Genomic DNA, 72,089 nt, shown 5'->3' on the forward strand with positions numbered 1-72,089 from the left:
GACATATAAGTCTCCAAATAAAACATTAAGTTGCTACATTATCAGCTGTGGGTGACTACGTACTTACATCACTTTTCTAGATCTTGATATTTCTATTTTCCATGAAGCTGTATTTATCACATTTCCTTTGAGATTAAGAATGGAGATGTCATTCATTTCTTTTGACAATTACTGATCTCCTTGATGTTGTACCTTTGAGTATTGCTTTTTGAATTATCTCCAAAATACTTCCTGTTGAGGGCCACAGCCGAGTCGGGATGACGCATGGCATTTTTGCCAGAAGTAGTGGTTGAGAGGTGATGCCAGCGAGTTCTCACGGAGTTCCCGTTGAGTTCCAATTGAGCTCTCGCGGGGATTCCCAGAGAGTTCCCATTGGTTGGGGAAGTGCCGGAGGCGGGATATTTCCGGTTGCTGGTTCCTGGACGGGCCTTGTGGTATTCGGTAGGATTCCTGGGGAGCATGTGTGGAGTGTGCTGGTGGAGTTCAGAAATAAAGTTTGTTCCTGCTTCAGTGGCTCGTGATTTGTGCCCAGCCAGACTGCAACAATTTCCAATTCATATGAAGAATTTTCTAGAAACTAAATGGGATTTTAATCAAAATTATACAGGTGAGAGCACCTGTATCTACTTTTATCTGCACTATTCCTTTTGAGCTATTTCTCTCATGCTAATAAGTTGCATGTAATTGGGGGAAGCTTTTAGGCAACAGTTAATTTTATCATTAATACATTTAAGGCTTCCTACCTCCCACCTGGGGCCTGTGTTGTGTTTTATTCTCTCTGAAGGCACCTGTTTCTAAACTGTTAAACTTAAAATATATAGAAATTATATTATTTTCCCACCATCTGTGTATTCTTTTTTTAAATTGTACACATTTATAGGCTAAAGTATTATAATTTGATACATGTATGCAGTGTATAATGATTATATCTGTATAGTTAACATTTCTCTCTTCTTAAACATTTTTATTAATTTTTATGAATACATAATGGTATCATTTATGTGTTACAGTGTGATATTTCAAATCATTTATATAATATGTCCTGATTGAATCAGGCTACTTAACATTTATATCTCCTTACCATTCTTCTGTGTTTGGATTCTTCAACATCTTTATTTTATTCATCTTTTGTTTTCACATTTGATGATAAATTCAAAAAATTCAATGTATCATAACCAGTGTATTTATTATTGTGTTTTTCCCCAAGAAGAGTCCATTTTGTATTATTTTTTGCTCATCTGTCATTCTTTTTTAAAAATTTATTCTTCTTAGGCATACATGCCCATAGAGTAGGTTTTGACATATTATACATACATGGAGTATAACTTGTTCTAATTAGGATCTCATTCTTGCATTTGTACATGATGTGGAGTTTCACTGGTCACATAGTTGTATGTGAACATAGGAAAGTTATGTCTAATTCTTTCTACTATCTTTCCTATTCCCATTTGACCTCCCTTACCTTCTCTCTCTGTGTAATCCAAGGATCTTCTGTTCTTCTCTCCTCCCCCCGTTTTGTGTTAGTGTACACCTATCTAAGAAAACATTCTAAGTAATATTCCATTGTGTGTGTATACCACATTTTCTTCATTTATTCATCTGTTGAAGGACATCTAGGTTGGTTTCATAGCTTTGCTATTATGAATTGAGCTGCTGTAAATATTGATGTGGCTGCCTCACTGTAGCATGCAGATTTTAAGTCTTTTGGGTATATACTGAGGAGTGGGATAACTGGGTCAAATGATGGTTCTATTCCAAGTTTTCTGAGGATTCTCCATACTTCTTTCCATAGTGGTTGTACCAATTTGCAAGGCCACCAGCAATGTATGAGTGCACTTTTCTCCCCACATCCTCAACATCATTTATTGTTACTTATATTCTTGATAATTGCCATTCTTACTGGAGTGAAATGGAATCTCACTGTAGTTTTTATTTGTATTTCTCTAATTGCTAGAGATGTTGAATATTTTTTCATATATTGGTTGACCATGCATATTTTTTTTTCTGTGAAGTGACTGTTCATTTCCTTTGCCCATTTATTGATTGGGTTATTATTATTTTTTTAGTATTAATCGTTTGGGGTCTTTGTGTATAATATCATGGAGATTAATGCTCTATCTGAGGTACAGGTGGCAAAGATTTTCTCCCATTCTGTAGGCTCTCTGTTCATGTTCTTGAATGTTTCCTTTGCTATGAAGAAGCTTTTTAGTTTGATACCATCCTGTTTATTGATTTTTGATTTTACTTCTTGCACTTTAGGAGTCTTGTTGAGGAAGTTACTTCCTAAGCTGACATGATGGAGAGTTGAGCCTACTTTTTCTTCTAGTAAGCACAGGGTCTGTTTTTCCTCCTGCCTCATCTGTACCACAGCGTAGAGCTATCCATTATGTGTTTTGATGTTCATCATGGTTTTATATTTATAAAATTACATCAATGGCATTGTAATTGTGTTTTAATTTTTCTCTCAATTATTTTATCTTCATTGAGCTCTATATTTATATATGCGGATATGTTAGTCAGCTATTCCATTTTTCATGTATATTACCTTATCTTATTAATCAATTTGTATATTACTGAACACTTACATTGTTTTCTATTCTGCTATCACAAAATACACAGATTGGGAATACTATCACAAAATACACAGATTGGGAATGAATATCCTCATATATATCTTTTTTCTGGTTTGGCTTAAATTTTGGTGGAATATGTAAATACTGAGAAATGTATTTCCTGACTTTTAGAATATTTATACTTTAACTTTCACTAACTACTTCCAATTTTTTTGAAATGACTGTAACTATTTTTTTTATAAACTTTCCTATGCCAGACTCAGAAAACATTTCTCATAATCTGAAAAATATGTTCAAGTTTTTATATCTAGATTTTATAATAGTTTACTTTTTATTTTACATTTTTCTTTAAAATTTCTCAGTAGCTGTTTTCATTGGTATGCCCTGAAAAAAAGTTAGATTTCATGTGTACAACATTTTTTTAGTAATATTTCTTTGAGCTCTTTCATTTTATGTATGTATTCATGAATATAAGTGTTTATATCAATTTATTTTAATTTTAAGATCCATTATTCTTTTATCTAAGCATTTTGTATTCTGGTCAGGTACAATTTATGCCTTGTAGTGAGGAGACCTGGTAATTATGATCTTATGTTCTGGAAATGGATTGGGAAAAAAAAGAAAAAAGCAGAAGTTTTCTAAAATGAAAGGAAAAGGATTAGTGGATTCTTTACTTTAGCTATTTCATTGATTTTAGTCTTAGGCTTTTAGAAGAAGAAAAAGTAAAAAACATCCTATAGAGTTCTTGCTTTTAGAGTACCTTCTGTTTGCTGAGAAATTATTCTCATTCTAAGGAATACTCTAAGATTGTTTCCATCTTTAAAAGTTTTGCATATCTACAGTTGAACAATAACAAAATAGCCATAGGAGGGAATTTAAAAGTTGAATTGGTTTATACCAGTTTCAGTAGATTCTGAGAAATATTTGTTATATGAAAGTGTATCCTTTAATTTTTTCTTAGGGGGAAACTATTTTTGAGATATGTGTCAAAATCTAAACCCCATAAAAATGCATAAATAACATAAAATTCAGATACAAAAATGAAAGTTTGGGTAAAATTGTCCTTGCTAGCTCTCATTGTATGACTGATAAACTATTCATGTTAGGATAAAGAATTCCAGAACTTTGCTGAAAGGGAGAATGTAATACTTTTAAGATATGCTAAAGTTTCACAGGATTTATTAGGAAACTTGTGGGCAGAAGCTCATCAAAATTTGCTGATTTGTGGTGAGCTATGGAAGCAAGGACAGAACTCCTTGAGTCTTTTATTTGGATTTAATTTTTCCCCAATACAATGTAATTTCAGAAAGCAGAGATAATGAGTTTATATCATAGTTTGATCAGTGACTAACATAAATAGAAAGGCAGCATAGGGTGGAGCTAGTAACAGATGTGGTGAAGTCCACAATGACAAGGATGTACAGCAAAACTACGAGGGTTAACTGGCATGGGGTGAGCCAACACAGAAGGGTGAACATGATAAATTACCTTTGCTGCAGCTTTACTGTCCCTGAAGAGGGAAAGAAAGGGACATGGGGTCCTTCTGTTAATGTATTCTAGATCTCTCCACACTAACTTCACATAGCCTCCTCTTTGAATTGAGAATACAATTTTATTTTTTATTTTTTATTAATTTTTTTATTTTTATGAGACAGCAGAATGCATTACAATTCTTATTACACATATAGAGCACAATTTTTCATATCTCTGGACGTATACAAAGTATGTTCACACTCATTTATGTCTTCATACATGTACTTTGGACAATAATGTCCATCACACTTCATCATCATTTCTAACCCCATGCCCCATCCCTTCCCCTCCCATCCCTCTGCCCTATCTAGAGAGAGGACAATTTTATATCAATCACATCTCCAGCTTAACACTTCTGCTTTGGGTGGACTTAGGAGATATTTATCTAATAATATGAGTGGTCTTAAATTCTGGCAGATGATTTAATAACAAAACAAGAGCTAGAGATAATATTTAGCAAAGTAGCAAATGTTTTACAATATTAAGATATTTCTGGTTTTATTTTTCCTGTACTTTGTCTTATATTGTTCTACTAATAGAAATAAAATTTTAAACCTTAAATTCCAAGTGATAAATTTAAGATTCCTTGATTTTTTGTAGCTGTATTAATTTGAGAATCATCCAAAACACGATTCAAGGAAAATAGGTTGGCATATTTGCCATACTGATAGGAAAAACTTTCACTCCAATCTCCAAAATTGTTTGGAATTAATCAGACTCAAGCATTGCCTTTGAGAATTTTTAAAAAGACAATCAACTGTTTTGGGATTGGAATACTGGAAGTTCACGGTGAGAAGATACATGTGGAAAATTTTTTTCGGTTCCAGGAAAAAAAAAAAAAAAACATATCCATGTCTGTGAGTATCTGTGAATATCACCCCAATGAGCTGAATGTGTGTCATATCTTCTTGCTTGTAGAGGCTGGCTTTCATTCTAGAAGCTAAAAAATGCTGGATACACACTTTGTCTTTCTTTTTGTTACTTGTGCAATGGGACTGAACTCTCACCAATGGAGCTTTATCGTAGAACTTTTAGATTTTTTTAAATACAAAAGTAAAGAGTTATAAATCAAAGTGCCCTTTTCTTCATTATATAACATAATGGTTCTTGCACGTGATACCTAGAACCACTGTAGCCATCATATTTTCAAGAGGGAGATATCACTAGCAGGAGTGTATGCTTGGTATGTGATTATGTCTCTATGCCTCTGGGACTTCTCTGCTTATGATATTTTTATTAAGTGATATAACACAAAACTTTTTATATGCCAGTTTTCTGGCCTTTATTGACCCCTGCCCTGATGTTCATCCTAGAGAAGATAAAGAATTGCTCCAGCTTTCAGTGTCTTTTGAACATATCTTTGCTGCATTCCCAGGTGCTCTGTTTATCAGCTACTGAATAGCTTTCTTTCCCTTATACCATCATCAGAAAAATGGAACTAAAACATATAATTAAGATTGTAATATTAGAACAAAAAGTATTGAAATTATTTTTGAGAGGATGGAAGATTATTAAAGTATAAACATTTATATCATAGCTCATATTTTGTTTAACTAAATTTTTAGTCAGATTCTTATTTCTTAGCACTGAAAATCTGGACACTTTCCTTATGTGCAAGTGAAAATCAGGGTAGCTATTTCACCAAGTATTCAGAATGGCAAATGTCACACATTTATGAACCTGTGTGTCAAGTATTCAAAACAGGACTCTATTACTATGTCTGTAATGTGTATTCTACAACAGTCTAGAAGAAGACAAAGAAACTGAAGAGCTTTTCCACTTGTTGAAAATTATATACATAATGACATTTTTGTTTTTCTTTTTTTTTTTAATTTCACAGGTAGTCATTTTAAGGCTAAAGTTAACAATGGTAAAGTTTGAGACTCTAGTCTAGAAAATCGCACCCAATCTCAACAGATTCAAATGTATTTTTAATCTATTAATCACATTAAATTGAACTCTATAGTTTTGGGCAGAAAACCCAGTTACTATTTTATTTTCTTTTTAAAAAAATTTGTTTATTTATTCAAGTAAATATATATATGACAGAATGCATTTTGATTCATTGTTACCAATTGCAGCACAACTTTTCATTTCTCTGGTTGTACATGATATAGAGTCACATCATATGTGCAGTCATACATGTTCCTAGGGTAATGATGTCCATCTCATTTTACCATCTTTCCTGCCTCCATGTCCCCACCCCTCTCCAAACTCCCCTTTGCCCAATCACACTTTCTTCATTTTTCCCATGCCCCCCCCCCCGACCCATTATATATCAGCATCAACTTATCAGAGAGAGCATTTGGCTTTTGGTTTTTTAGAATTGGCTTACTTTGCTTTGCATGACGCTCTCCAACTCCATCCATTTACCTGCAAATGCCATAATTTTATTGTCTTTTAATGCTGAGTAATATTCCATTGTGTGCATATATATATATATATATATATATATATATATATATATATATATATATATAATCACAGTTTCTTAATCCACTCATCTATTGAAGGGCATCTAGGTTGGTTCCACACTTTAGCTATTGTGAAATGAGCTGCTATGAACATTGATGTGGCTGTGTTACTATATAGACCGAGGAGTGCAATAGCTGGGTCAAATTGTGGTTGCATTCCAAGTTTTCTAAGGAATCTCCATACTGCTTTCCAGATTGGTTGCACCAATTTGCAATCCCACCATCAAAATATGAGTGTGCCTTTTCCTCCACATCCTTGCTAACACTTATTGTTGTTTGAATTCTTGATAACTGCCATTCTGACTAGAGTTAGATGAAATCTTAGAGTAGTTTTGATCTGCATTTCTCTAATTACTGGAGATATTAAACATTTTTCATATATTTGTTGATCAATTATATATCTTCTCTGAGAAGTGTCTGTTCAGCTCCTTAGCCCATTTATTGATTGGGTTGTTTGTTGTATTGGTGTTAAGTTTTTTTCAGTTCTTTATGTATCATAGAGATTAGTGCTGTATCTGACCTGCTTGTGGCCAAAATTTGTTCCCAAAATGTCGGCTCTCTCTTCGCCTCATTAATGGTTTCTTTTGCTGAGAAGAAACTTTTTAGTTTGAATCCATCTCATTTATTGATTCTTGATTTTGTTTCTTGCACTTTAGGAGTCTTGTTAAAGAAGTCAGGTCCTAATTTTATGTGATGAAGATTTGGGCCTACTTTTTCCTCTGTTAAATGCAGGATCTCTGTTCTAATTTCTAGGTCCTTGTGAGTTTTGTGCACGTTGAGAGAGAGGGTCTATTTTCATTTTGCTGCATATGGATTTCCAGTTCTCCCAGCAACATTTGTTGAAGAGGCTCCAATGTATGTTTTTGACGCCTTTGTTTAGTATGAGATAACTGTATTTATGTGGGTTTGTCTCTGTGTCTTCTCTTCTGTACCATTGGTCTACATGTCTGCTTTAGTGCCAATACCATGCTTTTGTTGTTGTTGTAGCTTTGTAGTATAGTTTAGTGATGCTTCCTGCTTCTCTCTTCTTGCTAAGGATTGTTTTGGCTATTTTGGGTCTCTTATCTTTCCAAATTAATTACATTATTGCTTTTTCTATTTCTATAAGTAATGATATTGGGATTTTAATTGGAATCACATTAAATCTGTATAGCACATTGGCTAGTATGGCCATTTTGACAATATTAATTCTGCCTGTCCAGGAGCATGGGAGATCTTTCCATCTTCTGAGAACTTCTTCAATTTCTTTTTTTTTTAATTTTTTTTATTTGTTGCTCAAAACATTAAACTTCTTCAATTTCTATCTTTAATGTTCTGTAGTTTTCATTGTAGATGGCTTTCACTTCTTTTATTAAATTGATTTTCAAGTTTTTTTTTTTTTGTGAGGCTATTGTGAAAGGGTAGTTTTCCTAATTTTTCTTTTAGTGGATTCATCACTGATGTTTAGAAATGCATTTGATTCTGGGCATTGTTTTTATTAATTGCTACTTTGCTGAATTCATTTATTAATTCTAGAAGGTTTTTTTTGTGGAGTTTTTTTTTTTGATTCCCTAAGTATAAAATTATATCATCAGCAAATAATGGTAGTTCAAGTTTTTCATGACCTCTTCATATCTCTTTAATTTTTTTTTCATCTGTCTGATTGCTCTGGTTAGTATTTCTAGGACTATGTTGAATAGAAGTGGTGAAAGATTGCATCTTTGTCTTGTTCCAGTTTTTAGAGGAAATGCTTCTAATTTTTTTTTCCATTTTTAAGTTATGTTGGCCTTGGGTTTAGCATAGATAGCTTTTACAATATTGAGGTATGTTCCTACTATCCATAGATTTTCTACTGTTTTGAATATGAAAGGGTGCTGTATTTTGTCAAATGCTTTTTCTGCATTAATTGATATAATCATATGATTCTTATCTTTAAGTCTATTGATGTGATGAATTATATTTATTGATTTCCATATGTTGAACCAACCTTGCATCCCTGAATGAACCCCGTTTGGTCATGGTGCACTATATTTTTAAATATGTTTTCATATGTGATTTGCCAGAATTTTATTGAGAATTTTTGCATCAATGTTCATCAGGGATAGTGGTGCAAAATTTTCTTTCCTTGTTGTGTATCTGCCTGTGCTGAGGGCCATTGCCAAGTAGGAATGACGCATCGAAATTTCCTTGCCAGCGTACCCCATGTTAAATGGACTTGCCTTGGAATTTCGCTGTTGACATTGCATGTGTGTTTGAGAAAGGTGACCCTGCTCAAAGACGAGGGTGGATCCAGGATTAGGGTGTATCCTGCAGTTTGAGGAAGTATCCCGCTCCTTGGGTTTAGGGTGTTCCCGGTTTAAGACAAGTTTAAGGTGTTCCCAGTTTAAGACAATATGGGTTTTAGGGAAGTTCGAGGTTGAAGATTATTGCTGCTGGGAATAGGGCGTTCCTGCTGCCTGAGTTCCCGTTGAGTTATCGTGAGATTCAGAAGGTATAGGAAGAATTGGAAAAAAGCCTCATGGAGTAGGTGAATTGGGTGGCAGCAGAACGGGATTGCCTCAGAGCGTGTGTAGAGGCCGGTGTGAGTTCGGGAATAAAGAATTGCTGTTTGAATCTACAAAGCTGTGTGGTGGCTCGTGATTCTGTGCCAAGCCAAGACATTGGCATGCCTGGTTTTGGTATCAGGATGATACTAGCCTCATTGAATGAGTATGGAAGGGTTCTCTCCTCTTTTATTTCACCAGATAATTTGAAGAGTATTAGTATTAATTCTTTGTAGGTCGTGTGCAACTCAACGGTGAATCCATCTAGTCCCAGGCTTTTCTTGGTTAGTAGGCTTTTTATGCCATCTTCTATTTTCTTGCTTGAAATTGATCTGTTTAAATTGTGTTTGTCCTCTTGACTCAGTTTGGGTTGATCATATGCCTCTAGAAATTTGTTGGTGTCTTCAAGGTTGTCTATTTTACTGGAGTAAAATTTTTCAAAATAGTTTCTAATTCTCTTATGTATTTCAATAGTGTCTGTCATGATATTTCCTTTTTCATCACAAATTTTAATGATCTGAATTTTCTCTCTCCTTTTTGCTAGGGTAGCTAAGAGTTTGTCAATTTTATTTATTTATTTTTTCCAAAGAACCATCTTTTTGTTTTGGCAATTTTTTGAATTGTTTCTCTTGTTTCACTTGTATTGATTTCTGTCCCAATTTTAATTATTTCCTATCTTCTACTACTTTTGGTGTCAGTTTGTTCTTCTTTTTCTAGGGCTTTGAGATCATGTCATTTATTTGTTGACTTTTTATTCTTTTAAGGAATAAGCCCCATGCAATGAACTTTCCTCTGAGAACTGCCATCATAGTATCCCATAGATTTAGATAAGTCGTATTGGAGTTCTCATATACCTCTAAGAATTTTTTTTTATCGCCTCACTGATGTCTTTGGTTATCCATGCATCATTCAATGGCATATCGTATAGTCTCCAGGTGTTGGAGTATCTTCTATTTTTTATTATATCATTTATTTTAATTTGATTCCCTTATAGTCAGATAGAATGCAGGACAGCATCTCTATTTTTTTTGTATTTGCTAAGACTTGCTTTGTGGCATAATATATGATCTATTTTGGATAAGGATCCATGTGCTGCTGAGAAGAAATTGTATTCACTCGTTGATGGTTGGAATACTCTATATATGTCTCTTAAGTCTAAATTATCGTTTTATTGAGTTCTCTAGTTTCTTTGTTTAGGTTTTGTTTGGAAGATCTATCCAGTGGTGAGAGAGGTGTGTTAAAGTCAACCAGTATTATTGTGTTGTGGTCTATTTGATTCTAGTAGTTGAGAAAGGTTTGTTTGATATACATAGATGTCCCATTGTTTAAGCATAGATGTTTGTGATTGTTATGTCTTGTTGATGTATGAATTCCTTAAGAAGTATGAAATGTTCTTTATCTCTTTTCACTAGCTTTGGTTTGATGTCCATTTTATCTGATATGAGGATGGAAACCCCTTGTTATTTACATGGTCCATGTGAGTGGGACATTTTTCCCCCTTTCACCTTCAGTCTGTGAATGTCTCTTCCCATGAGATGAGTCTATTGAAGAGAACATATAGTTGGATTTTTTTTAAATCCATTCTGTCAGTCTATGTCTTTTAATTGATTAGTTTACACCATTCACATTCAGGGTTATTATTGATATATAATTTTCATACCCAAACATTTTGGCTTATTCCTAGTTTTTAACCTGACTTGGTTTCTCCTTTGGCTTTTCTTTTAGTGTAGTCCCTCCCTTTGCTGATTTTCATTGTTGTTTTTCATTTCCTCCTCATGGAATATTTTGCTGAGAATGCTCTCTAGTGCAGGCTTTCTTGCTGTAAATTATTTTAACTTTTGTATAAACATGAAAGGTTTTTATTTTGTCATCAAATTCAAAGTTTAATTTTGCTGTATATAAGGTTCTTGGTTGGCATCCATTTTCTTTCAGAGCACTTGGTATGTGTTGTTCCAGGATCTCCTGGCTTTGGGGGTCTGGATTGAAAAATCTGATGAGATATGAATTGGTTTCCCCCTATATGTAATCTGATTCCTTTCTCTGATGGCCTGTAAGATTCTCTCCTTATTCTGTATGCTAGGCATTTTTATTATGATGTGCCTTGGTGTAGTTCTGTTGTAATTTTGTGTAGTTGGTGTTCTGTAAGCCTCTTATAACTGATTTTCCAATTCATTCTTCATGTTTGGGAAATTTTTGATATTATTTCATTGACAAGAATGTGCATTCCTTTGGTTTGAATCCCTGTGCCTTCTTTTAGACCAATAAATCTTAGATTTTGTCTTTTGATGCTCTCCCATAATTCTTGGATATTCTAGTCATGGTTTCTTACCATCTTCACTGTGTGGTCAACTTTATTTTCAAGATTGATTATTATCTGATGTTCTGTCTTCCAAGTGATCTAGTCTGTTGGTTATGCTTTCTATACAGTTTTTTTTATTTGCTTTATTATTTCCTTCATTTCAAGGATTTCTGATTTTTTTTCAGTAATCTTTTGCTACCTTTATTTCCCCCCTTATCTCTTTGTTGAAGTGATCAGTGGTTGCCTCTATTTGCTCTCTTATGTCATTCTTTAATTCACAGATTATTTTAATTATGCACATTCTCAACTCCTTCTCTGACATTCCATTAACTATGTTGTCAATGGATTCTAGTATTGTAGTATCTTAGTTTGGGGCACTTTCTTCCCTTGTTTTTTCATGTTGTCTGTGTGTCTTGTTTTTCTTGCAGTGTGGATCTGAGGTATTACAGTTTCTACCCTATAATCTTGTAGTGTCCCTGCAGATTACCTACACTTCACCTTGATGTTGGGCTTCCAGTCCCCGGCCAGAGTTTCAAGATGGATGCTTCTGTAACTACAGTGATGGTGGAAATAGCGAAGGTAACTCATGGTAGCAGTGGGGGTGTACCAAAATGGATGAACCACTTTCAGAGGTGGAGATGAAAGGGTGGGCCTTACAATAACTTTGGGCTGCCTTTTCAGGGATGTAGCTACCTCCAGGCCCTGTCTGTGGTCCCAAGGTAGAGGCTGCTACATAGGGAGGGCTATGGTGATGGCTGCAGTGTCCCAAGATGGAGGTGGGATAGGTCTAGACTCCTGGATTTGTTGGTGGGGGTGATACTAGGCCTGACATAGGTCTGGTATATGGCCTGGGTCGATGGGGGTGGTCCTAGGCCTTACCTGGGTCTTGGTTACTTGATATCTTTCTATTATTACTGTTATACTGGGAAGAAAAGAAACCACTTCCCCATTTTTATTTGAGGAAAAGATTCCACAATGCCAAAAACAAATTGTTGTATCATTCAAGTATAAGAAAACAGGAGACTTTGAAAAAAATCTTGCTGTAAGAAAAAAGAATAAATGTTAGCATATGTCCATGTGTGTTTTCAACATAATTCAATATAACTCAGATCCACTGTAAAAAAGAGATGAAATGATCAGACAAAAGATGTATGACAAGAATCCCGGCTGGAAGTCAAATTGAAATAAAACAGAGATGGATGAGACTGGGAAATATTGAAATCAAATGCAGCATTGGGGGATGAAATAACAGAATTGATACTATAGAAATTGATGTGAAATAAAAAGAAGTACAGTAACAGGGCAATGGGGCAAAGGGACAAAAATAACTAACATAGTGGAAATATGTGAAACTTCAAGAACTGAAGTAAAGCTAGAGACAATTGATACTCCCTGGAGAGATGTCAATTCATGATAGGATGGAATCTATAGTAAAAAATGCAATATAAGAAAAGTCAAATAATGTGACATATTTGTAGATTGAAAGGGTTCACCAGGGCTCCAAGAAATTACTGAAGCCTTCTTTAAGTCTTAGAAATAGGGAAATAATTCTATAAAAATCTAAGCATAAAGTTTTCAAAAAAAAAAGAAAACAGAAATAGCAAAAGAATAACAGAATAAATTAAAAAATAAGGCATTCTCACTAGTAATATTGAATAAAGTAAGATGGGACAAGAATCCAACTACATTTTTTAACCTATGTAGTTTTGAAGAAAGCAATTGTGACCCAAGAATTTAATTCTCTGACTGTTCTCAAGTGAATTCAAGAAATAGAAAGCATATTGAACCTTATCATCCTTTTATTCAATTAAAAATTATTTGACACAGCCTGAAAAATAATTTAAGAGCTCAAGAAAGGGAAAATATAGTATAAAATAATTGTTTGGGATAGATTTAAATCATCTAGAAACATTAGTTAAACAAAGCAGTATAAATGATTTTGTAAGCATTATTTCAAAACATAGGGCAAATACCCCTATACCCTGCAAGGCTCTGCTCCCCGCCAACACCCAGTATTATGCCACAACTGAGCCTGATTTTCCCTGAAACACTGCATCTCTAGCTGATAGGTATTCTAGTGAGAACCGCTTATTTTCCAATAGAGAAAATATCCCATCATCCTCAAAGATTAGTATATTTTTCTTATTTCACTTGTCCCCTCTAGTCCATTATTTTGAACTTGCAAATAGTGCTCCAAAATTGTAAAGCAATACTAGAAATTAGATTTCCTCTTTTAAGACTTTGACACTTGATTCATCATTTCTTCATCAAAGTTTAGCTTTCATCTGGGTGGCCTTATAGGCTATATGAAAGACTAAGAAAATTTTCTGGTGTCTGAAATCCTTATATTCCTCATTGTCCAGCAGTTTTACCAACATTTTCAATGGAATCCTCATTGCTTAAATTTTGAAAAAAAAATTGTCTACTCTTAGAAAACATTGAGGTAATTTTATACCCTTCAGATTTGCAAAATTGATGCAAAGATATATAGCTACAAAGAGCTTTTATGAAGTTAGAGGAAAGGTAAAATGCTTCAAATATTTCATATTATTTTGTGAATTTTAACCTGGAGCATTCCTATACTAGGTTCATACACTGGAGAAAATGTCACATGTTATACAACAGACATAGCTGATTTGTTTACTTTTCATTAAAATATATTCTGGGAACAATTCAAAAATTATATGTAAGAAAATGGTTGAGAATTAGCAAGCAGGGAGGAAAGTGGCTGCCATTCGGTGGAACCCCGCCGGCCAAGCCCGCACTGACCCCCGGGCTGAGTACGGGATTTCAGACGGGGAAGGAAGTGATACAGTCCCATCCCCCACAACGGAAACTCCACCAAGGCAATCAGCTGCCACCATCTTGGAGAGCTGAAGTATCCACCGCCACTCTCCGACAGACTGCAACAATAAAACAGGTCTGTGTCACTCAGCCCATCCCCCATGCATCGGGGAATCCACATAAAACCTCTCCTAGGCTTTCCGGGGGAGGGAGTATCAGAGAGAGCCCGCATAAAGACTAGGGGAAAACTAGAGACACCTGACCTTCAACTCCCCCTCCCATCAGGAGCCAAAATGAAACCTGTCTAGCCAGCACTGGGGGAGGGGCAAGCAGAAAAAAACAAAACGATAGAGTGCCGGGGATCTCAATAGGCAATTGTGTGACCCCGGAGATCCGGGCTGACTGATTCGCCCGGCCTTCCCCGCGGCTACAGAAGGCGGGACACCACAGAGAAGCGATTAATTAGGAAGCAGGGAGAAAAGTGGCTGCAATTCTGTGGAATCCTGCCGGATGAGCCCGCACTGACCCCCGGGCTGAGTACGGGATTTCAGAGGGGGAAGGAAGCGGTACAGTTCTATCCCCCACAACGGAAACAAAACAATAGAGTGCCGGGGTTCCCAATAGACACCCTCCACACCAACAAACGGCAGGCCCAGAGTACAGTTTGAACTGCCGAGAACCATCACTCAGGGGAAATCTGGTCTAGCAGGAGAAACCAAGACTAGCAGGAGAAACCAGGGGACTAGAAGCCAAGCCCTCGCGACTACGCGGCTGGAAAACGCAGGCCCACCGGCGACAGTTCACCCACTGCCCGCCTAACTGGGCAGTAGGATAACGCCCGCCCACCAGCTACCGACTGCAGGACTGGGTGCCTAGAGATCGCCCGCCCACTGGCGACAGCCGGCCCGCTGCCCGCGCGACTGGGCGACTTGAGTCCACCCCCCCGCCGGCGACCGATCACCTGCCTGCTGCCTGAGATACTGGGTGGCTGGAGACTGCCCGCCTGCCTCGACCAGGAGCTGAAACCAAACAGAGAAGTCCAGTCACACAGCCCCATTAGGACACCCCAGCAAGGAGCCTGGGGCCCGTCATAGCAGAGTAGTGACGTCACTGGAGCTCGGCCGTCGGAATTCCTTCCCAGCAGAATCCACGTTAGCAGGCACAGTTTAACAACACAAAGAAGAAACAACAGAGTAATACAGAACCAAAACAAATCTATAGAAGAGAGCAGAAACATGGCAATCAACTAGAGCTGGAAAGTAACGTGGACAACATGAGAAAACAAGGGAAAAAAGGAGTACAAACAATGCAGGACAACTTAATTCTACAGGAGGACATAGAAACATCAGAAGCAGGGATAGGGAAAGAACTCAAGGCATACCTAACTCGAATGGAAAGGAATATTAGGGAAGACATGAGACAGCAAGTCCAAGCAATAAAAGTATATTTTGAAAATGAATTAAACAAACAAATTCAAATGGCAAAGAACGAGCTCTACCAGGAGATAGAGATCTTAAAAAAAAAATCAAACAATAATCCTAGAACTGCAGGAAAATATAAACCAAATTAAAAACTCAAACGAGAATATTACAAACAGACTTGATCAAGTAGAAGTCAGAACATCAGATAATGAAGACAAGGTGTATCAACTTGAAAAGAATATAGTCAACACAGAAAAGATGCTTAAATCCCATGAGCAATCTATTCAAGAGATATGGGATGTCATAAAAAAACCAAATCTGAGAGTCATAGGGATAGAAGAAGGCACAGAGATTCAAACCAAAGGAATGGACAGCATATTAAATGAAATAATTCTAGAAAACTTCCGAGAGATGAAAGATGAAATGGATTGCCAAATCCTGGAAGCCTACAGGACCCCAAACATTCAAAACCATAATAGACCAACTCCAAGACATATAATTACGAAGATAGCCAACGTATAGAACAAGGAGAAAATATTAAAAGCTATGAGAGAAAGGAGGCAGATTACATTCAGGGGTAAACCAATTAGGTTAATGACTGATTTCTCATCACAGACTTTGAAAGCGAGATGATCCTGGAACAATGTATTTCAAACGCTGAAAAATAATGGATTCCAACCAAGAATACTGTATCCAGCAAAATTAAGCTTCAGATTTGACAATGAAATTAAAATCTTTCATGATAAACAAAAGCTAAAAGAATTCGCAGCAAGAAAACCAGCACTGCAAAGCATTTTGAGCAAAATACTACAAGAAGAGGAATTGAAAAATAGTGCCCGAAACTAACAGCAGGAGGTATCTCAGTAAAGGGGGAGGAAAATAACCAAAAAGTAAAACCAGCCAAACTAAAATAAATAAATAAAGAAGCATGACTGGAAATACAAATCATATCTCAATTGTAACCTTAAATGTTACTGGCCTAAACTCACCAATCAAGAGACATAGGCTAGTAACCTGGATCAAAAAAACAAATCCAACAATATGCTGCCTTCAAGAGACTCATATGATAGGAAAAGACATACACAGGCTGAAGGTAAAAGGTTGGGAAAAATCATACCACTCACATGGCCCTCGGAAGCAAGCAGGAGTGGCCATAATCATATCAAATAAAATCAACTTTAAACCTAAGTTAATCAAGAAGGATAAAGAAGGACACTATATACTGTTAAAAGGAACCATCCAACAACAAGACATAACAATTATCAATTTGTATGCACCAAACAATGGAGCTGCAACGTTCATAAAACAAACTCTCCTCAAGTTCAAGAGTCAAATAGACCACAACACAATAATTATGGGTGACTTCAACACACCGCTCTCGCATTTAGACAGATCCTCTAGTCAAAAACTGAATAAAGAAACTATAGAACTCAACAGCACAATCAATAACCTAGACTTAACCGACATATATAGAATATATCAACCATCATCAAGTGGATACACGTTCTTCTCAGCAGCACATGGATCCTACTCAAAGATAGACCATATATTATGCCACAAGGCAACTCTTAGTAAGTATAAAGGCGTGGAGATAATACCATGCACCATATCTGATCACAATGGAATGAAATTGGAAATCAATGATAAAAGAAGGAAGGAAAAATCCTACATCACATGGAAAATGAACAATATGTTACTGAATGATCAATGGGTTACAGAAGACATAAAGGAGGAGATGAAAAAATTCGTAGAGACAAATGATAATACAGACACAACATACAGGAATCTATGGGACACAATGAAAGCAGTTTTAAGAGGGAAATTCATTTCTTGGAGTTCTTACCTCAAAAAAAGAAAAAACCAACAAATAAATGAACTCACACTATACCTCAAAAACCTAGAAAAGGAAGAGCAAAACAACAGCAAATGTAGTAGAAGACAAGAAATAATTAAAATTAGAGCAGAAATCAACGAAATTGAAACGAAAAAAAACATTGAAAAATTGATAAAACTAAAAGGTGGTTCTTTGAAAAAATAAATAAGATAGACAGACCCTTAGCCATGCTAACGAAGAGAAGAGAGAGAACTCAAATTACCAACATAGGGGATGAAAAAGGAAATATCACAACAGACACTACAGAAATACAGAAGATAATTAGAAAGTATTTTGAAACCCTATATTCCAATAAAATAGAAGATAGTGAAGATATCAATAAATTTCTTAAGGCATATGATCTGCCCAGATTGAGACAGGAAGACACACACAATTTAAACAGACCAATAACAAAGGAAGAAATGGAAGAAGCCATCAAAAGACTACCAACCAACAAAAGCCCTGGACCAGATGGGTATACAGTGGAGTTCTACAAAACCTTCAAAGCAGAATTAATACCAATACTTTTCAAGCTATTTCAAGAAATACAAAAAGAAGGAGCTCTTCCAAATTCATTCTATGAGGCCAACATCACTCTGATCCCAAAACCAGACAAAGACACTTCAAAGAAAGAAAACTACAGACCAATGTCTCTAATGAACTTGGATGCAAAAATTCTCAATAAAATTCTGGCGAATCGAATACAAAAACATATCAAAAAACTTGTGCACCATGATCAAGTAGGATTCATCCCTGGGATGCAAGGCTGGTTCAATATACGGAAATCAATAAATGCTATTCACCACATTAGACTTAAAGACAAGAACCATATGATCATCTCGATAGATGCAGAAAAAGCATTTGACAAAGTACAGCATCCCTTTATGTTCAAAACACAAGAAAAACTAGGGATAACAGGAACTTACCTCAACATTGTAAAAGCTATATATGTTAAATCTCAGGCTAGCATCATCCTAAACAGAAAAAAACTGAAGGCATTCCCTCTAAAATCTGGAACAAGACAGGGATGCCCTCTATCACCACTTCTATTCAATTTAGTTCTCGAAGTACTAGCCAGAGCAATTAGACAGACAAAAGAAATTAAAGGCATAAAAATAGGAAAAGAAGAAATTAAATTATCGCTATTTGCGGATGACATGATAATATACTTAACAGACCCAAAAGGGTCTACAAAGAAGCTGCTAGAGTTAATAAATGAATTCAGCAAAGTGCGGGTTATAAAATCAACACGCATAAATCAAAGGCATTCCTGTATATCAGCAACAAAACCTCTGAAATGGAAATAAGGAAAACCACTCCATTCACAATACCCTCAAAGAAAATAAGATACTTGGGAATCAACCTAATATAAGAGGTGAAAGATTTATACAATGAAAAATAAAGAACCCTAAAGAGAGAGATAGAAGAAGATCTCAGAAGATGTAAAAATGTACCCTGTTCATGGATAGGCAGAACTAACATCATCAAAATGGCGATATTACCCAAAGTTCTCTATAGGTTTAATGCGATGCCAATCAAAATCCCAATGGCATTTCTTGTAGAAATAGATAAAGCAATCATGAAGTTCATATGGAAAAACAAAAGACTCAGAATAGCAAAAGCAATTCTAGGAAGGAAATGTCAATCTGGAGGTATAGCGATATCAGAGTTCAAACTGTACTACAAAGCAATAGTAACAAAAACAGCATGGTACTGGTACCAAAACAGGCAGGTGGACCAATGGTACAGAATAGAGGACACAGAGACTAATCCACAAAGTTACAACTATCTTATATTTGATAAAGGGGCTAAAAACATGCAATGGAGGAAGGATAGCATCTTCAACAAATGGTGCTGGGAAAATTGGAAATCCATATGCAACAAAATGAAATTGAATCCCTTTCTCTCGCCATGCACAAAAGTTAACTCAAAATGGATCAAGGAGCTTGATATCAAATCAGAGACACGGCATCTGATAGAAGAAAAAGTTGGCTCCGATCTACATATAGTGGGGTTGGGCTCCAAATTCCTTAATAGGACGTCCATAGCCCAAGAGTTAATAACAAGAATAAACAAATGGGACTTACTTAAACTAAAAAGTTTTTTCCTCAGCAAGAGAAACAATAAAAGAGTTAAATAGAGAGCCTACATCCTGGGAACAAATTTTTACCCCTCACACCTCAGATAGAGCCCTAATATCCAGAATGTACAAAGAACTCAAGAAATTAAACAATAAGATAGCAAATAACCCAATCAACAAATGGGCCAAGGATATGAACAGACACTTCTCAGAAGAGGACATACAATCAATCAACAAGTACATGAAAAAATGCTCTCCATCTCTAGCAATCAGAGAAATGCAAATCAAAACCACCCTAAGATACCATCTCACTCCAGTAAGATTGGCAGCCATTATGAAGTCAAACAACAATAAGTGTTGGTGGGGATGTGTGGAAAAGGGTACACTTGTACACTGCTGGTGGGACTGCAAAATGGTGAGGCCAATTTGGAAAGCAGTATGGAGATTCCTGGGAAAGCTGGGAATGGATCCACCATTTGACCCAGCTATCGCCCTTCTGGGACTATTCCCTGAGGACCTTAAAAGAGCGCACTGTAGGGATACGGCCACATCAATGATTATAGCGACACAATTCACAATAGCTAGACTGTGGAACCAACCTAGATGCCCTTCAGTAGATGAATGGATAAAAAAATGTGGCATCTATACACAATGGAGTATTATGCAGCACTAAGAAATGACAAAATCATAGAATTTGCAGGGAAATGGATGGCATTAGAGCAGATTATGCTAAGTGAAGCTAGCCAAACCCTAAAAAACAAATGCCAAATGTCTTCTTTGATATAAAGAGAGCAACTAATAACAGAACAGGAAGGAAGAGCATGAGGAAAAGACTAACAGTAAACAAAGACGAATGGGGGGAGAGAAAGGGAGAGAGAAGGGAAAGCATATGGAAATGGTAGGAGACCTTCAATGATACACAAAATTATAAGAGGTTATGAGGGGCAAGGGGGAAGGGGGGAAAAAGGGGAGAGAATTGAACAACAGCAGAGGAGGTAGAGAGGGAAAATGGGAGGGGAGGGGAGGGGAAGGGGGATAGTAGGGGATAGGAAAGGTAGCAGAATACAACAGTCACTAATATGCCATTATGTAATAATGTGAGTATATAACAGTTGTGATTCTGCAATCTGTATTTGGGGTAAAAATGGGAGTTCAAAACCCAATTGAGTCTAATGTATGAAAGATGATATATCATGAGCTCTGTAATGTTTTGAACAATCAATAAAAAAAGAAAATGGTTGAATGAAATATGCTACCATGCTCAGCAACAGCTTGCTTATTTCTAACATAATTGTTTATAATTTCCCACCTCTTCATTTTAACCTAGTATAAGTCATGTATCCTCTGGACCCTTGGTATATTTAGCCAATAAAAAGGATTTTGGATGACTGAAGGCTATGATAGAGTCTCGGTGCTAAAATATTTCTTCTTCTTCATCTGCTTCCTCTGCTATCTAAATAAAGACTGCCTCTGATGCTTAGGACTTTCTTTTCAGTTGCAGTTCTGCAAGGTTGTCCTCACTCAGGTACTAGAATCCATCACAATAATATTTTTCCCATTATCTTCTTAACCTTGAAGGTGATAGTAGTTTTTTTTTTTTTTTTGATAAGCTCCAACACATATTGGGTGGATTTTAAAATGAATATTTGAGTTATAAAACTTTACAAAGTCTCTTGTGTTAATAAGGAAATTACTTGAAATGGAGTAGGACCTTGAGACTCGTAATGCAGGCATTGTGTAGGAATTATGTGAATTGAGAGGAATAAGATGTAGGTGAGACATGGGAATACCAATTACCACTTAGTTTTCCTCTTCAACAGAAGTAGCCCACTGACCACTGTCTATGAATATTAGCCTGAAAGAGTCTATAAGAACATGATGAAAGGTTGATGCTTTATATGAAGGCGTCTTTTCTCTTCAATGCTATTTTACACCAGTACTTATTGGTTCTATTTTAATTCTTATAATCAGAATTAGTCACTGTCTAAGGAGAATATCACATGTATTTCATGGAACATTAGTTTACAAAATAATTGTTTAAAATTATAATTTTTATTGTCATGTATTTAAGAATGCATGCTGTTCAGTTTCAGAAGAATCCAACCAAAATTTTAAATAAGTGTATTTAAATGATAATGATTTTAATGTAGTACCCTTAAGATTCCTAGAGTGATCTTGGTTGCCTGATTGATAACTAGATTCAATAATGTCTTACATTTTATAATTTTGACATGCCAGGACATCTCTGACATAATGTGGAGAAAAAAATTAAAATATCCAGGAAATTGAATCTATTGTGGTGGATTATGGTGGACCCCTGCTCATCGTATCCTGGACTGTGTCTTTGGGAAGCCTTAGAATCCAATTTATTCACAAAGGCATTTAGAAATACAAGACAAAACCCCCTTTCTCAAAAAGTTATTTGATGGCTGTGTTGACAACTGGGTTCAAACAACTTCAAAAATTTATTCTTGTAAATGTTAGGAACTTAGCTGTAAAGGAGTAGGACTCAATTTGGGAAGGAAATATGAGAGAACATTGATGATTCTTTTACTTCAAATAACAGATGTTTTATTGGGCCTTCATAGAATATAAATACGGGGCTATGGGGTCAAAGTGATTAGACAACTTAAATTGTCCATTTAAACTCAGTGCTATGTGATCTGCCAAGCCACAAAAGGTGCACACAGTAGTGACCTTTCATTAAATGGAAGTGAATTACATTAGATAGTACATGAGTAGGTCCTGAAGATACAAATATATATCATGAATAAGAAACTCAGCCTTTTAATGCCTGCTCCAACATTTTTATGCCTCTATGGGAAATTATTTACAATCAGTTGATGAAAGAAGAAAATATTGTGGAGTCTGGTTTACATGAAGATATGTTGACCTCAGACAGCAGTAGTCTAAAATTATATTACAGCTTCCTTCAGGGGTCATCTGGAATGATAGTGGTAAATAGAATTCCTCTCAGTGAGTAAAAATTCAGCCAGGATATTGATTGTCTGGTTGCTGGAAAAAAGTAATAGTTAGAATAATGGGTTTCCATGGATTAATGGTCATTGGAAAATTTGCTGATTGATCAGGGACCTGAAAGAATCAAGATTTGGTGATTAAATAAGTTTGATGATAAAAACTGCCATATAGATGGATTTCTCTGAATGAGCATATTTTGAGAGTACTTTTTCCTGTTGATACTCACCAAAACATTTTACTACAAATGAATCTCTCAACCAGTATGTGAAAAAAATGGCCCATTTTTGGATGTCAATCATTTTATTTCATATCCCTCTGCAAAATGGTCATTATGTAAGAATGCAGGTGATGCAGGGGCTTAATTACAGTATCCTCATTACTCATAATGACCTGACTGCTCATAGCAAAGGGGCAAAGTTGCTGAAATTGACAGCCAGTGTTGAGCCCCTGATATGGCACTTCCATAAGGAAATTTATCAGGCTGGAAGATTATGGAAAGGAGAAGGGAAAGGGATTTTATTTTCCCCTCTGTAAAGTTTCTAATGGAACAGTGGAATTTGCTTACTGAAGTTACAAGAGTGGTACCTGCTGAAAAGTAATCCAGTGAATTTGAGGTACTTCCCTACCCATTATAGTATATGCTTTGAAGTTTGTCAGTTATGATGTTGTTTCTTCTGTAGCCAGAATACATAAGTCTGAGTTGCTCTTCTTACTATACCACTTAACTAGTAGGTTACAAAATTGTTTCTTCCATTTTCCACAATCTCATACCCTTTTTTTTTTACTAAGTTCTTAATGGGGGGGGGGGACTTTCAAAATGGCTATTCCATTGGGCCTGCTATTTTAAGTTGAAACTGACAACTGGCTTCTTATGACTTTGAACCAAAAAAATAGAATGGAATGAATGATTCCAATACCTAGCAGGAAGAAAAGCGCTGGTAGTCAGTGGAGGCAGGCAAAACTGAGGAATTCAAATGCTTTACTGAGTACCTCCTGGAAATTTAATGGTAAACAGTAAATGCCACTGGAAAAAATATAGCAATCAAATAATTGCAAGATAATAATGGACTCAGGTTCTTCAAAGAATGATGGGATTCAATTTATCATGTAAGAGTACTTAAAAGCTGAGACATTATCTGAGGATGATGGAAGCAAGTTTTATTTTGTCTCACAGTTCTGGAGGTACTAATCCAAGGTCAGGTGGACCATTGCTTTGGGTCTTTGATAAGGATAACATCAATATGGGAGGGCAGGCTGGAGCAAATGGCTTATATCATGAGCCAAGAAACAGAACAAGACTGAAAGATTGCTGTCCCAACAGTCCAACTTTGAGGGCACATCCTCAGTAACTTAAGGACCTCCCAAAATATCTATCAGCCTTCAAGCCACTCTTAAAGAGTGTTTCTTTCTCTGTTTAAGAGTTAGAAGATAGTATTCCTTCCTTGGGTACATGTTCATTACTTTCCATATTATTTACAATTTGTGTCTGCATTTTTCATTGGATTTACAATATCTATCTGTTGACATAAATAAAAATAAGTTGAAAGTATAAATGATGTATGATTTCCACTCTTCACCTTCTAGTTGATTGTGAATTTTCTTACCTTTCTTACAGAACAAGTAAAAAAAACTTAGTGAAAATTATACCAATATTAGACCCTGTGTGATTCTGCCTGATTTAATCCCTGATCCTTTGTACCAAGTAAATGTCAGCTAACTTCACTTTGCCAGATGTGAAGCATTTATCCATGAATGTTTGCTCATTTGACAATATTAGCTTTGGCTTAAGTCAAATGTTACTTATAGAGGAAGGGGGAAATATTGATATTTAAAACCTCCTCACCTATATATGCTATTAAGACACACACACACACACACATACACACACACACACACACACACACACACACCTTTCTCTATATTTATTTGATACCCAGCACTTTCTGACTGCTTCCACTCCAAAATGAATTCCAAGTTTTCTTTACCAATCATTCTATACCTACACCGTTACCTAGTCAGTAGTAGTAATGTGCCACCACAGTAGTAGTGTGAGCAAACACCAGATTTCTAAACTGAAGTTGAATAATCAGTACTAAGAGATTCTGGCACTAGCTTTGAATGTTTTTCTTCTCACCTCTCTAATCTACTCCAACACTGTCCATCCATCAAAGTTAAAATAAGCCTCTCATGACTAAATGTATCTTCCCTCATTCTTCAGTCATAATTATTAACAGTTGTTTTCAACTATTTCCATGTGCCTGAACCGTAATTTCTTCTTTAATACAGCCTGTTCAAATACACGTTATATGCTTAGCTGTGAAGGCACTTTACTTCAATAGCAGAGAATACAAGCCCTCAATGAGTTCCCATTCAACTTTTCCTGAAGTAATATCACTGATATATTTAGAGAAATAGCTTTATATTCATGGATATAGACACTACTTAATCTAAAGCTTTGTATTACATATGGCTCATAAAAGAAAGTTATTTCTGTTTTTTTCTTGAAAATTTTTAAAGAAAATTTAAGATCACCACTCAAGTTTCTTGTTATGACAAGAAAGAATATGTTTATTTGTGTTGTGTTTATTCTCTTTCAATCTTTAACATAAATTTCCAAAGCAGTATGTTAAGATGCATAGTGTAAGTCACATTTCATTTGGGAAAGATATGTGTCCACATAGTCCCCAAATTTCCCATCACCATAGGAAGAATAAAGATGTTCATCATGTAGCTTATGTTACCATGTATAGCTTCCAGATATTACAAAGATGGAAAATGACTTTAAAAGTAAAATAAAGGTTATTTGCAGCTAATAGAATTCTGTTCACCTCAAAGTACAATCAAATTTCAGTTTGAGCTTGGTCAGATCTGGGTTTGAATTTCTTCTCTGTCATTTAGCACTATATTAACCACTAATACACTGCTTTATTTAAATTAAAATGGGACAACAAATTTATCTCACAGGATTTGGATAAGTACTAAATGATATCTTATATGCAAAATGATTAACAGGTAAAAATGAAAAAAACTTAATATGTGGTTGTTTCTCTAAGTAGAATAGGCCATTTAGAGGAGTTTAATCTAACATTTAAGAAGATGGGCAATGGTGCCCTTTCTGGGATCAAATTCTAATTCTACCATTCTGAAATTGGTGTCATAATTAGTAATACATTACTTTCAGAGTCTGAAGAGATGGAGTGAGTAACACTTAAAGAATATTGCTGTGGATGTGGTTGTGGTGGATTTCTTACGTAGCATGTGTAAGGCCTTGGGTTTGTTTCTCACACACACACACACACACACACACACACACACATATACAAAGAATATATTCCTGGAGTGTAGTTAGTACCTACTGTTATTCTTATATGTAATAAATAAAGGTAGCCCTTTCCACTCAAATGTAACTTCTTGTGACTTCTATGCATATGAATCTGTAAGACTTGTGAATTCAAATATTCTTCCTAAGTCATAGGCCTAGTAGATTAAATAATTATTATAAATGTGATTTAACATGGTCAACTCCCTTTATTCAGCTCTGAAGCTTACTCTAACTTGGGGAGCTCTTCAGAAAATCAAACATCTAGAAAACTCACACAGTATTAATTTGCTAGAGCAAAAGACACAGCATTACCAAAACCAGCAAAAAACAGCCATTACTTGTTTAAGTCATCAAATCATTATGTTCTCCCCACTCTGAAGACTCTGTGTGTGACTAACATATTTCAATGTATTTTCCTTCATTCATTACTAACTTGGTTGTCTGTCACCCTTCTCACTCCCATTTCCCTCTATCCTTCTTATTCATTAAGGGCCAACTTCTCAAAGTTACCCTGAGCATTACTTCTTCCATGAGTTATATGTTTCAGTCTATCTACCATGTCATTAGCTTTCATCAATGAGGATATGGAATATGCACTTTTGCCAGATATCTTCTGAATTATTATTTTATAAGAAAATACCTTAATGTTATTGTTTTAAATATTGGAAACAATTTCTGTAAAATTATGTTATTTCTTTGTGTGTGTGTGTGTAAAAATTGTCATATTTTTATTCAATATTTTTAAATTTCTATATAATTTTCCATTATAAAATTGTCTGTGCTGAGTATAAAGATATTTTTAAGTTATATGATACATTATTATGTCATTTCTAGCATCGTTTTGAAAATAAAAGTTACAGAATATACTGGGAAAATGTAATGTGTGTATATTAACATACACACACATTTATAATACTTAAAAACACTTACTTTTTTTTTTCTTCCCTTTAAAGGCTACTTTATTATCCTTTTCTCAGTTCATTTTCTAAGTACCAGCACATATTATCAGGATTGGATTTGAAATGGTGGAGTTTGCAATGTCTTCAATATGATGATAAGTTGTGGACACTCATCAGTGTGTATTTGTGTACACAAACACAGATGCATTTATACTGTGCATTCTTTACTCCAACCCAATATCCATCCATGTCAGTCTCTGGATTGTGTAAGGTAAGAGGGATGAAATTGCTGATTGAAGCCTCGGTAATAGACAGAACACATTACTCTAAGGGTTTCAGAAAAGCTTTTTACTCAACTCTCCTCCCACAGGAGTTTACATTTTCTGATTTATCTCTAGAATTGAGCTTAGTGACAAGCACACATTGAAAGTCTGAGAGAAATGCCAGGGGAGCCTCTTAGCAGCATTCAGAGGCAGAGATGGCATTTGAGTCCCTAGCATCTTACCTGACTCCTTTGCATTAGAAATCTTAATCAGGTGAACCTATAGAGTAGTTGGAAAAAAGACCACCTACATATCTGTTTTCACCAGTAAAAGATGCATCTTATTTCTGAATCAAATGTTAAGGTTAGACACCTTGAATGATTTTCATTTGATTGGCATGACTAAAGTAATGAAATAATTAGTCCTTTGAAAGAAATGTGTAGGACTTATAATTTTCTTAATTGTTTTAACAAATGAACCCATTTTACAAATTATATTTTGCTTTAGTCCTTTGCTCTGTGATTCTCGTTATCTCTACTCCAAGTAGCCAGCATGTTGCGACTGATACTATTGTAATATTTGTTTGGCTTTTTATGAGAGAAAAATTAAACAGTTGACTGTGATGTGTAATCAACAGCCAAGATTTATAATTAATACTCTGTGCTACAAATGAGCACACAGTTGTTTATAAATCATGCAATTTAACTGAAATGTGGTTACAGCAATCTTTTCATCTTTAAATATGTCTAGAATTCCAATTCCAGCTTGGATTCTTAATATGAAAAGGAATGCATATATTTTTCTTTTGTTCATCTGTAACTATCATGCGATTCATTCAGTACAGTGAAATTAAGAAAGGTACAAGAAATGAATATAAAAGCAAGTGACTGAATTGGAAAAGTGATAAAAATGTAATCACTTAAGCTGTGAGATAAGGCACATTGTGATGTAGGTACTCAAGACTGTTAAAATTTGAAATAATTCCATTTTGCATACTTTTAAATTCACATAAAACAATTGATTTAAATTTGAAATATCTGCAGTGGAAAAAATTAACCTCACCCTCCAGATAAAATGTTTAAGGTTAAATATAATAGAAACATAAATCTTCTGTAAGTCTTATTAAATGAGAAATATCTGCAGTATCTGAGTTAGATTTCTTTCAACCAAAAACTCCCATTCTTAAATGCTAGCATTCTGACACAGTGACAAATTGCTGCAACAAATGCTAAATAGTTAAATGGACAGGTGATGGATGGCCTCATAAGCCTTGCAGGGCAGCCTGTGTAAGATACTAATTGGTTCTGTGGAACTGGTTTTAGTCAATAAATTCACTTGGGAGATTTTTTTGTATTAGACATCTTTAAAGAATGCAGTGCTGTAGGTGACAAACCACTTGCAACATATTAGGCCACCAACAACTTTATTACATCCACTGTACAAGCTTTCTCTTTTCTCTATTGTAACCTCCACTCAAACACTAGATATTCATTCATTTTCAGTGCCCAATAATGAGATTCCTTGTGTGTTTTCAATTTTGCCAATTAACTTTCAAAACTACCTATTTATTTTTCTTAGTCCAAAATGTTTCTTATTCTTTTATTCTTCCAGAAAGCATGCCAGCCTCAACTTTTTAAACAGAATTGAAGAGATAAGAGTGTATCATTTTCTTATTGGGTCAGAATACAAAGAATTTTTTTCTTCCGACATATGTGAAATATTAGAATATTAATGTTTTCTAGGACAAGTTGATGCTCTTTTCCTGCTGCTTTTAAAAAGTGACAAAATCTTGTGTTATATTTGTCAAATTCATTTTGAAATTTACTGAGCCTTGTTTAGGAGAAGAGAAAGATGAAAAAAGGAAAGAAAGGGTTACAAAAGAATGAATAGAAACAATGAGGAAGAAGAGGAATAAAGAAACTAAATTCCAGTTGTCTGTGTTCTTAGTGAGTCACTAAGAAAATAAGAATATGCTCTCTTAGATTAATTGAGATAAATACTAACAACTACTTTATTCATTCTGCACAACTGCCTGAGACCATTTTGTACAATAGGAAGTCAATTACCAATTTCAGTAGTCCATTGGAGAACACAAATTCTTTTGAACTTAAAATTGTTGATTTTACTTTCAAAATACCCCAGGTATTCCTTCCTTCAAGACTGAAGGAGAACTATGAATAATTTTGCAAACAAACATCCCATCCTTGCACAAAGAAGAAATGAGACACTTTGTAGAAACAAACTAACAGTTTCTGGAGATGAAATACCTAAGTTTAAATTAAACTCCAGAATTTATGACTCTGAGAGTTGGCAAGTTACTTTACCTATCTATGCTTTAGTTTCCTCATTTGTAAAATGGGTAAAATGTTAGTATTTGGTTCAGTTGTTTGTGGATATATTAATGTTCACACACATATTTGGGTTGGTAAAATGAATATTTAGTGTGTGAGTATAGGCTAGAACATAGAAAAGAGAAAGCTTGTATGGTGGGTGTAATAAAGTGTTTGGTGGCCTAATATGTTGCTTCTCATTTGTCACCTATCACAGACATCCAACATAGTTAAACATTCAACAAATTTTATCTATTATAATGACTATTATGTATATTTGTGAATATATATGTATATATATATACACACCTATTTGATTTTTTAAAATTTTGCAAACTTTTGGTGAAATAAAGTTTTTAAGGTAGAAATTCAGCTTGTAATCATTATAAGGTAAGGGTAAAATTAAATAAGTAAACAGAATATGTATTGACATATACATAATTTTAATTGTATACTTCTATAATACCTTACTGTTCTAAGAATACTTCTCTCAGCATGCCCATAATTCTCTCTCTCTCTCTCTCTCTCTCTCTCTCTCTCTCTCTCTCTCGCTCAAGTCAAATCTATACTAACTAGTTAAGTAAAATAAAAGTTCACCCAATTAGCTTAGTAATGTCTGATAGCATGCTAAATTACGCTGGTAACACTAATTTTTCACTGTCCTGAATTAACCTGTTTGCTCTTTTGATGTTTTGAATTTTATTAAAAATTACAGCCTTTACTACTTCTTATAAGCTCATGAGTCTGACCATAACTGTTATGCAAATAAAAGAAAATTTGCTCATTGAAATAGCCAACCTATAGCAAATAAATCAAATAAAAACATGTACCAGTCAGAATACATTTAGCTATCTCTAACAACATCAGTATCAATGAGAATCTATGTTGACTTACAGAGACTTAAGCAAAGAGCAGTCAATATTTTCATGTATGAAGAAATAAGAAAGTAGGCAGCTTGTGAGTTTATTTCCAAAGTTGTACAATGTTGGCCTCAGGATCTGTGTGTATTTTTCTTTTTCTTTCTTTTTCAATAAAGGCATGATGTTCAAGCAGCTTTGGGTTTCATGAAAGTGTTCAAAACAGGATAGACATGAATGATCCACCATTCTGTATTTGTTATAAGAAAAGTAAGACCTTGCCTAGAAGTTTTCAGCAACCTTTTGATTGTATCTCATAGATCAGATCTGTGTCATACAACCACACCTCCTAACAACAGATGGGGAAAAATGGGTATATAACTTTCCAGTCCAGAGAATGAAAGTGACTAGAAGGAGTAGTGCATTTGTATCAAGCTGCACCATCAAAATAGTATTATTCATTTTCACAGAAATCACAAAAATAACTATTGACAACTTTTAAAAAGCTTTTCCCCGTTTTTCAAATAGGAATTTTTATAAAATGATCACCACCTTTTCTCTTTTTCCGCTGTATTTAGTATAGTAAAAGCACTTTAAATATTAGATAAAAATGACAGTAGTGTTTTAAAACTAACAATTAAATGACGAATACAGAATATATGAAAGCTTTTAGTCTTATACCAAAGTTAATCAGTATATTCGCTAATTCATATTAGTAGATTGAATGCAGAAATTATACGTATGTCTCTCTAGAGAGAATGTTTTGCTAAATTTAATTACCATAATTTGGTGTGTAAAATGGTGAATTAATAATCTCTTTGCTCTTCACATATTTCTCCTGAATGTCTTGTGTTTCTGTTATTCTTAGAAAAATTTCACACCTATTTCAACCAGGATATACAGAACTATATAAAGTCATAAAATTGTATTCTGTAAAGTTATAGTTCAAATAAGTAAATCATAAAAATATGGCTAACAATTCAAACTAGAAATATTTCTTCAGTATATGAAATTAAAATGAATATGCAGGTGGAAACCTGAATCAACATGACTGAATCTCTAATTTATGACTCAATCATTAATAGTATAATTCATTTTTATTATTATATCAATTTTTTATATAAATGAAGAATTTTATCTATTCTTTGAGAAAATAATACTGCATATTTTGAGAAATCATTTCATTTTTTTTGCAATTGTTTATTCACCAAGGCAAAAATGAATTTCATTTGTGACTATGTAAAATCTGTTTGACTATAGTTGTAGCTCATTCAAGAGCTAAAAAAGAGAGGATATAATTTGATTTTTATAAATTAAGTATATTATACTTCTTGTTTTATCATTTGGCTACATTTTTCTTCATGCAATAATACACATAATCAAATGAAGGTATGACATCTGCTATCATTTGGAAGTTGAATTTCCACCAAATGTCCATGTGTTAAAAGACTTGATTTATTGGGTGACCTTGTTGGAAAGTGCTGTGGACCTTTAGAATCTGGGTCTGGGTTTGATGAATCCATAGGTCATTGAATGCATGACCATTGAGGGGACCGTATCCTCTTCCTCTTTTTGACAACTGGGGCATTGTAATTATATATAATAGTGGGATAATTATGCCAAATTCATGCATGCATGTAGCATAATTTTGTCAATGTCATTTCCTAGTACCTTCCCTTTTCTTCCTCTTGTCTGCTTGCTCTACTTTACTATTTCAATTAGTGCTTTATATTTTCATACATAATTATATAGAGAGATGTATATGTCTATGGGATTAATTCATTCAGTATATTCATACACAGACACAGCATAATTTGGCAGATTTAATTCTTCAATACTTCTCCACTCCTTGGCATCCTCACTCTTTCTCCATTTACTTTCTTTACTTTGGATTGGCGGCTTTCCTATTTTTGTAGAGTTCTCTTCCTCTTTTTGCTTCCTGGTTTATTATTTGGACTGTTTGTTCTACCACAAGCTTCCCACCATTGCCATCTGGCACTACCACTAGAGGTCTAAAACAATGATCCACATGGTCTTGGACTTTAACTTCCACAACTATAAGTAATTCTTTTTCCATTATTAATTAATTATATCAGATATTTTGTTATAAAGACAGAAGCTTATACATAAAATTGGTAACAAGAAGTGGAGCCATTGACCTAAAATGTCATCTGATAATGTGAAGGAGCCTTTTGATTTGGTTTATAAGAAGAAAATAGTTATCTTTTCATATTGAACTGCCTTCCAAACTTTTCAAAAATAAATTGTTCATACATATATAGATCTATTTATGTGTTCCTTATTCTTTCCCTTTGTTCTTACCTATATTTAAGACTAAATACATTCTCTTGTGTATATTGGGTCTCAAAAATCAGGTATTGCTAGCTGTCCAATTTTGTTGTTTATTCAAAGTTATTTTAATATTCAAGATCCTTACCATTATATTATGAATTTTAAAATCAAAGTATCAATTTCTTGGAAAAATTCTGATAAGATTTTGATTAGAATTGTATTGTATCTACAGATATATTTTAGGAAAAATCAATATATTATTACTCAGTAGTTTGAGCTAGGACTATGTTAAAATCTCACTATTTATTTAGGTCTTTTTTAATTCCATCAGCAATTTTTCATATGTTTTAAAACATATTTTGTTATATTTATCCAAAAGCTATTTGTATTTTTATTTATTGAAATATTTTTAAATTTAAATTCTTACTACTCATTGTTAAAATAAAGGTTTTTGTATATGTATGTCCTATTTTGTAACATTGCTAAACTCACTTATTCTAGCAGCTTTTTGAAAAGTTGTAAGTCTAAACAGAGCTTGAAGTAGACAGCTACCACAGCAGTTTCCTTATCTTTAGGACAGATGAGAGAAGCAAAAGGGAGTCCAGTATCTCTACAAATGTCACAAATGTGATGAAACAGAGCACTCCTACAATGTAGACAAAATATACTTATTACTCTGGGCATCAAGGATAAATAGAAGCCTAGGATACATGTCAACCTCATACCCCCCAAAGATCAGGAAAGCTAGCTAGAGTGGCTGAATTCTGCAGTGCTCAGGTCCCATGTTTCCCCTCAACTGGGGGATCCCAGCATCACTCCAGCTTGGGTTTATATGCACCTTGGGTGTCACTTGCTTTGCAGAGCTCAAGAGTTATAGAACATCCTGCATTAAAAGAAAGAAAGAAAGAAAGAAAGAAAGAAAGAAAGAAAGAAAGAAAGAAAGAAAGAAAGAGAAAGAAAGAGAGAGAGAGAGAGAGAGAGAGAGAGAGAGAGAGAGAGAGAGAGAGAGAGAGAGAGAGAGAGAGAGAAAGAAACAGCATGGGTTTTTCAGAAAACTTCTTCTTATTTCAGGATATTGCACTCTTGATACATTCTGCTTGAGAATTGTAAGCATAAGGAGGAAGAACTGAGTTGGCCAAGGTTATCAGGAGGAAGAACTAGGTTGGCCAAGGTTATCAGAGGACCTATCCTAAGATATTTGTGTACTTAGATAATAATGGCTTACATAAATAATATCTTACTTTTCATTTTTATGTATTTATTTATGCCTTTGTTTACTGGTGAGAAATTTCAGTACATTTGCAATCTTCAGGGGAAAGTATTCAAATTTCTAACCTTAAGTATCATGTTAGCTTTAGGTTATTGGTAGTTGTCATTATCAGGTGACAATTAATCAAGAGTTCTGTTTATTTAAAACAATAATGGATGTTAGATTCTGTAAAATGATTTTTCTGTATCTATTAACATGATTATAGAGCTCTGTGTGAGTGCTTGTGTATGTCTTACACAATGTTAAATCAACCTTCCATTTATGAAATAAGTGCTACCTGGTCATAATACTTTATACTTTTATATATGGCTTGACAGTTTTCACTAGAATTTTCTTTAGAATTTTTGCATTTATGTTGATGAAGGTTACTATAGTTTTCCTTTCCTATATTAATTTATATGATTGTTTTTGATATATGGATAATGGTGACCTCAGAATTAGCTTAATACTAGACCATAAATTTTGTGAATGTGTTTGTTTAAAATTGGTACCATTTACTTAAAATGTTTTCTAGCATTCATTAATAAAACCCCATGTTCCTTCAATTTCCTTTATGAGAAGTTTTCCAACTCGATTATTAATGGATATTGGAATATTTAGTTTATTTCTTACTAGCAGAATTTGGGAAGTTTGTGTCTTTCAAGCAGTATCTCTATATGAATTATTGAATATATTGCTATAATATATTTGATAATTGTCTTAATTATCTTTATTATCAAATTATCTTTATTATTCTTTAGACATTCATAGAACTGTTGTAGTGAAACCTTTGTTATTACTAAGATTTGCCTTATTTTCTACATTATAAATTTGGTTAAGGTTTATTCATCTTCTCTGAGAATTTGCTTATGGTTCTATTAATTTTAGTTGTAGTTTTTCTATTTTTACTTATTAGATTTTTGCTGTGTCTGACCTTTGTAATTTGCTTTTTATTGCTCACTTTGGGATGCAAGTTTTTCTTATTTTCTATTTCCTTAAGGCAGAAGCTTAAGCCATTAATTTTTGACCTCCCTTCCTTTTTAAGCACTTAGTGTCTCTGCACTCTGTGCTATAAATTTACCTCTAAATGATTGTGTTTTCATCATCATTCAGTACAAAATATTTTCCATTTTTTTCTCGATTTCTCCTTTAACCCATAGGTTATATAGAATTTGTTGTTGTTTTGTTTCTAAATATTTTAGAGAAAACGTCAATTTTTAAAAAATTGGTTTCTGATTTCAGGAAACAGTTTGTATGGATTGTATGCCCTTAAATGTATTGGAGTTCCATTTAGGGTTTCAAATTTCCCTCTGTCCTGCACTGTGTGCTTTTAAGTTGAATATGTATTCTCCTATTGTTTGGAATGTTTTGTGAACGTCAGATAGGTCAGTTGGCTAATAATATTGTCCAGGTACTCTGTATCTTTGATTTCCAGTCCTTTGTTCTGTTAATTTTTGAAAAAAGAATATTAAAAGGTCCAAGCACATTTGAGAATTTATTTCTCCATTTATTTGATCAGTTTTTCTCCCATATATTTTTGAAACTCTGTTATCAGTGTATTCATGTGAAATTATTATGTCTTTTTGATGACTCAATCTTCATCTCTGCCTCTGATAATATTCTTTGTTATTGAAATTGATATGTTTGATATTTATTTAGCTATTGCAGCTTTCTTTTGATTAACACTTTCATGTTATAATTTTGTCATTGATTTAATCTATTTGTATTTAAAATGTTTCTTGTAGATTCTCATTATTTTTAAAAGGCAATTTGACAAGCATTGACTTTTAATTGGGGTATGCAGAATAAGGCTTGGCAAATTATGCCTTGTGGGCTAAACCTTACCTATTCCATTTTTGTAAATAATGTTTTATTGGAACATAGCCCTGTCCAGCCATTGTCTATGGCTGTGTTTATGCCATAATGGTAGAATGGAGAAGTCGAAAAACAGACTGAATTGGAATTATACCAAAAAAGGCATTAAAAATAGACATAAAATAAATCTAAAATAAGACATTAAAAGTCAAAAGTGGGAGTGGAGATAAGGGACAAGCAGAAAACAAATAGAATGATTATAGACTGAAACAGAAATTTATCAATGATTACTCATGGTCTAACCAGATGTTTGCAATTTTGTTTTTTCTTGAACAAACCAATAGTAACTAATTTCATCTTTGTGAGCTATGTGGAGTCTGTTGCAACTACTCCATTTTGACAAGATAATTTCATTTAATCACAGCTACAGGTGAAATGAGGAGGTTTATTAAGCCAGATTCTACATTACTCAAGGAAAAGGGAAGTGGGAGTTTCAAATTAGTCCTCTAAGCCTACACCATTTAGCCACTGGCAATTGGGGGTGCCATTAATAAAGTGGTACTTTATACTGCATATACTCTTTCAGTTGGGAATCCCAAAATGAGTTGAAAGAGGACAATTGGCAAGAGTTAGGCATTCTAGAATCCTGAGCTACTAATAATCATAAAAGCATTCAAAATTATACCTAAATTTTAACTATGAGGTTAACTAAAATGTATTTTTTCATAATAAAATCTATGAACTTCCTTTAGTCATATTTAAATGGATGCAATTGATTTTTATATTTTAAGTAAGTGATCTATGAAAAATTTACCTTAAAAAATGTAATGTTTTCTTTCCCTCCTTCTCTCTCTCTCTCTCTCTCTCTCTCTCTCTCTCTCTCTAGTAGTAGATACAAAACTATTTTATAATCCTGACTGCTTCACATCTGGCAGCTCCTTAGTTTTTACTAGTGCAGCTTGACATTCAGACCTTTGGCTTCTGGGCATCAACTGATATGGTATTTTTTTTTTTTTTTTACTTTTAAATGGCTAAATACATGAGCATCATATTCTTCCTAAATCATCAGTTAGACACAAAGGTAAGAGTATCATCCCTTTCTTTAAAAGCATGGATAAAGTCTATATTTTTATAGAAATATGTGTTTTCACCTGAAGAATTTTATGCATACTAAAGATGTATAGAAATGAAACTTCAGATGGTAAATTACATTAATGTAACTCAGAATAGGCACTAACAACTGTCAATAGAGGAATTCACTTTCATCAAAAAGTATCATGAATTTAAAATCTACTATAATAGAATTACTATTCAGTTAAATATCCATATAATTTGATTTGAAAACAAAATAAAAGCACACTGCTGATGTATCTGTATATGTTTTATATAAACTGAAGCTTTATCCTCCAATTTAGCAGCTAAAGACATACAATAAATTGAATTGATTTGTAGTTGAGTTTTCAGATATGCTCTCTTGTTTCAGTCCTGTGATCAAATTGGGGACATATTACAGGCGTTAAGAGCTAAGCTGTTAAAGACGAGCTGAATTTGTAGCTTACTGAGAGCCCATGGTAATGCTTTGTACTTTTCTTCATTTAATCAGACTTTGTGGCTCCACAATATAGGCTTAGGTCTCTTAGGAACTGATCTGTAATAAATATTTTATTTTATTAATACTAAGAATTGTAGCCATACACTAAACTGAACAAACAACTGTTATGTGATTTCCAATACAATGCTCTATATTTATGTGCCATAAAATCCATGGAGAGGTAGCCTTATCTAGAATATTGAATTGTAAAGCTTAACTACTGAATCAGACATAGCTGAGAGACCAGAAATTGTCTAAATAAGTAAAAGAATTTTAGTTTTTGTTATTTGTATAAACTCTTGTCTTTGTTCTGCACTAAATTCCAAGTTTCACATACTGTAACAGATGTCACATTATATTCATGACCATTTGCAATTAATGGGTGTTTCTATTACAGTGATACACTAAATTTTGTAATTTTGCAACTATCCTTTACAAAATTAGAAGCCACATTCCAATAATATTTCTGTTTATTGAGAGACACATCCTAAAGCCCTTTTTCTTTCCATTAGAAATTAATATCTTTTTCTCATACTCCCTTACTTAATAGTTGAGGTTGATTTAAAACTGAATTCAAATAAGTTAAATGATTATGAAAAAGTAGGATTTTAACATAAAAATGTAACCAATCAAGTTAAACAGTATTCACTGGCTAGACTTTAGACACATGGAACAATTGTGAGTTTCTCTTGAGATTGTTTTACATTGACTAATTAACAAATCTCTCCAGTTAATATTAGACATTTCCAGAAAGGAAAATGAAAATCACCTATGATTCATAGTTATTGTCCCCAAAATTTCTGTGTCTTCTGAACTATAGTTACTATTATTTAAGAAAAATCATGGTGCTCTAAAATTAACCTTGGTGGCTGTTTTTAAGAATCCCAAATTAATGAAAATGAACTTGGCGCTTTTGAATTAACATGAAATTTTGTTTTAGAAATTGGAAAAATTTTAAAGCTAATACTGCCATTACCTTCACATAAATTTTTATTTTCTCTCTTTCTGAGACACTCATGGTCATGTTTAGAGAAAAGATAAACTTTTGTGTTTTCTAAACCATTTTGTTCATTTTTAATACTTTTGCTTTTTATTAAAAACATTTATAATGCAATTATAGTTCTTATAGGAAATAATTATCTATTAGCTAACCAATGACAAATTTAATATTTATAAAAGATATAAAAATACTAATACACTGCCTCACTACTTAAACGTGGAAAATTCATGCCAAAATCCAGCAAATTTCTCATACATTCTTCAACTTGTGGTCCACATACGATCTTTAGTGCGTAAACATGGCTGTATAACCAATGTGATCCTGCAATCTGTACATGTGGGAAAAATAAGAATTCATATCTCATTTGAATCAAATGTATGATATATGATATGTCAAGATCATTGTAATGTTTTGAGCAACCAATAAAAAAAAAGATCTTTAGGGAGTTACCCAAGGAATTACTTGAAATGGATGAATAATAAGGGAATAAATGGTGATGATATGCTTTGGAAGAAAAAGGCAATATAGAGATAATTTCTTTACACTGATCATATGCTTTGGAAGCAAAAGGCAATATAGAGATAATTTCTTTACACTGATCATATGCTTTGGAAGCAAAAGGCAATATAGAGATAATTTCTTTACACTGATCATATCTAAGTTCTGTTCTTAATTCTCCATCAAATTTACTAGTATCTGCCTATATCATGCACATAAGAAATCTGAAAGAAATCAAATTACTTGGTGTTAAGGTCATTTTTTTTATTTCACTCTAAAACTGAAGTGTCTCCTGAGAATGAAAACTTAAGTTTACTTGGGAGAAATTTCTTAGGAGATGTTAGTTACTGGGTCAATACAGAGATTGCAACAATGTACCACAGGAATAAATATCCAACGTTAGGAGTGAGGAGACAAATACACATCCTTTCCTTGACTATGAGATCTTTGAGCAGCGAAACCACATACCAATCCCCTGCAGTCTACATCAAGAACAGGAAAATTTAAGAGAGAAACTTAGAGGCAGAGACAACTTTGGGAACACTTACAGAGACATGAGTATCAATTCTAACATTACTTTAGGGTCGAAAAATCTGAGAATATTTTTAATAACTCTGTTATTTGTATTTTCAAATAAAAAAAAGTTTCCAGAGTTAAGTGTATAACTATATGGTACTTGCCAGTATATAAAATCATTTAAGTACCAACACTATTTTTAGTTGTTTTTTGGGGGTACTAGGGATTGAGCTCAGAAGCATTCAACAATTGAGCCACATCCCCAGCCCTATTTTGTATTTTATTTAGAGACAGGATCTCATTGAGTTGCTTAACACCTTGCCTTGGTTGAGATTGCTTTGATCATCCTTCCTTAGCCCCTCAAACCACTGGGATTATGGCGCTCCACCACACCTGGCATAACTACCACCACTATTAAGATAGAATATATCCACTAATACAACACAAATCTTTCCCTCTTGACCTTTTGCAATAAATATGGTTAATTTGAATCATCCACTTGATTGGATTAAGAGATGCTGATGATTAAAAGGCTTAAGGGTGTGTCAATGAGGGTGTGTCTAGAAATGATGGGCATGTTAGATAGCCAACTGAAATGGAGACCCTCCGTAAGCATGGGCAGCACTGTCCAATAGGATGATGGGTTGGATGGAATAAAATTCCAAAAACGTCTATGACCCCTTTTTTTTTTTTTAAAGAGAGAGTGAGAGAGGAGAGAGAGAGAGAGAGAGAGAGAGAGAGAGAGAGAGAGAGAGAGAATTTTTAATATTTATTCTTAGTTCTCGGCGGACACAACATCTTGGTATGTGGTGCTGAGGATCGAACCCGGGCCACACACATGCCAGGCGAGCGCGCTACCGCTTGAGCCACATCCCCAGCCCCGTCTATGACCCCTTAACTCCAAATTCCAATAGCATTTGTCTTTGGCTTTGTCTTTCATTAGTAACCTTTTGTTGTAAATATTTTCAGCATCCAAATGTACATAGAAATAATGTAAAATCTTACTTATCTAATTATCTTCCTCATAAATTTTAGTAGTATATTTTTTACCTTTTTAAAAATTAAATATTGTATATAGAGTTAAACTCCATGATCACTTATGGCAAATTACTTTTTCTCCATAGAATACCTTTGTCCTTATTTAATATTTATCATGATTGTACATATTTTTATTTCTTTGCTACATACCTGTGCTTATGTTATATATTATCATTTTTCATTTTTATGTGATAAAATACAACATATTATTCTGTGTTTTTTGCTCAATATCATTTTTTTGGGGGGATAGATTAGTGGCTAACTTCCTATGGTCATTCACATTATTCACTTTATCACATTCTACTTCCATTTATTCTATATATTACTAATTTAAATTGCTTCTAACATTCTGCAATTATAATCTGTGAAACAATATACATTCTTTTGTATATTCTTGTGCCCAAATACCACAGTTTCTCTAAGATATGCATATGTTCAATAGGTCAGCGATGAACCACTGACCAAAGGAACACATGCCTCTTAAGTTAGACATGATAGGTGCAAACTGCTATTCAGAGCTATTGAAGATATCTATACCACCTTAAGAGTAAATGGAAGTCCCTGGAATTCTGTATACTTACCAATCTTGAATTAAAGATTCTCTAGTGCTGTGACATTCTAATAGGTATAAAAATTATCCACCACACTACGTATAAACCTGTAATGTTTCCTCCTCTTTGAGTGACCCTAGCATACTTTCTTACTGGATGTATTGTTTTTATTTATTATTTTGCATCAGTTTTTAATGTTGTAGATATTATCTTCTATTCATATGAGGTGCATCTATTTTCTTTAACTCTTTAACTTGACTTTTTGCTTTCATATTTTTTTGTAAAGGCATTTAGTTTTAATATATTCACATGTAATATCATTTAGTTTAAGTAATATGTACTTTCAGTGTATAGCTTGTAAAAGTATTTATTCATAGTGATCATAAATAAATTGCCTTATACTGTCTTGTAAGATTTTTTTAAAAAAATTAGTCTGTACATTTTGGTCTTCAATTCAAATGTAAACCAATTAGGCATTTGAGAAACATAAGAACCTAAGAAATATATTCCCCCCCCCCACACACACACACAAAGTCCAGGAATCACAAAATTCTTTCCTTGTTTGTGGAATGGTAATGTTACCTCAACAATAGACATGGATTCTCTACTTTCATTCATCTGATTTGGGGCTGTCATTTCTCTTTCATTTGTGTATTTATCAAAAACATACCATATTATTTACCACAGGGTTAGGAAAATTTCTTACACTTCTTAAGGTAATTCTCTGCATCTCATTTTTCAGAATTCCTTAGGCTGTTCTTTTCTCAACCCACCAATATGTTACATTTATGACTAATTTTAGAAGTTTGCTGCTGTTGCATAACATAACTATATATATAGTTTAAATTTATGATGTCTCAAGGCTGATTTATAAAGCAAACCTTATTATTGTGTATTAATTTTTCTTCCAAGATATCATTGATAATTTTCTTTATTGGTTGTGATAGCTGGTGATTCTATAGAACTGTCGATGTGGAAAATCATTTAATAAGAAAATTATGAAATTATCTTATATTTCTTTCTAAACTTTACACACTTTATTTCTCTTTTTTTTGTTCTTAGTGTATTTTTCTAAACTTAATGAAAAATATTGGATAGAAGCTGTATTTCTAGCCAGGCTTATCATCACATTATTTAATTTTTTCAAGGAGATTTTTCTCTCTCACACTTATTTGAAAATGAATTTGTTGAGATATGATAGATCAGTTTTTTCCAGTTAAAGAAATCTCCACTTATTAGTTTGCTGAGAGGATATTTTTTTTAACTCTTGTTACTGCTGAATTTTGCTTAATGTCTTTCACTTACAGGAATATTTTCCTTAAATTATTTGAAAAGTTGTAAACCTTTAGTCCTAGAGTGATTACAACTATAAACATACATATAAGTCTCTCCATTTATTTATACACATTTACAAATGTACATACACTTATATCTGGCTTTCTAGAGTCTTATAATTTTTGCATCCCCATTTACATTTCACATTGGACTATAGTCTTTCTTCTTGTATCTATGTGTCTTTGTCCATATTGGCTGTTGCAACAAAATACAGAAAAACTAGGTAGCCTATAGAAAATAGAGATATGTTTCTCACAATTCTTGGGTCTGGGAGGTTCAAGATCAAAGCACCAGCAATGGTCAGGTCCTCTGAGGTCTCTCTTCCAGGTTGGGACTGCTGACTCTGTCCTCAACTGAGGAGGAAACAGGCTCCCTAGTATCTACAATAGGGCACCAATCTGATTTATAAGGGCTGTGTCCTCATGATCTCGTCTCCTTTAAACAGCCTTATCTCTTAACACCAACATTTTTGAGTTAGAATTAATATATAATTAAAAATATTTATTTTTAGATATACATGACAGAAGAGTATATTTTCACATATTTATAAAAATATGGAGTATATCTTATTCTAATTAGAATCCATTCTTGTGCTGTACATGATGTGGAGGTGCATTGTCTGTATATTCATATATGTTCATAGGAAAACTGTGTCAGTTTCATTCCATTGTCTTTCCTATTCCTAAGTCCTGTCCCTTCCCTTCATTCTCCTTTGTCTAATCCATAGAGTTTCTATTTTCCTCTCCTTCTTTATTTTGTGTTAGCATTTGCATATCAGAGGGAGCATTCAACCTTTGTTTTTTGGGACTGGCTTATTTCACTTAACATGATAGTATCCAGATGCCATAATTTCATTCTTCTTTATGATTAATACTCCATTGTATATACATATACCACATTTTCTTTATCTATTCATATGTTGAAGATTACCTAGGTTCATTCCATAATTTAACTATTGTGAATTGAGCTTCTATAAACATTAATGTGGCTGGATCACTGTAGTATTCTAATTTTAACTACTTTGGATATAACCTAGCCAAATGGTGATTCCATTCCTAGTTCATTGAGGAATCTTCAGACTGCTTTCCAAAGTGAAATTTTGAGAGAACACGAATATTCAGACCATAGTAATATATATAATTTTTGTATTAAGGCTTTGTTACTCACATAAAAGAGATTTTGGAACTTTTTTCTTATGCATTTTTAGAAGACAGAGATTATATGCTTAATTAATATTGGTAGTTTTTTGACTGTCATACAGATAAGGGATGAAATAAATTCATGAGGCCTACAGCCTAAATCCAGAAACTTTGAAGCTCTCATGTTTTAACCAGGGTCTGCTTTGATGGGATCAGCAGACCACGGGGAATAATCTGTTAGTCTCCTTGTCAAGCTCCCTTAGCTAGTTTCCTGGTGAATTTTTATACTCTGGGCCTTTTCTGATTGTTTTGGAGTTATTTCCTTACCCATCTTTTGGGTAAAACTCCACAGCATTTGGGGATACTAGGATCAAGAATACATAATTTCAACTATATAGGGTTTATTTATTTCATATGACAGGCATATAAGTATTTAATGATTTTTTTTTCATTTAAATATAAAAGAATTTTATGAGGGTAGATAAAGAAATTCAGGCATAGAGAGGTAAAGTCACTTCTTCACAGTCACATGGTTAGTAAGGGGCAGAGACAGCATGCCAGTCTAGATATTACACATATAGTCTCCTTCTTCTCGCCATATGGGATGACCCCACCTTTATATTCCAGGTACAGTTTTTGGCTATCAGATCTTTGTTTTAGTACCTTTAAGAGTCAATGTATGTGATTTCTCATTAATATCAGGTAGTAGAAGATGTTATGCTTTCCAAAGGTTATGAAGAACAAAACATTGATGTTTATTGGTATGTGGATTTGAATTTTAGTAAAATTAGAAATAAAAACTTTGTTCTGTGCAGAATTAGAGTACTTGGTTGAATTCAGAAAGCTAATTGTGTTTAGAACACTCTGAACTGAGAGAGACTGTTATTCACACCGGGAAATATATTGAGGAAATTAGGAAATCAGCTACTTTATTTAGAATGCGTTGCACACGCTCATGCTTTTGTGAATTCGTATTACTTTAAATAGCAAGTGCAGTACCGAGATCTCTGAAGTTGATTTTTATTAGTTTCATATTTAAATGAACATTGGGATAAAGAAACCACATAGTATGTCCTGAATTTAGTGTGGCCTAAGTCATCCTCAGAATCAACTGACTATATAAGAAATGGTTTAAAGAAGCAGTTGCCACGGCAGATCCTGGTGCTTTCCCAGCCATACATATGTGTATCTTTGCACTGCCATCAAAGTCAGGCTGTAGTGCGTGTGTGCTGCTTACTTCTGGGACTCTAGCTTCAAATATGTTTTCTCTTCTTGTCTGCAGGGAAGCCTGGAGGTGCTGAAGCTTTAACATCTACAGAAACAGTTCAAGTATGCATGGGAGTTGGAGCTCAGCTACCACAGCTTCTTTGCCCTTTCAAAGGGGAATTAGTCAATCTGAGGTGCTCATGAAAAAATGGATCCAAATATTTTTTTTTATTCACGTGATTTAAATGGTTTAATTTAAATTGGGTAAATAACTATTAAGAATTGTTTTAATATGTAAACAAAAAAGAAGGTTAACAGATCTGTTTGTTTACTTTCACCTTTCCTTTTCATTATATTTAATAATTCTCTTCAAGATAATGTAAATTGTTAAGAATTGTTTTCTTTTAGTGTCTTCTGGAATGTTACATAATTTTTTCTTTAGCCATTATTGCCAGAATTCCTATCTTCATCCCAGTGCCAGTGAAGACAATGTAAATTGTTAAGAAAATTGTTTTCTTTTAGTGCCTTCTGGAATGTTACATAATTTTTTTCTTTAGCCATTATTGCCAGAATTCCTATCTTCATCCCAGTGCCGGTGAAGACAAAGATAAAACTAATCTACAGTTTCTGCAATAGCCATCACTGAACTGCTTGCAGAACTTGCCTAAACTATGTGTCACTTGTATGCATTGTGAACTCACTTGTATGCATTGTGAACTATCTGTTGGTGCAGCGACTTGTGGTAGTGTTGGGGTATTTTTGCTGATGATGTCATCGGTGGTACAATTTTTCCAACAAGAGCCATCAGTTGGCTTGGTGTATCTTCCTCCCTTCTGCTTGTCATGACAAAGACCTCTCCACAGGTGTGGCTGTATACTGGACCGGTAGTAAATGACGGGTAAGATCCAATTACAATGGTACCAACCTAAGACAGGAGGCTGATGCCCTGAGGTCAGCTCATCCGAAGACGGGTAAGGACCATATGTAGTATTGGACAACCTAAGGCAGGCACGGTCCCCAAGCCACATGCTTGTTGTTTAAACAGAGGGGGGGAGATGTTGAGAGCCACAGCCAAAGGGGCCCCAGCAAACTTCCAGCTGCCAGCAAACTTCCAGCTGCTGGCTGATGATTGGTTCAAGGCGGCCCCAGCAACATCTAGCAGATTGGCTCCTCTGCGGTGATGTTCATTGGGCTGTTTCCCCGCCCTTCAGACTGCCAGCTGATGATTGGCTCACAGCGGCCCCAGCAACATCTAGCTGATTGGCTCCTCTATGGAGCTGCTCATTAGGGGACTTCTTTGGCTTCGCCCACGCGACCCAGCCAATCGGCCTCAAGAGCAGGAGGATTATGGGAGGTGGAGAGGCTGGTGTGGGGGTGAGAGGCTTGGGGAAGCCGGTGGTGGCAGTTGGGCTCTGAGGGTTTTTTCCTGAGGAGCTGTTTTGTTTGGTGTTTGTAGTTCTAAAAATAAAGTTAGTTTCTTTTGACAAGTGGCTCCTGAATTGTGCCCAGCCAGACTGCGGCACTGAGGCATGTTCTACTCCATGGTGTACATTCTCCAAGAAGACTAAATTTCATGGTCCATAGCACTGTTCTACTCAACAACACACTTTTCTTTAGTTCTTGCTGTTCCTTCTCTCTTTCCAGTGCACCTTCTTGTGTTCCTTGAATCACCTTCCAAATAAACTATTCCTCTTGGATCTTTGTCTGAGGGTCTCCTTCTGGGAAAACTCAAACTCAGACATATACAAACATACTCATCAAAACTTCATTTGGAAGCACTTTTTAAAATTAAATTCTCCCCCATTACCAGTATTTACTTGCATAATTGTAGATCTTTGGTTTCTTTTATACTTAACATTCAAATTACCACTCTGAGCAAAAAGGTTAGTGACATAATTCACAGATCCTAGTGCAAAACAAAAATTTAGAGTCCTTCAAAAAGAGAAAAAAAAAATGTCCCGAAATGTACTAAAAGGTAAAAAAAAAAAAAAAAATCCCTTTCTTTGGCCATCTGTCCATCTCTCTCACAACCTGTCAAGGCTTTTTTATTTATTATTTGTCATTCAACTGTACCCAGTGCCTCATCCTATTATTTTGCATACAGTAGGTCACAGCCCATTGGATTTGGGGCTCAATTGCTTCTTGCACTGTGCCTAAGCCAGGAGTGGAGAAGCCATCCCTATCTTTGATTGACTGCCCCAGTCCACAGTGGATGATGGTTCTCATTGTATAATAACCACTGTACTAAGTTACACAGAATAGATGGCTTAGGGTGGGTTAGCAGCTCACCTCTATTAAGTTGCCCAATCATGTGATGGTGCTACAAGTTTCTAGTAGATATGGATGCAAACATAGCTGCCTCAAAGATGCTATGGGAGTGTTTCCTCCCAAATCTGATTTTCTCACACCTGTGCACAGTTCCTCACCAGGGGTGGAGGCAGTACCACAGATGAATAAATATTGAAAGAGGGAAGATAGGGCCTGGGACATCAGGAGAAGAATGTGGTAGGTATGATGGAGATGGTATTGGGGAAAAGAAGGACAAGAAGGTCATATGTGGTAGGGTAGGTAGAGAAGATGAGTGAAAGGTTCCTTGGGAGGTGTGCAGGTGGAGGAGGGAAGACTTCACTCGTATGAGGCATCAAGCACTTGGCACATGCTGTATTGCCCTATTAAAGGTCACTTGCAAAGTGCAAATTCAAAAATTAAATTATTCAGCCTTTCAAAGATATGACCAAAAAGCGTTAAAGCTAAGTTCAGGACCAGATCCTCCTATGCAAGAGGCCCTGCAGTGACAACCATAGCCCGACGTTTATAAGCCACTCTTTTGAGGAAAAGCATCTGATCTTGTTCTTCTGAATTGTATTTGGGTCTTTCTCAATCCTTTTGCATTGATCTCATATATTCTTTTGCAAATCTCTTATTTTGAAGATTTAACACTCTTATTTCCAAAGTTCTTTAAAAGCAAACAAAAACCAAAAAAGACATGCTACCACATTTACATCACATATTTCTGAAACACTTTTACATCAATTTCCTTGTTTTTAAATACACATACTTCCATTATAGTATAATGGTACTATTTTACTATCTACCAAATTAAAAAGAATATTATTCCATTGCCTTAATGTATGTGATCATCTAATTTATCTAATTTATCATTTCCTCACCAAACATCTTCTGATATTATTCTTGGTACCTTTAGTATGTTCAGAGACATCATTGAAATGTTGAATTTTTTTCATTTTTTAAAATTTTAACTTTATTTTTTCCAGCATTGAAGATTGGACCCAGGAGCACTAAACCACTGAGCTACATCCTCAGCTCTTTGTATTTTCTTTTGAATCAGAGTTTCCCCAAGTCACTGAGGCTGGACTCCAACTTTCAATCCTCGTACCTCAGCATCCCAAATTGCTGGGATTACAAGTAATTTATTTGTAAACTACATTTTCAGTGTAAGTATTCTTTATATTCCAGGATGCTCCTGAGGTCACTCACTAGATTAAAACTCTTGCTATTACTTCTATTCTGCTTAAGATCCTGAGCCAGTCACTATCATATGGGGTATGTCAGACATGATGGTTGTTCTTGGTGCCCTCCAAAGAATAAACAAGTGTATGAACACTCTCTGTTTCCATGCATAGGATCAGGAAATCAGTTATTACTGAAAGTGAGTTCAGTGAATATGGGAATATAGAGAGGCTTCTAGAAGGTGGAATTTGATCTGGACTCCAAGACAATTCCTGAGAAGATGAATCTTTAGAGAAGTCCAAACTTCACAATTTGCAAATTCCATTTCCATACTACTAAACAAGATTGGATACTGATCCAAAACTGTGCAGACAGGCAGGCTTACCTAAAAATTAATGCTCTCTATCCCCTTCTGCATCTTCATTTATACTTGACAATACTTCTGTGTGTCCATCAGAGATCTGTTGTGATAATCCCAGATTGTTCCACTCTCATTTCTCACTTTGCTAAATAACTGCTTGTCATTCTTTAAGAATCAGCTCATCCATCAGATCCACAGATATCTCTCATGACATTCACAAGCTCATGATGTCAGACACAAGTCTGGGTTGGTAGTTTTTTTTGTGTGTGTGTGACCTCCAACACTCATTGTATATGCCTTTATTATAATGGCAAACATGTGTTTGTTAAATGCACATATTTTTAATCCAATGATCTTTATCTTTTCTGATTACAGAAAAAATAATTTTGCTTCCAACTTTTCTGAGCAAAATACCAGATGACTAAAGTTAGCCTACTTTTGTCCTGCAAATCAAAATTCTTCATTTTCTTTAGCTGCCTGCTCTTCCTTCTAAGGTTAATTACTCTACATTCTTCTATCATTTGTAATAAGCACTTAACCCCTTGCCTACCCCCAGAGAAAAGAGCAAATTAAAACCAGCTACCAGAGCTATAATCTATGAGGAAGAGAACTTCCTATTGGAAGAAAATGAAATCTAAAATAATTTTCTATTATTTTTGAAATATTTAGTAATATGTTATGTTTTATCAATTCAAGAACATGTGTGCATCTTTTATGGCCCAGTGCCTAAACTTAATGGTTGATTTCTTATTCTAGTTTTTTTTACTAGGAATTTTTTCCTAATGCATAAGTATAACCTGTGAAAAATGTGGATGTGTAACCGATGTGATTCTGCAATCTGTATTAGGGGTAAAATTGGGAGTTCATAACCAACTTGAATCTAATGTATGAAATATGATATGTCAAGAGCTTTGTAATGTTTTGAACAACCAATAAAAAAAAATTTTAAAAAGTATAACCTGTGAATATAACTAACATTATAACTAATAAAATTATTTTTGAAGGATTCTCTTTATACTTTTAATGAGACATAATCTAAAGCCTTTTTCATACTTACTTTTATTTATATGTCCAACTATTGAAAAATATCGATAGGGAAGGTGTATATAACTATTTTGATTATCAAAGTGTGGTGTGAATATATGTTAATTTTTTTCTGTTTTATCTTTCTGCATTCCCTGAAGTGAAATGCTAGAGGTGATAAAATTCAGTGAGAGGGAAAGGAACTTGATAATAATAGGAACCCAGAAAACATAGCAAAGTTCACACTTCTTCACCTTCATATTCTAGCACTTTTAGTCTGTACTGCTAATTGTTCTTACAGCTTAACTCCTTAATGCCAAAAAAATAAATAAGTAATACAAAACAATTATGACTATCATTATATTGAAAAGTAAACAGCCTTTTCCATTTTTTTGCAAATACATGCAATAATCCATATATCCCTTTTTGTCAGGCTAGTAATCTGGGTAATATTTAGAAGGAATTTAAAATGTTTTTCCCTAAAAGGTAGCAGAAGGAGATGTAAAACATACACATTTCTTTCCTCAATTTTGTTCAATGCAAACTAGATATAGAAAATTGTCTTTCCAGTATAGACTTTTCAATTTTGGAAATGAAGTTCACCAAGCTTAAGAATTTCTTTGAGGGGCTGGGGTTGTGGCTCAGTGGTAGAGTGCTCACCTAGCAAGCACAAGGCACCGGGTTCGATCCTCAGCACCACATAAATGTAAAATAAAGATATTGTATCCACCTAAAAGCTTGAGAATAAATATTTTAAAAAAAAGGATTTCTTTGAATACAAAAGTTTCTAAAAAAAATAGCTTTGAATTTGCCAATAACTACCTAGCATCTTTAGTCTCATTAATAGAGCCAAGCATGCTCTCCTTCAACCTCCCTCCTTCACCTTGTCTTTCTTCTTTCCAGAAGGTAACAGTTAAGACCACTAGAGTCTTGCTTTCCATTATCAGAAAACCAGATTGGATTATTCACAATCACAGGCTCACTCAATGCCAAAGTCAAAGTACCTTGTAGCTGACTGAAGTGGTTTTAGGAGAGAGTAGGAAGAAAAAATAAGGGCAGTACTGCAAATTATATAATAGAGCCTAGAATCCAAGCATACGCAGCTTCATATTTAGCATCTCTCCAAAAGAGAATTTTTATAATAGAACTGCTTTATATTTAGATCTGTATCATCCTTGGTTGCCTTGTCTGCTTCCAATCCTCTGAGGATACTCTAAAAATAATAGTGACAAAAAGCTTCAACATCTTTTGCAGAGGTAAATGCCTTTGTGTACAAAGATGTTGCTGCAACTGGCCCTTCCTTTCTGGAAATTCATTGTGACTATTTTTAATGCCTCTTTTATTTGTGACTTTTAAAATAACAAGTAGACAAGAATTAGGATAAACATAAGTTTTATAAACATAAAATCCATAAGTTTTACTTATTAACCTTTGAATGCTTGGCACATAATAGGTTCTCAATAAGTATTTATTAAATGAACTGGGCAGTTGTACACTGATCAAGGATGATTTTCCCAGCACAGTATTTTAAGTAATTAACTTGAACAACAATTATCTCATATTCCTATATTGTTCTTTGATTCTGCCTTATTGTTATTGATATTCTAATATATTCTAAAGAAAGAAAATATATTTCTCCTTTTCATTGCTATACATCCTCCCAGAGCCATTGATTTGTTATGTGTATCTCAGGTAGATATTAAGATTCTGAAAAATGTCCATTTTGATAGATGAAGAAAAAATATTTGACAAAATTCAACATCTCTCAGCATAAAAACCTCTGCTATGAAATATGGAAGGAATGTGTATCAACAGAATAAATGGTATATATGATTAGTTCACAGCTAATACCATACTAAATTGGGGAAGATTGGAAGATATTCCTTCAAGATCTGTCCAAAAAAAAAAAAAAAAGGAGTTTTGTTCCCAACATTTCACTTCTGCTCAATATAATATTGAAAGTTCTAACTAGAGCAAATAGGAAGGAGAAAGAAATAAAAGGCATCTAAAAGAAAAAAAAAATAATCCTTGTTTGCAGACGACATGATCTAACATAGAAAAACTCCAATAAAAAAAAAAACTATTAGATCGAATAAGTAACATTATGCAGAATATAAAATCAACATGTAACAATCAGGAGCATATCTATACACTAAAAGCTAAAAAAATGAAAATAAATTGTTTTAAAAAATAATACAAAAATATATATTGTATAGGAATGAATTTAACCCAAAAGGTGAAAATTCTCTACATTGAAAACTATAAACCATTGGTAAAGAAAATTGAAAAACACAAAAACAAATGGAAAGATATTCCATGTTTATGGTTTGAAATAATTAATGCTCTTAATGTTCATACTAACCAAAATGGTCTACAAATTCAATGCAATCTTAATTAAAACACTGATGACATTCTTCACAGAACTTTTTTTTTAATCTGAAAATTTATATCAAACCATAAAACCCTAAGTGTTCAAAGAGGGAAAAAAACAAAGTCAGGGCCATAAAATTACACAATTCAAAGCATACTAAAAATCCAGAGTTACAGCATAGCACTGGCATGCATGCAAGTATACCAATGCAACAGGACTGAGAGCCCAGAAATAAACCCTTGAATTTGCAGTTAACTTATTTTACAGAAAGGTACCAAAAACACATAATGGGGAAAGGGAAATAGCTTTAATAAGTGATATTAAGAAGGGTGTAGATACATGTGCAGGAGAATCAAATTAGATAGATGCTCCCCCCTTAACATGTACAAAAGTCAACTAAAAAATGAAGATTTAACTGTAAGACCAGAAACTTTGAAACTAACTGAAGGAAATGGGGAAAGCTTCAAAACATTAGTCTGGAAATGCTGTTCTAGACCACAAAAGCCCAGGAAACAAAACACAAAATAGACAAATGTGATTCCAGAAGACTAAGAAGATTTTGCACACCAAAGGGAACAATCAACAAAATGAAGAGACAATCTAGTCAATGGGAGAAAATATTTGCAAACTACACGTCTCATAAGAAGTTCATAATATAAAAGAAAATTGTACTACTTATTTATTTATTTTTATTTGTTCAAGTTATATATGACCATAGAATGTATTTTGACATACATAAATGGAGTTTAACTTTTCAATCTTCTGGTTGTACATAATGTAGATTTACAACTGTCATGGAATCATATTTGTAAATAGGATAATAGTGTCTGATTCATTCTACTATCCTTTCTACTCCAATACGGCCTCCCCTCCCTTGACTCCCCTCTGCCTAGTTCAAAGTACCTCTATTCTTCCCTAGCTCCCTCTTATTGTGAATTAGCATCCACATATCAGAGAAAATATTTGGCCTTTTGTTATTTGGGATTGGCTTACATGATATTTTCACTTACATGATATTTCACTTACATGATATTTTCCAGCTTCATCCTTTTGCCTGTGAATGCCATCATTTCATTCTTCTTTAAGGCTGAGTGATATTCCATTGTGTATATATACCACGTTTTCTTTATCCATTCATCTGTTAAAGGACATCTAGGTTGATTTCATAGTTTAGCTATTGTGAGTTGATCTGCTATAAACATTCATATGGCTGTGTCACTCTAGTATGCTGATTTTAAGTCCTCTGAATATAAACTAAGGAGTGGGATAGATGGGTCAAATGATGGTTTCATTCCAAGTTTTCTGAGGATTCTCCATACTGTGTTCTATAATGGTTGCACCATTTTGCAGTTCCACCAGCAATATAAGAGTGTATCTTTTCCCCACTTCCTTGCCAAGACTTATTATTGTTTGTATTTGTGATAATTGCCATTCTGACTGGACAAAGATGAAATCTTAGAGGAGTATTGATTTGCCTTCCTCAAATTGCTAGAGATGTTGAACAATTTTTTCATATATTTGTTGACCATTTGTATTTCTTCTTCTGTGAAGTTCCTGTTCAATTTCTTAGCCCATTTATTGATTGGGTTTATTTGTTTGTTTTGGTGTTAAGGTTTTGAATTTTTTATATATCCTGGAGATTAATGCTCTATCTGAGGTGCATGTGGTAAAAATTTTCTCCTATTCTGTAGGCTTTCTGTTCACATTATTGATTGTTCCCTTTGCTAGAAGAAGAAGCTTTTTAAATTCGATTCTTTCATTTATTGATTCTTGAATTTATTTCTTGTGTTTTTGGAGTCTTGTTAAGAAAGTCAGTTCCAAAATTGACATGGTAGAGATTTGTGCCAACATTTTCTTCTATTAGGTGCAGGGTCTCATTTCTAGTGTCTAAGTCTTGGAAACTCACTTTGAGATATGTTTCGTGCAAGGTGAGTGATAGGAGTTTAATTTCATTTTGCTACATATGGATTTCTAATTTGCCCAGTTAAAGAGGCTATCTTTTCTTAAATGTATGTTTTTGGAACATTTGTCTAGAATGAGATAATTGTATTTATTTGAGTTTGTCTCTGTCTTTTTTTCTGTACCATTGGTCTACCTATCTGATTTGGTGCCAATACCATGCTGTTTTTGTTACCATGACATTGTAGTATAATTTAAAGTCTTCTATTATTGAAATATGATTTCTATGCCTGGTCATTTGGTTTATTTTTTGATTTTAATTTGAATTATTTTCTCCTTTGATTGACTATTATTTTAGTGTGGTTCCTCCCTTTGCTAGTTTTCACTTTTTAAAAAAATTTCATTTTCATGGACTATTTTGTTGAGAATGTTCTGTAGTGTAGGCTTTCTAGTTGTGAATTCTTTTAATTCTAGTTGTGAATTCTTTTTATTTCATCTTCAAATCTGAAGCTTAATTTTTCTGGATATAGAATATTTGGTATCTGTTTTCTTTCAGAGCTTGGTTTATATTATTCCAGGACTTCCTGGCTTTGAGAATCTGGGTTGAGAAATCAGCTGAGATCCAAATTGGTTTCCCCATATACACAGTCTGATAGTTTTCTCTGGCAGTCTTTGAAATTCTATTCCTATTTTGTATTTTAGGAATTTTGATAATAATGTGTTTTGGTTTGTGTCATAATTTTGTATATTTGGGTTCCTGTAAGCTTCTTGTGTTTGATTTTCCATTTCATTTTTCAGGTTTGGGAAACTTTTTCATATCATTTCATTGAAAAAATAGTGCATTCCTTTGGTTTGTATCTGTGCACCTTCATCTATCCTGATAAATCTTAAATTTTATCTTTTCATGTTATCCTATAATCCTTGGAAGTTCTGTTCATGGTTTCTTACAATCTTCTCTGTGTGGTCAACTTCATTTTCAAGATTATATATTTTGTTTTCATTGCTTGAGAAGTCTTCCACGTGGTATAGTCTGTTGGTGATGCTTTCCATTGAATTTTTAGTTTATTGATTGCTTATTTTGAGGATTTCTGCTTTATTTCTTTCTAGAATTTCTATGTCTTTATTGAAGTGATTTTTTTTAACCTCCTGAAATTTATTTCTGATTTCATTCCTTACATTGTCCTTTTTGTCATAGATCAGTTTAACTCTGTACATTCTAAACTCCTTCTCCGACTTTTCTTTTACTGTGTTATGAGTGGATTCTATGTATGGCACATCTTTTTTGTTGTTTGGGAGTTTTGTTCCCTTCTTTTTTCATGTTGTTTGTGTGTCTTCCCATCTAGCAGTGTGGATCTGAGGCAGTATAATTTCTATTTTGTAGACTCATAGTATCCCTGAATGTTTCCAGTACCTCACCTTTAAGGACAAGACCAATATTAACAGCAACTATTGAAAACAATATACAGCCTTAAACCAAATAGCTCCTACAAAGAGGTCTACAGTTTTGTTGCCATAGACAGAAATGATATGTTTAGTTATTGTCTACAATGTAAACAGGAAGTTTGCAAAAGGATTTACAATTTCAAATGGTGCACAAAGAGAGAAGAGAAGTGGGGTAGAATGTGATGTTTATGAGCAAAAAGGAGAGAAATTAGAAATAAAAATTTATAGGAAGAATGAAAGAGAAATTGATAGAAGTTGGCTGTTAGAAGCAGAAAAGAAATCTAGGGAAACAGATACATGAGAAGAAAAAATATAAATAAAGTAGAAATTAAAATAAAAAGTAAAAATAAAACATACACAATAAAACTATAATATACTCTTCAGAGATCCTAGTCCTCAATAAACTGATGCATAAAAAAATACTTCATTGCAAAAAATGAAAGAACTGTGAGTTTAAAAAGGAGGGGGGGATTTCAATGAAAAATTGAACAATTGTTTCTGTTGGAATTCAGAAGTTTCTCAGCTTCCCTTCCCAGCAGTTAGGTAGGGTAGTCTGTAGTTTAGAGTTGCTATGGAGGGAGGTTTGGTCCTGGAGGCAGAACTCTTGGAGGTGGGGTAAAGACTATGTATGCATCAGTTTCTTCACTGTGTGCCAATTGGTCTGGAGATTTTATGTCAGTGTACCTCTAGGGCCCAGCTAGTGCCAGTCGACATTGGAAGACTGAACCTCAGGAATCTCCTTTGGGTTCAACTCCTTTGATGCAAGACCTTGTTCTTAGCCCCTTATGTTGCCTGCAGATCTCAGAATTCCTGGTCTCTGATTTAGTCTCGAACCTTTATCTCTCCTGCCCCTGACCTTTTGAATTCCCAGTCAGACATCATTCTTCCAGCTGGTCTTGAGGGCTGGGTGCCGGGATCTATATGCCAGTATTGGAGCTGTGTGCTGGACACTGCAGTTCTGGTGGCCAAGAGGTGTGTGAGGCCCAGCCACATCAGGGGCCCAGCAGTTATGTAGATCAAGATTAGGTGCTGTTGGGCTGGGGATGTGGCTCAAGCGGTAGCGCACTCGCCTGGCATGCGTGCGGCCCCAGTTGGATCCTCAGCACCACATACAAAAACAAAGATGTTGTGTCCACCGATAACTAAAAAATAAATATTAAAAAATTCTCTCTCTCTCTCTCTCTTTAAAAAAAAAAAAAAGACTAGGTGCTGAGATCTGCAGGCCAGCTGTGCTATGGCCAGGTTGGGGGCTAGGGAGGGCTTAGGAGACTGGGGGACTGGGGAAGACAGAGGGCACTATTGGGTACCGGACTGATGCTGGACTGGTGGGACCAGGGGACCAGTAGATTCTGGACTGGGGAGTGAGCGTGGGGCCATGCCGGTGCAGGGACCCTGCAAGTGCCAATCCGAGTGAGCCCCAGGAACATGGGGGGTGCCAGACTGGCTGGCTGGGTGTACTGAGAGCAAGATGCATTCACACCCTCTTCCAACCTGCTGACCCACTGTTGCCAGCTGAGTCAGTCTCCACAAGCCTCAGGACTCATGGAGGTGGGAGGACGCAGGCTCTCTCCAGCCTCTCTAATCTGTGTTCCCCTAGATGAAAAGTTCCCAGTTTCTGACTTTCCATAGCATTGCTAGAATTAGACAGGCCCACACCAATCCAGAAGCAAACTCAAGGATATGGGTTTCCATTTCCACTGCAGTCCCAAGATGGATCCTGACCATAGACAATTGATAAACTTCGGTGAAGAGGAGTTTTTTTTTTTTTTCTTTCTATCCATTTGATGAGTCAAGCAGTCCATGATTCTGCTATGGAGCCAACTCCTCCATTCTCAGTATTTTTCATTGTAAGCCTCGGGGAGACAAAGTATTCCTGCTGTTTTGTTAGAGTCTGTAAACAAGTCAGGATGGCACCTGGCATTTTGCCAGGGGAATGTTAGAGTCTCTAAACAAGTCTGGATGGTGCCTGGCAAAATGCCAGAGGGAGTGGTTTGTGAAGTAAGGCCAGCTAACCATTAAGTGTGGAGATTTCTTATTGGTTGACTGATGTATCTAGTTTATGCTAATTAAGATAAGCTGTGTGGAATGTATAAATACCGCTCCTGTCCTACAATAAACAGCTCCTACTCCTGCTGTATCAATGTACACAAGTTGTTCGTCACCCCCCGGTTATTTTGCTGCAGCCAGACTGCGGCACTGTTTGAGTTCTAGGTAGCTGAGCTAAGAGAAATGCTGCCTCACACTAAAGCACCATCTTTGTGTCCCGAAAATCAGACAATTTAATTGCAAGAAATCAAACATTCCAATTAAACATGATCAAAAGACCTGAACACAGACAATTATCAAGACTTGTAAATGGCCAAAAAGTATATGAAAAAAAATGTTCAGCATTATTCATCATGAGAAAAATTCCTATCAAAACCAGGATGAGATTTCACCTCCTATTAGAAAGTCTTCTAACAAAAAGGAAAAGATAACATTGTGAGAATACGGAAAACAAATGAGAGTTGCACACTGATCATGGGAATGTCATTATGTTAAAAGTCATCTTGAAAAGCACTATGGAAGTTCCTCAAAATATGAGAAATGAAACTACTCGGTGATCCAGCAGTATCATTACTAAGTATGCATCCAAAAAAATTAAAATGACATATCAAAAAATGTTTACTGCAGCACTTCTCACATTAACTGTGACAAAGCATTATCCTAAGAGTCTGTCAATCTCTGAACAAGCGAAGAAAATATGTATATATACAAAGTAGAATACTATTCAGTTATGTAACAAGAAGATAAAAGCCAAATCTTATCACTTGTGACAATATTGATGGATAAGTACCACATGATCTTGTATGTAGACTCTAAAAAAGTTCATCTCAGAAATTTAGAATTAAGAGTGATCACCAGAGTTTGGAGTAATTAGGGTAGATCAAACAGAGTTTGGGAAGGTATTGGTTAATACTTACAATTAGAAGAAATAAATTTGAGAGATCTATGGACCATCAAGGTGACTACAATTAATGATGATACATTTATTGTTGATTGATGATTATTTATTTATTTATGGAACTGAGGCTTGAACCCAGGGGTGCTTCACCACTGAGCAATATCCCTGGCAATATCAATATTTATTTATTTATTTAGAAACAGAGTCTCACTAAGTTTCTTAGGGTTACTGAGGCTGGCCTTCTCCTTTCTCAGCCTCCCAAATCACTGGAATCACAGGCCTGTAGTACCATGCCTGGTGATATATTAAATTCTAAGAAACAGAGTGAATATTAAGGTTCTCACTACCAAAATGATAAGCATGTCATGTAGTACGTATGTTAATTAACTAGGTTAACCAATATCACAATAAACATATACTTCAAAACAAAAAATTGTATATAATGAATATGCATCACTTTATGTCGATTTTAACAAAATTTAAAGAAATTTAAAGAATTTCTTAAATAAAATATATAAAGAGCCTGGCCTAGTCCTCATAGATATTATAGGCTAAAAAGTGTATGTTAAACCAGCACCCATTTGTTTTAGACATTTTTATGTCTTTTTAATAAATGTTATGAAGAAAATTTCAGGTACTATGATGGCATTAAATGGGAGAAAAGTGCTTTTACCTTATTAAGTGCTTATTAATTAGATGCCACTTCTGTGGATGAGTATTGCCATTTGCCTCATTTCTACATTTTTGAGTCTACACTTCTAATTTAATTCCTGGTTATGTTCACTTTTAAGCTGAAATTTTGCAAGTGGAATGTTTTAATAATGGTTAAGAGATACCTTTTTAGTGATGGTATGTAAGCTGAAGCATAGTGCATAGAGCATAATTTATTTTATTTTATTTACATCTTAAGATTTATGCTTAATATATCTATCTTTTTGAGTTGTAAGTAAAGATTTCAAAACATAATATAAATTTTACATTTCCATTGGTACTTTAATTTTGTACAAGTTCTTCATTTAACAAAAATTAGTCTTATCTATTCTGCTTTTTCTAATATGCTTTCAAAAACATAGTAGTCTCTTAATGAATGTTTCCTGAACATGTAGCAATTGTAGATCTATTGGTTATCTTTTAAAACATTTTTAAAGTCTTTGTTTTTAGTAGTTCAGTAAAATAGTTGGAAATAATCATGATGAAATTTTTGAAATAAGTATAAAATAAATAACATAAAATAGGTAGTATGTTTTAAGAAGGTAAATTATAAGTGATATTTATCCTTCGTATTTAGAAATCTCTTTCCCCATTAAAACAACCCATAGCTAATGATAACCAAGCCTAAATTTTAAAAACCTATTAATAAATATATAAAATATATTTTTGATAATTTACAATTTGTTATAACTGAGATAGTATTAGGTTATTCTCTGTAGTCATATTATTTAATAACAAAATGCTTATAGTTTGAATATTTTTCATTAACTAAAAATAATCAGGTTGTATATTTCTATTTGGAAACCAAAATCCATCTGATAATTACAACACCGCTCAGTTTTTTTTTCTTTTTTATACACCTAACTTAAAACTGATTGGAGATAAAATTTAGATTTTTCTCTGATTACCAACAAACTGCAAAATTTTCCCTCCTGCAAGGTCAAGTTCTTGATCATTCCTTGATGTGGTGTCTGGCATGTTTTTCCCAACTCTTTCTCTTTTCTCAAGTGTGAAAGCATGAAGTCTAGAAAATGTATAACCCTTACTGTCTGCTGCTGTGGAGATGCTATGCAAAAAAACCCCATTATAAACCATTATAAACCATTTCTTTTTTTTTTTTTTTCACAGCTTCTCCGGTAACTTTCAGCGTATTTGGAAATGTATGTATGTAAACAACTGTCAGGTACTTCTTTCCACAAAGAATACATTTTTCTTAATAGCCAAGGAAGAAAGTTTTCTCCCAGATATTCATCTGTATGGTTCCTCTCATACCCTAAGTTTCTCTTTGAACAGTTTTCATATCATTTCTCAAGAGCCTAATAGCTGAATATCACCTTTCCTTCCTATTGCTAGAGGACAGCTTCCACTGTTTAAAATCCTACAAATATTTTGCACTGTAAGTCTGAAAGGGTAGTTAAAATCCTTTGCAAGTTTTAATGATAAGATAGTAGTTTCTGGCCATTAAAATTTTTACACAATGTCATGTAATCTTTGATAGTAATGAAAATATGCGAAATGGACCCCCAAATGCCCATCTCCATTCCTTATATTTTTCTCCTCAGAGGGAACCATAGTTAAGATATGATATATATCACTTCAGACTTCCAATCTTATATATATTTATAAAATAGATAAGTACATTCATAGCCACAAGATAAAAAATGCTACATAGATAAGAATTTTTCCCACAAACTGTATCCTATCAATGTTAATTAGTCTATTCTTTTATGTTACAATATACCTTAAATATTATTATGTATAAATTCATACCATTTTTTTCATCCATATACCATTGTGTAACATTGACTACCAATAATATATGAATCATGCTATTAATGAGCAGTTGTGCTCCTAAATCATTTGTTAATATTCTTGAAACATTTGAACTGGACATTAATGATAACTGAATATAGTAGAATTGTTCTCTAACATTTGGGGTACTGGCTAGGAAGTCCTCTGACAAATGTGCTATGATAATTGTTCAATGGATCCTATCTTAATGATGTGCCATAAAGATATTTGCCACAAATAAGTTTTGGTGTCAACAGTCTATTTTTGCATTAGCTACCAGACCTTAGTAATGATCATCCGCTTCTAATATGGAACACGGACAGTAACAAGTTATATACACACTTCCAACCCAAATTAATTTCATTTTACTGTGGGAGGCCATCCTCGCATGTGATTTGAGTTACTTCCCTGGCTGGGTGAGAGGTGCTTAGACACAGTTGTGTCAGAGCTTTCCCCACCCTTCTCCAAGTACAAGGGCTTGTCCATGTGTAGGCGTGTCTGACCACTGCCCCAAAGACCCAATCATTGCCCCTGACCTTGGGATGCTGCCCCCCCCTTAACCTTCATTGGATGGGATTTTCCCTGGAATTTTTTGTTCCCCAATAAAAGTCCACTCCCTGGAGTGTTCTCTCTCTTGCTAGCCTCTTCAGTAAACCTCGACACTGCATTAGGTGGCTGGAGGTGGGAGCTAGAAGAAGCCGTCCTGGAGCTGGTTTTAAAGGTAATTAGAGTCTTGTCTCTTTAATTTAAAATTCCCTAGCATTTTACTCATGAATCGAATCTTCTTTAATGAAACCAGCGCTGGTCACTTGGCAGATTTCACTTCTTTGGAATAAGCTAGTTTATTTGAACAGTCTCTTTAGCTATAAATGCACTATCTGATATTATTAAATATAAAATTAACCTAAAATCATAAATGATTGAAACCGAGAATAAGATCATAGTTAATCGAAGAACCAGGGATAAATGCTTTTTGATGAAGGATGTTCACAAAGGTTAATACCGTGCTTCAAAGCAAATCATGGATTTTAGGATATTTGTTTAACTCTACCTTTTTTATTATTGTACCATGATGACTGATTTTGTGTCAACTTGACTGGACTAGGAGATACATCGGTAGCTGGTAGAACATTATTTCTGATGTGCCTATGATGTAGTTTTCAGAAGAGATTAGAATTTGAACTGGTAACCTGAATACAGAAGTTGTATGCTTGTCAGTGGGGGTGTGCATCATCCAGTTCATTGGAGTAATACAGAGCAAAATGTGAAGAAATGATGAATTAATTTTCTATTCTTTAGTTGGAATCTCCATCTTTCCCTGCCTTCAAAGATGGGAGTTTGTTCTCAAGATCTGGGACTTAACCTGTTCTAAGGCCATTGGAATCACATTGTATTAACTCATTGGTTTTCCTGGTTCTCTTATTTGCAGGTGAAAGATCATGGGTCTTATTAATCTCCATAATTAAAAGAGCCATTTGTGTGTGTGATTCTGTTTCTCTAGAGAACTTTGGCTAATACAAACAATTAATACAACTATCTGATTTTTTTTTTTAATCAGAGCACCTCTCAAATTCACTGTCGCCAGGTGTCTAAGTAGAAACATTCAATCAAACATTTGTTGGTACAAATTTCACTGTTGAATTTCAGCACGAGTAATTAGGAAGTGTAGGAAATTTTAACTTAATATAATAAATTGGTCATTTTCAAAGTGATATACAAATTTTGGGACATATGCCTTTGCCTTTTAATGTCAAAGCAATAATGCTATAGAGCAAAGTATGGCTAAATTTTTCTGTAAAAGGGTAGATAGTAAAAATTTTCCTGCAAAGTGTCATGCAGTACCTGCCATGACAGTGCAAAAGTACCTATAGACAATGCAAAACTAATAGGCATAGTGTCCCCACTGAGCCCTATGCTTGAAAACAAGTGATGAGTTTGGACTCCTGGCCATGATTTGCTTACTCTTGACATAGTAAGGGGTTATACTAAAAGGATGTGATCAAGGAGAAAGGGATTTCATTTTCAAAATCAAAGTAGTATATACATTTCAGAGATCAAATATTATTACACAGCTCTTTTTCTCTCCTGATTTGAAAATGGTAGCCTTTTCAGAGAACAGCACTTGTTCTCAGTAGAAACTATGTATCCGTGTTAATATTTCATGCTGGGCTTGCATATCATTGGTAAAAGAAAAATTTTGTAATAAATTAGAATAAAGAATAAAATAACAGATAACTACAGAGGTTAATACTCACTGGTTTCAGAGTACAGCATTGGAGCTCATAAGAAAATATGCATTTTATAACAGGATTTGATGAGATTTGGGAAGATGCATTCTATCCTACTCCCCCTAAATAGAATGCACACATCTTAGACTGCATGTACCACACTCTGAAAAAATACCATACTTCTATACCCCATTAAATCAAGAATTGGGCATGAGGCTTGCTTCAGTCAGTACATGTGAATACAAGTGCTATTTCTGAGCAAAAATCTTAAGAGCTTTTGGGTGATTCTGCCATTGTTGTTTCCTCTCAGTATGTGAATCTGTGTTTCAGGTAGGATCTGTTCCTCTGGCCTAGATTTCAGAAAGGAGACATCTGGAGCCCAGTCACAGCTAACCTGCAGGTCTGTATGTAAAGAGAGCAAAAAATAGTAAATCTCATTTGTTGAAAATCATGAAGATTTGCAGGATACTTGTTACCATCACTTGAACTACTGAAAATATAGACAAAAAATTGCTTACAGTGGTTGATTGGTAGACAAATATAAATTTTAAAATTGTCATATTGACATTAGGGCAATAGTACCAAACAAGGAAATTATCATTATAGGCTAGAAAAATCAGTTCCATAATTTATATATATGTGAGAATATTTGATAACATTCTTGCAGCCATCTGAAAGAAAGACAATGCACAGAATAAGTCAGTGGCTTCAGGTAAAATTGTTGTGAAAGAGAATGGTGCTAGTTCTGTTGGTAACTATTGGCTATACCTGAAAAGATACAATGGAAAAAAAAGATGACTTGAAAGAGAGTAAACTGGGTTGCAAATTGGAGAATTGATTCTGGTAATTCTGGGATTTACAGAATTAAAGAGAGAGATCTTTCGCATATCTAACTAGTAAAATATAAAGTTGAGAATTAGTGTAAATGAAAAAAAAAGTTTTAAATGCCTTTTAAAGTAGTTGTTTAGTTCTGTTGATGACACTTCTGAATTTTTAAAGATAGTGTCCGGGTGACCCCCTTAAGACTACCCCCCATAATGTAAGGGTAGGCATCACTGTCCTCCTGTGTACCTCATGATATTGGTAAAATGTCTACGGAATGAATATGCCTGGAAATAATTATGAATATTATTTTGGCAATGATATTGATTTCAGAGATTAAAACAAATTTTGGAGAGAGTTATAGTTCCAAAACAGATATCTGCATGAATAAAACAATATCTCATAGCTTGGAATTATAACATATTTGGGACTTCTATGGGCAGGAAACAGGATAAGAGAATTATTTAGGCCCAAGATGAGCATATTCTCTAAGAATGTCTTCATATTTAGCCAAAAATGACAATGGAAAAGTAGGAAAACATCAAGAGTGAATACAAGGATTTATGCAGAGCAATTTATTGAAGAGATATCTCAAGAAATAGGTCACCCTAGTAAAAGATTCATCTTCATTTGTAAAGGAACATTTTTTGTCCTTAGGTTTCTAAAACATTTGCCTAAGTAAGTTTTTGGGATTTTAGAGGGCAGTGAATGCCATATGTAGTGTCTCCCAATTTTACTCTTATAAACTAGTAATTCTGGTACATTTCCTCTTGTTGATTCACCATTATGTGTTGAGTGTATATCTACAGTCTATTATGTGGTATTCAGATTAAGAGGAGATATATCAAAGTCAATAAATATACCACTGTGAGATCCCAGACTTTCAACCTCTATAATGACTGGATGAGACTTGGAGTATAGTGAGTGAATTTAGTCTGAGGAAGAGAGGAAAATATCTATTTGCAAGTAGTAGGAGGAGTTCCTTATGATTAAGATCATATAGCTGTGCCCAATTCCTTGCTGTCTTCCTTGGAATAAGATTATTTTTCTCCCATTTATTGTTGTCATGCTTTGTTATGGCCTTGATTTGGCCAACTTAATACAAATGCAAGAGACAAAGGACAGTTCTGAGCAGGGCCTTTTACATGGGCCCACCATTAATTACCCTTCTCTCTCTGCAATGAAACTGGCATTGTGCTCCTTGGCCTTTTTCCAAGAAAAATAAATAGTCCCATGTTGCAATAACAGCTGTTAAGAGTCATCATTTGGGCTGAAAGCAATATCTTTCTGGGCATTTTTCTTCTACCATGTCTGATAGTGTGGTAGTTAGAACACAGACTTGTAAAATCTAACAATACTTTCAATATTAGGTATATTGGAAAGTTGAGTTTGTTTGTATTTTGTGCAAGTGTAATATAAATTGTGTTATTTGCTTATCCAGGCCACTCAGAATCTTCCTATTAACAGGCATAATAAAACTTGGGTTACTAAAATAATCATTGGATCAGACACATGTGTGATTCATTGCTTTTAAAGTCTTAAGACAAAAATAAATTTTTAAAGGGTTTTGGAAATTATTTTTGCATGTTTGTTGATGACTGTTCAGAAAAATAAAGATATATTTGTATTTGTTTTTTCATTGAGGTTCAGTCTGCCTAAGGAGACACAATCATTTTTTTCTTTATCAAATTGCTTAAGTTAAAGCTGCTTTATGAATCTGAATTGTTGAATAATTAAACCTATTTAGAGTTCTGAAGGAAGGTAATGCTGACTAGTTAATTGCTGTGTTCTCTTTCTATTTAAATCTTTGCCAGCCTTTCTCTTTAAATACCCACATAAAGATGACTCTAATGCTATAATAAACCTTGTTGTTGTTTTTAATAATTGAAGAAAAATGTTTTTAGACTTCACGAAGGAAAATAAATTTCAATAAATATAATTTGGACAACTGCATAAATGAAATCACATGCACAGTTTGCCTCTTGTTTTTATGTAGTTTCAGGATGGAAGTTATATCACTGCTCTAAGGTATTTCAAAGCTAACAAAAAAGATCCCTTTTTATATAACATTAAAAACAAACTGGGATAGGGGCTGTATTATAGCTTCTTCCAATGTCTCCAATAAATCCAAAAAGGAAGAGCAGTTAGCCTGAGATAGCAACTTATTTGTTTATAGCCTAACAAACTGTACACTTTCCTGTGTTTAGGGATGCTTTTCCATCTTTGCTCTTCACTTTTTATTATTTTCTGTTATTATTAGTTTCTTTTTCTCTGAAAGATAATATTTTCTCAATAGAGCATAATTTTAGTAACCAGGTTTAGAAGCTGATCAAACAGGAAGTTGAAACAACAATGCAGTTCTATTATAGAGATATATTTTTTTCAGGGTTTGTGCCAGGGAACATTTATAAATAGACTGCTCTAGAACTTCTGGTAGCTGAAACTAGTACTGTTTCTTTTTTTTTTTTTTTTTTTTTTGTGTGTGTGTGTATGTGTGCTGAATCCAAACCTCTTTTGGAGTGAAAAGCAACTATTGAGGACACATCTTTACATCAGTTTACTTTTATGGTAAATTCTTGTATATATTTGCCTACTTATTTATATTGTGCTATTGTTATATTATTGTCCTGTCCAAGAAGATAATCTTAAGACTACTCCTACCACACAATGGCTATGGTAATCTACATTTTTTTCAATAGCTCACTGTGAGATGATGAGACAAAAAAAATATATATATATATACAAAACTTGGGTTAAAATATGTGTATATATAAATATATACACACATATATATAGATGCATATATATAATTTACTTATATATAAATTTATTATAATTTATGATTTATAATATATATTATAATCATATACATAAATATATACACATATTTTCTTACATATAATTTATTTAGAGAGTGCATCACTAATTTAAAATTGAATATAAGTTTCAAGAAAATATTTCATATAGTCCTTCCAGAGTAGGAGGTACAGAAGTACCCCTTTTCTGAGATTTCATTTTCCATGATTTATTACCATCACTCAGCAATGACATTGTGGTTAGGTGACCCATGATCACTGAAAGCAAAGTATCTCCTTTCTAAATTACAGTCAGAAGGTCAACAGTAGCTAACATTGTGTTACAATGCCTATATCATTCACCTTGCTTCATCTCATCACATAAATATTTTATCATTCAACACCATTACAAGAGGAAGGGTGAGTACTGGATAATGAATATTTAGAGAGAGAGAGAAAGACATTCACATAGCTATTATTACCATATATTGTTATGGTTGTTCTTTTTATTATTAGCTATGTTACTCAATTCCAAGGATGTCTAATAAATAATTTAATCTTTATCATATGTATGCATATATAGGAAATAACATAGTTTATACAGGATTTGTTATTTCCTGTAGTTTTAGGCCTCCCCTGGGAGGATGAATCCCTCCAGAATAAGGGAGGACTACTGTAGGTTATAAAAAAAAAAAAAAACAGCTAAAAGGAAATACTTATTAAAATCATGCATCAAGTAGTATTATAGCAAAAGTCGCTCAAGTGTTAAATGTTGTGGATTTCATCTTTACATAATTTACCCTGAAATCTTCCAGTGTATCAAAAATAAAGATTAAAAGAAAAAAAAGATTGAAAGTTAAAAGGCAAAATAGTATTTGTTTTACAAAGAAAAAGTTCAGCATAGTCAAGGTAAAACATCTGGTGGAAAAATATTTTTTTCTAGCAATCAAAATCTCTTAACATCATAACTTTATTTTTAGTCAATGTGTCAAGGTTAGTAAATCTTGGTATAAATTTTATTCTCCAAGATTGGAAAATATTTATCCCCATATTTCAAAAATACCCATGAAACTTTAGTTTTGAATGAAAGTAAAATCAAATTATTCAGGAGAAGAATCAAAAAAGTTTAGGAAGGCATCAATAAGAGCCCTTTACAAAAACCAGCTCTGAAAGTGTGTTCACAGGGCTGAGAAACAATATTCATTATCAGTGCTTAATGCAGTTTCAAAAATTCAAACCATTGAGGTTATTGAAAATTACTGAAAAAATATTCTATTATGAAAAGAAAATAATGGCATAACTCTAACTTCATGACTTCTAAAATTGATAACAAACTATATTTAAAGTGGTTATTATGATTCAAAACAAACCATTTTTTTTGTTTATTTTTACTTAGGAGGCTTGAATCTTTAGCCAATATATTTAAAATCCATTTTCAGTAATCAAATGTTTGTTCAATAATTGAGTTACAAATTTTTCTTTTTCATATATCTATAATGTATATAAAATTGAGAGATTCACAGTCATTCATATAAAGCCATTTATTTTCAGATATACATATATCCATATATATGTATATGTATAGTTAGGCCTGTTTCTGACATTTTTATACATTGTAAAGCCAATAAATCAGTAGACTATATGTATTTTCTGATATAGTTATCCTATGTGAATTTCAGTTAATAAAACTTCAAGAGACTACCAGTCTATCATCAATTAATCTGTACAAATAAATGTGAAATTTCAGAAATAAAACTCTCATTCCTCATAACGTTTTATAAATATATTACATATTACTCATTTAAAACCATGTACATGTATATATTATATATATTATATATAAGTATGCATATTCATATTTTAGAGAAAATAAATCTATGAAATGCTCTTAAAAAATAGTGACCTCACCAGGCCTAGTGGGGCACACCTGTATTCCAAGCGGCTCCAGAGGCTGAGGCAGGAGGATAGAAAGTTCAAGGCCAGATTGAGCAAGTTAGTGAGATCCTATCTCAAAATAAAAGGTGCTGGGTATGTGGCTCAGTGGTTAAGTCCCTCTGGGATCAATCCCTGGTACAAAAAGAAAAAAAATTAAAAAAGAAAGAAAGAAAAAACAACTCAGCAAAAATTTAAAACCTATGCATTTTATCTGCATAGAGTCCAAGAGATAAAATCAAACTCAGTGACAGTTGTTGGTGTGGTTGTGGTTGGTTGATCAGAATGTGCTGCTTTCCTATTAGAGACTGAGGAAAGCTTTGCTAAGTAGAGCCCACAGCCAAATAACTAAATAAAACATATGGTTCAGGATCTCAATATATGCTGAAGCTTTAACTTTAGTATGTTGATTTTTAAGCATCCTCTTCTAAACTTTGGTATAATCTGAGGATTCAAATTCAGAGTTACTTCTAATTTAGTTCTTTCTGAAGAAGGAGTGAATTTGGTACTCTCACTTACATTTTTGTCATGCAGTTAGGAACCTTTTTTTGTCTGTCCTTCATGCTAAACACTAGCATCTGAAGAATGGGAGAAGGTCTCTCAATTATGAAGCATATCTATTCTGAAGTTACTTGTGATAAAATGGTGAAAACACCAACAAGAGTGTAGACTCAGAGTCAATGCCTCCTGCCTATTTCTTTCTTTATCCCTTATTAGTATAAGTTTTTTTTTTTTTTTAAAGAGAGAGTGAGAGAGGAGAGAGAGGAGAGAGAGTGAGAGAGAATTTTTTTTTTAATATTTATTTTTTAGTTCTCGGCGGACACAACATCTTTGTTGGTATGTGGTGCTGAGGATCGAACCCGGGCCGCACGCATGCGAGGCGAGCGCGCTACCGCTTGAGCCACATCCCCAGCCCCCTTATTAGTATAAGTTGAAGGATCATTTGAGCACACTCTGATTTCTGGCTGTATTGATCTTACTAATAGTCTAGTATTCACTGAAACACTACTTCCTGGGCAGATGATTGTTTAAAATTAATATAAAATAAAATTTAAAATCTCCAGCGCTCAAACGGTTTTGACAACTGTCATGTACTGATTTCTGTTGTTTCAGAATCACAATGATGCTAATATTTTAAAGGCTTTCTGAAGTCTTTATGTAAAGAAATCTGAAAGTCTTCTAAACAAACATTAACTACAGGAACTATAAATAAGGAGTAAATATTAAATACTTGAAGAACTGGGCTTTTTTTTTTTTACTGCAAATTATGGACAAAACTACCATAGGACAATATAAACTACGGCCCAAATCAGTTGTCCAGATACCATTGGATAGAATATGTTAGACATTTTCTGTACCATGCCATGCCTTCAACATCACTTCCTTATGAAAACTTTCAACACAAATATAAATATCTTAACTTTTCCAAAAACTATATCCCCAACCTTGGCCAGCCATCTTTTAAATGTTTGCTTTAGGTCAAGGTGGTGATAAGGATGAGGTGTGAAGAGGAACAGTGCACTCTAGGTGACAGAGCTCCTTGTTGTGATTAAATAAACATAAACTTTGGAGGCCTCTCTTACAGATGTCTTTAATACCTATAAAAATTATTCAGTTTGCTAAACCCAACTGTAGACAAATGAAATGAGGGTCAAATCAATTTCCATTTTTTTAGAAATTTATATTATAGTAAAAAAAAAGGTAGACATTAATGAAATACCCACAAAGTAAACTGTAACCAATAAGTTTGGTCAAAGGCCATGAAGGCAGACAAGAGGATGGGCCCAGGGAACTCTAGGGAGTAGAGGCTAATTACTGAACATCAGAGTTTAATTTATTTACTGTTCCTAAAGAATGCCTTTTAAACAGATATCTGAAGGAATCATTACTTTTTTATGGTACTAACCACTTGAGAATGAAAGACAAAATTATAGGCTAAACTCACTGAAAACTATTTTGATGATAAATCCTGAAATATGTAATTTTTAATTAGCCAATCAATAATTTCTTATTGGATCTAACAATGAGCTTAGTACCAAGGCAAATTCTGAAGGTGAATAAAACTTGGTCTCTGTGGTAAGACGTTTCCTTGTTAATAAACCTTCAAAAATGTGTCTACATACAATGTATGTGAGCATTAATGAACACGACCTTTGGAAATACATACGAAAAAATTCTGAATCCTTTGAAAAGGATATTACTGCATTATCAATTTATAATTTTATGTGTCCTTCTGTAAACATTAGTCACATTAAAATTAAGTAAATAATGGAATTCCTGAGCAAAACCTCACATATGAGCAACAGAAGATTGTTCACTACATCTTGTCTCTAGCAGTAGTTCAGGTTCTCACTTAGGGCTAAAAATTGATTGCAGATGGGATCTAATGGGATCATCAGATCTTTAAAATATTTTCTAGGAGAAAATGTAACCTTGTAGTTTGCCTCCTGTTGTATTTTGTATTTCCTTCTCTCTGTAGCACTTACTACTATGTAACTAAAAACTTTAGATTAGTCTTAGATATGGAAAGCATAGACATTTAGAACTAAAATTTGTTTCTAAGTTTTGAAATTCACTAAATCATGATTGGTTTTCCTCAGAATGACTATTGCTACACAAATCTTCCTTTGATAGACTCTCATATTCTGGACTGTAAAGATACTTTGAGACATAAGTATATTTTTTATTAGGTAATAGTTACCTTGAGAGAGACTAATTTCTCTTTGATGAAGAGAAGCAATTCACTCAATTTCAATTTTAAAAGTTTTTGCTAAATCTAATTTGAACTTCATTTCTTAATGGTTTTTATTTTTCTTTACTTTAAAAATGTATAGAAAAAGTAATCAATTTTTTCTTGGTAAAATGAACCCATTAGTGAGTTTCATAAGTAGTACATTAGAAGAGTAAAGGATGAAATGGAATTTACCTATTCAATGCCAGTTTATATTGTCTGTAGTGCAGAAAGACAGAGTCCTATGGACACAGTTAAGGAGTGTTCAGAGAGACCTAAATAAGGATGCAGATGCTGTACTATTATTTTCAACATGAGTGAGTCTGATGGAATGTTCATCATTAAAATATCAAATATATCAAAATCAAGCTTAAGTTGTAGATAACAATTACATTAAAGTTAGTTAAGGAGTGTTCAGAGAGCCCTAAATAAGGATGCAGATGCTGTACTATTATTTTCAACATGAGTCTGATGGAATGTTCATCATTAAAATATCAAATATATCAAAATCAAGCTTAAGTTGTTAACAATTGCATTATAGTTTTCTATTACTCACGTTTTTTCTGTCATCATAGTCATGTGTTGATTTGTTTAACTACAAGTGAAATGATGTTAGGCAGCTTTAGCTCTTCCTAAAGGTGTGCTTTTCATTGATTTCATTTCATTTATTGCATTATGATTAAGCTTAGCACTGACACTTTAGCATTTTTTTAATACAGGAAATATACAAAACTAGTGGCTTCTGATAGATGGAAAAATACCTTTGTTTGTTTTAGTTTTAGATAAAAATTCACCCAGTGCATCAACTAACAATGCTTATGATGTTGTCTAAATGAAAGAATAGCTAACATGTTTAAACATGTGTTTCTGCAAATATGTAATCTACTAGAGTACGTTAGCAAATTCAAAGACATTGCTGCTGCCATAAAGATGTTCTTGACTAGGCATAGATTTTCCAGTTCTGTTTTCTCTATTCTATTGTATAAAAATCTGTCAAGACACCAGATATAAAAGAAGTCAAGAAAACTGAAAAGTTAGAAAATTCGGGGCACATTCTGCTTGAAACAATGCTTCTTTCAAATCTGAGTACTGGCTTGACCATAGTAGAAATTTTATTTTATTTATATA

Source organism: Spermophilus citellus (assembly GCF_964194105.1).
Source record: "Spermophilus citellus genome assembly, chromosome: 9".
Lineage (NCBI taxonomy): Eukaryota > Metazoa > Chordata > Mammalia > Rodentia > Sciuridae > Spermophilus > Spermophilus citellus.